The sequence below is a fragment of the Narcine bancroftii genome, chromosome 4 (assembly GCF_036971445.1).
Source record: "Narcine bancroftii isolate sNarBan1 chromosome 4, sNarBan1.hap1, whole genome shotgun sequence".
Taxonomy (NCBI): domain Eukaryota; kingdom Metazoa; phylum Chordata; class Chondrichthyes; order Torpediniformes; family Narcinidae; genus Narcine; species Narcine bancroftii.
This window is the reverse complement of record NC_091472.1, coordinates 7,380,756-7,445,339: the sequence shown is the minus strand read 5'-3', so window position 1 is coordinate 7,445,339 and position 64,584 is coordinate 7,380,756. Positions and strand designations below refer to the sequence as shown.

General features: G+C 48.2%; 1 protein-coding gene across 1 annotated transcript; it reads right to left on the bottom strand.

The window, feature by feature from the left end:
- Positions 1-26,875: 26,875 nt before the first annotated feature.
- hivep2a (HIVEP zinc finger 2a) lies at positions 26,876-59,776 on the bottom strand. Its single transcript, XM_069930708.1, has 6 exons — positions 55,097-59,776; positions 52,433-52,590; positions 37,758-37,933; positions 36,003-36,104; positions 31,854-32,776; positions 26,876-29,658 (listed from the first exon to the last, which is right to left on the bottom strand). Exons 1-6 carry the CDS (start codon positions 59,378-59,380, stop codon positions 28,921-28,923), a joined length of 6,381 nt encoding a protein of 2,126 aa, XP_069786809.1. The 5' UTR covers positions 59,381-59,776; the 3' UTR covers positions 26,876-28,920.
- Between the last annotated feature and the right edge of the window lie 4,808 nt (positions 59,777-64,584).

Here is a 64,584-nt window from a genome sequence, read left to right as displayed (position 1 = left end):
CTGGATGGTTTGGAGTTTGTCAAATGTGTTCAGGAAAGTTTTCTAAATCAAAGCATAGAGGTACCAACTAGAGAGAGGGCAATACTGGATCTCCTGTTAGGGAATGAGGCAGGACAGGTGACAGAAGTATGTGTAGGGGAACATTTTGGGTCCAGTGATCATGATGCCTTTATCTTCAAGTTAATTATGGAGAAGGTTGGGTCTGGGCCTCGGGTTGAGATTCTCAACTGGAGAAAGGGCAATTTTAAGGAAAGGATCTAGAATGCGAGGATTTGGGATGTTGTTGTCAGGCAAGGATGTGCGAAGTAAGTGGAGAACCTTCAAAGGTTAAAATGAGGAGAGTACAAAATTTGTATGTTCCTGTCAGGATTAAAGGCAAGGTTAACAACCATAGGGAACCTTGGTTTCCGAGGGTTATTGGGGATCTGGTTCAGAAGAAGAGAGGGGTGTATAGCAGGTATGGACAATGTGGAGCAAATAAGATATTTGAGAAGCCACAAAAAATGCAAGGAAAACCTCAAGAAAGAAATCAAGAGGCTAAAATAAGTCATGGAGTTGCTTTGGCAACAATGTGAAGGAAAATCCTAAGGGTTCCTATAGGAATATTAAGAGCAAAATGATAATAAGGGGCAAAATTGGTCCCCTTCAAGATCACTTCAAGAGGGCTTTGTATGGAGCCAAAAAGATGGGGGAGATCTTAAATGTTTTTTTTTCATCAGTATTCATTCAGGAAAAGAGCAGAGAGTCATGGGAAGTAAGGAAAACAAGCCGTGAGGTCATGGAACCTACATTGATTAATGAGGAGGAGGCGCTCCCTGCCTGAAAGCAAATAAGGATAGTTAATTCCCCAGGGCCTGACAAGATATTCCCTCAGAATTGCTGAGGGATGCTCATGTAGAAATTGCAGGGGCTGTGGCAGAAATATTTAAAACATCCTTAGCCAGGGCATTGCTCCATTGTTTAGAAAAAGGCTCCAAAAGTAACCCTAGAAATTATAGGCCAGTGAGCCTGAAGTCAGTAGTAGGTAAATTATTGGAAGGTGTTCTCAGAGTTTGGATATACAATTATTTGAATCGTCGGGGATTGATTAGGGATAGACAACATGGCTTTGAGCGTGATAGGTCATGTTTAATCAATCTTATAGAGCTTTTCAAGGAGGTTGCCAGGAAAGTTGATGAAGGAAAAGCTGTGGATGTTGTCCACATGGGCTTTAGTAAGGTCTTTGACAAGTTCCTGCATGGGAGATTAGCCAGGAAGGTTTAGATGCTCGGTGTTTATGGTAATGTAGTAAACTGGATTGGTCAATGACTGGACGGAAGGAGCCAGAGAGAAGTGGTGGATGATTGCTTCTCAGACTGGAGGCCTGTGAGTAGTGGTGTGACTCAGGGACCATTGTTATTTGTCATCTATATCAATGATCTGGATGATAATGTGGTAAATTGGATCAGCAAGCTTGCAGATGACACCATGACTGGAGGTGTTGAGGGAGGTTTTCGAAGCTTGCAGAGGGATCTGGACCAGCTGGAAAAATGGGCTGAAAAATGGCCGATGGAATTTAATGCAGACAAGTGTGAGGTGTTGCATTTTGGAAGGACAAACCAAGGAAGGACATACAATGGTAGGGCACTGAGGAGTGAGGTAGGACAGAGGGACCTGGGAATACAGAGACATAATTCCCTGAAAGTGGCATCACAAGTGGATAGGGTTGTAAAAAGACCTTTTGGCATATTGGCCTTCATAAATCAAAGTATTGAGTACAGGAGTTGAGATGTTCTGGTGAGTTGTGTAAGACATTGGTGAGGTCAAACTTGGAGCATTGAGTGCAGTTTTGGTCACCTAACGACAGATGATATCAATAAGATAGAAAAAGTGCAGAGAACATTTACTAGGATGTCGCCCGGACTTCAGGAACTGAGTTACCGGGGAAGGTTAAACAGGATAGGACTTTATTCCCTGGAGTCTAGAAGAATGAGGGGAGATTTGATCGAGGTATTTAAAATTATGAGGGGGACAGACGAGTAAATGTAGGTCGGCTTTTCCCACTGAGGGTAGGTGAGATACAAACCAGAGGACATGGCTTAAGGGCAGCACAGCTGGCGTAGTAGTTAGCACAGCACCGTTACAGTGCCAGCGATCAGGACCAGGGTTCAAATCCCATGTTGTCTATAAGGAGTTCGTACATTCTCCTCATGACTGCGTGTATTTCCTCTAGGGGACTCCAGTTTTCTCTTACCGTTCGAAGTGTACCGGAGTTCTAGGGTAATTTGGTGTAAATTGGGTGGCACAGACCCGTGGGCCAACATGGTTGTTACTGTGCTGTATGTCTAAAAATTAAGAGTGAAAAGGGAAAAGTTTAGGGGGAAAATGAGCAGGAACATCTTCACACAGAAAGTGGTGGGGGCATGGAATGAGCTGCCAGCTGAAGTGGTGAATGCGGGGTCAATTTTAACATTTAAGAGGAATTTGGCCAGGTACATGGATGGGAGTGATATAGAGGGATATGGACTGGGTGCAGGTCAGTGGAACTAGGCAAAAAATAATAATTCGACACAGACTAGAAGGGTTGAAGAGGCCTGTTTCTGCGCTGCAATGTTCTATGGTTCTATGGTTCTTGATTAGGGATTTATTTGCTGGAGACTTAGAGAATGAGGGGAGATTTGATGGAGGTATACAAAATTATGAGGGATGGAGAGAGAGTGAATGCTGGCAGGCTTTTTGCACTGAGGTTACGTTTCCCTGCCCCATTCCCTTGCCGACATATCTGCCCATGGTCTCATGCACTGCCAGCCTGATACTACCTGCAAATTGGTTGAAGAACACCTCATCTTCTGTCTTGGCAGCTGCCAATTGGATGTCATTAACAACGACTGCTTCAGTTTCCATTAATGCTCTTTCCTTATTTTAAAAAAAATTTAGACATACAGCACGGTAACAGGCCATTTCCACCGTGCCACCAAATTTACACCCATGTAACCTATGTTTTTCAAATGGTGGGAGGAAACTGGAGCCCCTGGTGAGAACCAATGTAGACATGGAGAGAATGTACAAACTTCTTACAGACAGCACGTGATTCAAACCCTGGTCCAGATTGCTGTTAATGTAAAGGCTTTGCACTACACCAATGGTTCTCAAACCTTTTCTTTCCGCTCACATACCCTGAATCCGGCATCTGCCTGCTTCTTTTACCCGGATTGCCTAATCCTTCCAGCCTTTCACTGCACTCTTACAGACACACGCTGGCCATGGTTCACATCTAAGGGCTTGCCTGATGTCACATTAAATTTCAACTCTCACTGGAGGAAGGTGTGGTGCCGCAAGATTGGTGTATCGCAGACGTAGTTCCTCTGTTTAAAAATGGCTCCAGGTCTAGGCCCAGCAATTATTGGCCAGTAAGTTTGACGTCAGTGGTGGGTAAACTAATGGAAAATATTCTTAGAGATAATATGTATAAGTATCTAGAGGGGCAGGGACTGATCAGGGACACCCAACATGGGTTTGTGAGGGAAAGGTCATGTTTGACAAATCTTGTTGAATTTTTTGAGGAAATGACTAGAAAGGTCAATGAGGGTAGAGCAGTAGATGTGATCTATTTGGATTTCAGTATGGCTTTTGATAAGATTCCACATGGAAGGTTGATGAGGAAGGTTCAGTCACCAGGGATTAATGTTGAGATAGTCAGATTGGTTCACCGGTGGGTGGAAGATAGGCGTCAGAGAGTCATGGTGGACAACTACTGTCTTCATAGATATATTTCTTCAGTATAAGGGTATTAAAGGTTACGGAGAGAAGGCGGGGATGGGGTACTGAACTTTAAGATCAGCCATGATCTCATTGAATGGCGGAGCAGGCTCGAAGGGTCGAATGACCTACTCCTGCTCCTATCTTCTATGTTTCTATGTGTCTAGGAAGGAGGGCAGTGACGAGCAGTGTGTTCCTCAGGGATCGGTGTTGGGTCCTTTGTTTTTTGTCATCTACATTAATGATTTGGATGTTGGAGTGGCAAATTTGGTGAGTAAATATGCAGATGATACAAAAATAGGGGGAGTTGTGGATAGTGAGGAGGGTTTTCATGGATTACAGAAAAATGTGGACTGTTTGGAAAGGTGGGCTGTAAGGTGGCAGATAGAGTTTAATGTAGATAAGTGTGAGGTGCTTCATTTTGGGAGGAATGACCAAAATAGGATGAATGCAGTGAAGAGGAGGGCAGTGAGGAATGCAGAGGAACAGAGGGATCTTGGAATAATGGTTCACCACTCTTTGAAGGTGGATTCCCATGTAGATAGGGTGGTGAAGAAGGCATTACGTATGCTGCCCTATATAAATCAAAGCATAGAAGCTGGGTGGTGATGTTGATACTGTTCAAGGCATTGGTGAGGCCAAGTTTGGAATATTGTGTGCAGTTCTGGTCTCCAAATTATAGGAAGGATATCAATAAGGTAGAGAGGGTGCAGAGAAGATTTACTAAAATGTTGCCTGGATTCTTCTTCTTCTTTCTTCTTTCTTTGGCTTGGCTTCGTGGACAAAGATTTATGGAGGGGTATGTCCATGTCTGTGCAGGCTCGTTTGTGACTGACAAGTCCGATGCGGGACAGGCAGGCACGGTTGCAGCGGTTGCAAGAGAAAATTGGTTGGTTGGGGTTGGGTGTTGGGTTTTTCCTCCTTTGCCTTTTGTCAGTGAGGTGGGCTCTGCGGTCTTCTTCAAAGGAGGTTGCTGCCCGCTGAACTGTGAGGCGCCAAGAAGCACAGTTGGAGGTGAGATCAGCCCACCGGCGGTGGTCAATGTGGCAGGCACCAAGAGATTTCTTTAAACAGTCCTTATACCTCTTCCTCGGTGCACCTCTGTGTCAGTGGCCAGTGGAGAGCTCGCCATATAACACGATCTTAGGAAGGCGATGGTCCTCCATTCTGGAGACGTGACCCACCCAGCGCAGTTGGGTCTTCAGCAGCGTGGATTCGATGCTTGTGGACTCTGCCAGCTCGAGTACTTCGATGTTGGTGATGAAGTCACTCCAATGAATGTTGAGGATGGAATGTAGACAACATTGATGGAAGCGTTCTAGGAGCCGTAGGTGATGCCGGTAGAGGATCCATGATTCAGACGAACAGGAGCGTGGGTATGACAATGGCTTTGTACACGCTGATCTTTGTGTGTTTCTTCAGGTGGTTGTTTTTCCAAACTCTTTTGTGTCGTCTTCCAAAGGCGCTATTTGCCTTGGCGAGTCTGTTGTCTGTCTCTTTGTCAATCCTTGCATCAGATGAAATGGTGCAGCGGAGGTAGGTAAACTGGTTGACCGTTTTGAGTTCTGTGTCCCCGATGGAGATGTGGTGGGGCTGGTAGTCATGGTGGGGAGCTGGCTGATGGAGGACCTCAGTTTTCTTCAGGCTGACTTCCAGGCCAAACATTTTGGCAGTTTCCGCAAAACAGGTAAAATCTTCGCTAGGATTCTCCTTAATAGACTAATACCTAGTGTCGCCGAAAATATCCTCCCAGAATCACAGTGTGGCTTTCGCGCAAACAGAGGAACTACTGACATGGTCTTTGCCCTCAGACAGCTCTAAGTAAAGTGCAGAGAACAAAACAAAAGACTCTACATCACCTTTGTTGACCTCACCAAAGCCTTCCACACCGTGAGCAGGAAAGGGCTTTGGCAAATACTAGAGCGCCTCGGATGCCCACCCAAGTTCCTCAACATGGTTATCCAACTGCACGAAAACCAACAAGGTCGGGTCAGATACAGCAATGAGCTCTCCGAACCCTTCTCCATTGACAACGGCGTGAAGCAAGGCTGTGTTCTCGCACCAACCCTCTTTTCAATCTTCTTCAGCATGATGCTGAAACAAGCCATGAAAGACCTCAACAATGAAGACGCTGTTTACATCTGGTACTGCACGGATGGCAGTCTCTTCAATCTGAGGCACCTGAAAGCTCACACCAAGACACAAGAGCAACTTGTCCGTGAACTACTCTTTGCAGACAATGCCGCTTTAGTTGCCCATTCAGAGCCAGGTCTTCAGCGCTTGACGTCCTGTTTTGCGGAAACTGCCAAAATGTTTGGCCTGGAAGTCAGCCTGAAGAAAACAGGTCCTCCATCAGCCAGCTCCTCACCATGACCACCAGCCCCCCCCCACCCCCCCACATCTCCTCGATTGCAGTATCTAGAATACAAAGAAAGATTGAGGTGACTGGGTCTTTATTCATTGGAGAGTAGAAGGATGAGAGGGGATTTGATAGAGGAATATAAAATTATGAGGGGAATCGATAGAGTGGATGTTAATAGGCTCTTCCCCTTGAGGATAGGTGAGGTTGGAACGAGGGGGTCATAAGTTAATGTTTAGGGGGCAAAACTTTAGAAGTTACGTAAGAGGGAGCTTCTTCACTCAGAAAGTGGTGGCTGGATGGAATGACCTTCCGGAAGAGGTGGATGCAGGGTCAATTTTGTTATTAAGCGAAGATTCAATGATTGCATGGATGTGAAGGGGTTGGAGTGTTATGGGCAGGGAGCAGGTAGGTGGGACTAGTGGAGTTCACTTAAATCAATGGCCTGTTTCATACAGTAATTGTTAAATAGTTATAATACATTTGAATTTGAACCATATGCAGGAACCCTTATATTTTCCCCTTGCCCATTTGTCTGCACCTGCCAATCACCTGCCTCTGTCTCAAAATTCCACCCTCACCCTCCCCATCTGTCCATCATCCTTCATTCCTCCCTGGTCACACCAATTGCCTTCTGGCCTTGATTCAAACCCTGCCCTCAGTTTGCAGAGGTTGGGTAAGATACCAGAAATCCTGGCAATTTTCTACAGAGGTGTGGTGGAACCATCACTGGCCGCATCATGGTCTGGGGACACAAAAACTCCTGAGTATAAAACCTTCTGAAAGATAGTGGATACGGCCCCAGGATATCACAGGCAAAATCCTCACCACTATTGAGAACATCTACAGGAAACGCTGCCGTCGGAGGGTAGCAGCAATCATCAAGGATCCACATCACCCAGCACACGCTCAGTTCTCACTGCTGCCATCAGGATAGAGGTATCGGTGCCACAAGACTCGCCCCACCAGGTTCAGGGACAGCAGCTATCCCTCCACCATCATACTCCTCAACGAGAAACTCAATTGGGGACCCTGACTTGTGCACTTTATTGATTTTCTTTTTGTTCTCTTTGTATTGCACGGTCAGTTTGTTTACATTTCTTTGTTTACATGTTTATGCTGTGTACGGTTTATTTTTTGCACTACCAATTAGTGGTAATCCTGCCGCGCCCACAGGAGAAAGGAATCTCAGGGTTTTATGTGATGTATGTGAGTAAATCTGAAATCTAAAATCTGAAACCCCACCCCATCTCTCCCGCTGTTATCAGACTCCTGAAAGAACCCTGGAATAGTAAAATCATGTTACCTTTTCTCTGTCCCAATGGATCTCTCCCTCTGTCACTCTGCACTTGGCACTCACTTGTAATATGCACACGATGACGAACTGGCTGCTTGCAAAAGCAGCCTCAATCACTGTGTATGTGACGATAAAGCTGGAACTGAGAGTGGTCATGAGCCAAGTGGGCTGGGGGCTAAGAGTTGGGTGCTATACACTGCACAGTCTGTTTTCAAATCTTGGGCTCTTCATTGATGTTGGACAGGGCTCAGAGGAGGAGGTTCACAAGGATGATTCTGGGAATGAAAGGGTGAAGCATTTGACAGCTCCTGGGCTGTACATGTTGGAATTTAGGAGAATGTGGGGTTGGGGGGGGGGCGAATCTCATTGAAACATTTTGAAAGTTGAAAGGCATGGACAGAGTAGATGTAGAAAGCTTGTTCCCCGTGATGGGAGAGTTTCAGACAAGAGGGCACAACTTGAAGATTGAAGGGCATCACTTCGAACATAGATGTGGAGCAATTTCTTCAGCCAGAGGGTGGTTAATCTGCAGAATATGTTACCACAGGTGGTTGTGGAGAACAAGTCATTGGGTGCATTTAAGGCAGAGATTGATGGGTTCGTGATTAGCCAGGGCATCATGGTGAGAAGTCCGGACAGTGGGGAAATGGATTGAATGGCGGAGCAGACTTGATGGGCTAAATAGCCTATGTCTCCTCCTGTGTCTTAGGTTCCCACCTGCTGAAAATCTGACTGAGAATCAAACAGGTTTCGCAAAGCACCCTGGCTGAGGATGTGAGACCTGCAATTGATTAGGCTGGATCTCGTGCCAAAGACATTTACAAGTCTGTTTCCACAATGAACAACACATGGCACCAACGTCATGGAAACAACAAATGTTTAAACTGCAAAAAGAAATAATCCCTGTTTGCAAAAGAGAGAACCTGAAGAAATAGAGGATAAGTTCCTTTTTCAGAGCCCAGACAATGTGAAGTCTCTGCTATGGCTTGCCATCGAGCAAGGCCTCTATCTGATGGCAACCTGCTCTTCATTAAGGCTGTGGTACTGAACAAACGCCTCTCACGATTATTATTGAGTTTGAAAACAAGAAGACTCTGCACTTAATGGACATTCTGGGCAAATTATTCCAAGCTTCGGGGCACAAATTACCTCAGAGTGTTTTTACAAGCACTGGGGAAGGAATTCAGTGGAAAATCATCAAGCACGTCAGATGGCTCGGCCTGCGAATGAATCAGCTTTTACAAATGCCGAGAGTTTCCACGTCTTTTGTGAGATCGGAGCGTTTCCAGCTGATTGCTGGGGCACGCAAGACATACTTGACCTTGTGGGGACACAGTGTCAATGAGGTGGCCCGTCTCATCCCTGCACCAACCCATCTGCTGTCCTTCGCTCACAGCTAGGTCCGAAAAAATCACAATAGGTACCTAATCGATGTGCAATCTGTGACAAGAAGAGAGGGAAGTTTAGGGGAGACATCAGGGGTAAGTTTTTTTTTTGGGCAGAGAGTTGTGGGTACCTGGAATGCCTTGCCAGGGGTGGTAGTGGAAGCTGAAACATTAGGGGTATTTAAGAGACTCTGAGGCAGGCACATGGATGGAAGAAAAATAGAGGGCAGGGAGAGTTTAGTATTTTTTATATTAAGAAGGGCCTGCACTGTGCTGTAATGTTCTATGTTCTATTTCTTCCAAAAACTATTATACACCAGTACAGCTGAGAGACGGGCCATTCAGCCCACTATTTCTATGTTGACCGTAACACCTGCAGTATTTACTGTCTAATCATCGATATTTTGGTCCAATTTTTGGGGGTCAAAATTAGGGGGGGGGGTCAACTTTCACATTCCTTCAACTTGGGAGCTCGGATGGGCGAGACCGGCTGGTGAGTCCGCAGTTGGGGCGTGGGGAGCTCGGACGGGTGGGACCGGCTGGGAGTCCGCAGTTGGAACATGGGGAGCTCCGATGGGTGGGACCAGCTGGTGACTCCACAGTTGGGGCATGGAGCGCTCAGATGGGTGGGACTAGATGGTGAGTCCACAGTTGGGGCGTCGGGAGCTCAGACGGGCAGGACCGGCTGGTGAGTCCGCAGTTGGGCCGTGGGGAGTTCAGATGGGCGGGACTGGCTGGTGAGTCCACAGTTGGGGTGTGGGGAGCTCAGATGGGTGGGCGGCCTAGGTGAATGTTTGAGATTGGGGCATTGGGACTTGGATGAACGGGTGGTCGGGGCCAAAGGTGGGGGTAGGGTCAACTTTTACACAATTCATATGAATAAACGTGATTTTTGGGCCAAATAATGGAGGAGGGGTGTCGACTATTATACTGTATCTGCGATTACATGCTATATATACTTGCCTGCACTGATTCCACATCCCTCCGTGCCCTGCTCATTCAAGCACTTGCCCAGATATCTCTGGAATGTTGCTACTGTTTCTGCATCCACGACTTCCTCTGTCAGGTCCCTCCAGATTTAAAATACTCTGTGTCAAAAATTCAAATTCATTGTCACCTGATTGTACAAGTACAACCTGATGAAACCGCGTTCTCCGGTCCTCAGTGCAAAACACAACCAGACATGACACACATACAGAGAAACAAGACAGATGCAAAATGTATATTTATTCAGTATGTTTCCAATTATCTGAATCACACAGGACTATGCGTATATCGGATAGACAATAGACAATAGATGCTGAAGTAGGCAATTTGGCCCATCAAGCCAGCACCACCATTCATTAGATAGATCATGGCTGATCTTCCACTATCATTACCCTGTTCCTGCCTTCTCCCCATAATCCTTAATTCCCCTGTCCACAAGAACCTTATCTAACTCCCTCTTGAACTTCTCCAGAGAACCTGACTCTACCACCGATTCCACATTTCAAGCATTCCACAGACCAACACCACTCGGGGTAAAGAAATTCTTTCTCCATCTCCCTAATTTGGTCCTTAAGGAGCTGCGTCCAGTGCAAAGGTGACCACTGGGGAGGCTGAAGGTCCTATCAATCACCTCCTCACTCTCCCAAACAAACTGCAGGCCATCAAGCTGCAATTCCGGTTCCCCAACTCGGTCTTTAAGGAACTGCATCTCGGTGAACCTGGCGCAGATGTGGCCATTGGAGAGAGTGGAAGTCACCCATGGTTCCCACATCTGAAACCCAGAACAGAGCACTAACCCATAGGCATGACTTTGAATTCTATATTAAACTTATTAAGGCAAATAATACAGATTACCTTTCTCCTCGTTTGCTTTCGCCGAAGCCTGTTGATCCAAAGCCTGGAAGTCCCACTCCTTCACTGCGCCACTCACTTGCTGGGCCGCTCCAGATGGCATTCACCGTGGACACAACAACCCGGAACAAATGCAGGACTTGACCTCATGGAAAAAACTGCATTTTTCGGATATCTGAGAAATGGCTTTAAGCAGCCCAATGGAACACTTGTATCGGCCATCGCCGATCCCCAACGTGCCCCTATTCCGTCGCCAAACCTGCCCGGCCGCCCGAGGTCCCCGCTCCGATTAACGACACCTCCCCACCGCTGTCGTCGAACCTGTCTGGGTGCCCGAGGTCCCTGCTCAGATCCCCTACACCTCCCCGCCACTATCACAGAATCTGCCCAGGAGCCCAAGGTCCCCACTCCACCATGGTGGAATCTTCCAGGGAGCCCGAGGTCGCTGCTCGGATCCCTGACATCTCCCCACCGCTGTCGCGGAACCTGCCCAGGAGCGTGAGGTCCCAGCTCCGATCCCAGCCCAGAAGCATAATACTTGTATCAGTGGTTAAAACAACAACAAAGGAGAAGGAAAGGTTTCTCAAGCACGAAATAAAGGTAAATTCTTACCAAAAAAAATGATCTCTGCTTACAAAGATGAGATAAAGGCAATACACAAGAACTCCGTTGGATTCAAAATGGCACTAACAATGCTTCAGATTCCCATCTGAACACAGGAGGTTAAAAAAAATTCAACTTTTTTTTCAACACGTGCCCTGACGATATTAAATTTGTGCCCTTAACTCTCGTGCATACGCCAACCGAAGGCTCGAATTCGCACACAGGAATCAAGATGGCTGCGCCAAACCTGTGGACCCCGGGACACCAACTAACAAGGTAAATATGCACATGTTGGCTCTTACGTCCCCTCTAGCCCTGTTATAGTTTGTAAAATACAACATAATCTGTGCAAATTTTATATGTTTCCTTTTTAAAATATTTGATTGTAGGTGCGGATGGATGCAAGTCGCGCAGGTTGCAAGTCAGGAAGTACCTGTATTGCTAAATAAATCGTAGAGAATTGGAGGGTTAGTGTGAGCAGTTCATCGGTCGTTCAGCATTCTCACCACCCGTGGGATGAAGCTGTTCCTCAGCCTGGTGGTTCTGGCTCTGATCTCCTGGATCTCTTCCCTGATGGGAGTATTCACTCTTCACATTGCCTTTAAAACTCCTACATCTCACCCCCCAGCCTGGGAAACAGGCTGGATTACACACCCTATTTTGTCATGTGTTCACTCTGATATTAAAGCTGAACTTTGAACTTATCTGCCACCTTTTCCAGTTTAATGGTATCTTTTCTACAGCTGGCTGACCGGAACTGCACACCTTGTACAGTTGTTATACGAGGTCCTTTCTCCTGGACTCAATGCCCTGACTGATGAAGGATAAAGAATGCTTTATGGATCTGTGCAACCATTTTCATGGAACTATCTATTATTTGTACTCCACAAGTCTCTTTGTTCCACGATAGTCTACAGGTCCCTTCCATTCACCAAGTGAGCCCTGTCCTAGTCAAAATTCAACACCTCGCACTTGTCTGAAATAAATTCCATCTGCCTTTCCCTAACCCCACTGAGCACGAATAAAAGATCTCACAACTAGAGGGAGAATAAATGCTTTTATTAACTTATAAATATGGGTAGGGTTTCACAGTGGCCTTTGGAAGGGTTCTGGGTTTAGGCGGGAAACCAGGGCGATATGTGAGGAGGTGGGGGCGGAGCTGGGGGGCGGGGGCAGACATCAACACCACACCCTACCAGTGAATCCCAGTTCACTGCACCCAGGTCCTCAGTTCATCTTTCTAAACAGAAGTTTAATGGTAATAAAATGAGTTTATTATTGTGTACACAGATACAACGTACAAAGCATCGACATTCTAAATGCTGCAACCATTGGACTAGATGGGCTGAAGGGCCTCTTTCTGTCCTGTGGTGTTCCATGATGCTATGAGTGTAGAAGGCTGCAGAAAGTGACAAGCCCAGCCAAGTCCGTCATGGTCTCCACTGCAGACATCCACATGAGGGTCAAGAAGACAGCCAACATCATACATCAGAATCAGGTTTATTGTCTTGAACAAGAATCATGAAATTTGTTGTTTTACAGCAGCAGAGTGAAGAGAGCCTGGATAATGGTGGGGGGGTCTGGATAATGGTGGGGGGGCCTGGATAATGGTGGGGGGGCCTGGATAATGGTGGGGGGGGGTCCTTGAGGATAGAGGCTGCTTCCTTGTAGATGTCCTCAATGGAGTGAAGATTATTGTGCACGATAGCTCTGGCCGAGTTCACATCCCTATGTTGCAAAGGACCCGCATTGCTCTGAAGACCAGCACCTCCAAGTTCAAGAGCAGTTTTTTATCCAAAAGCTATCAGGCTCTTGAACTTCTTGTGTCACCACCACCCAGAGGACCCCAAAACCCAGCAGCAATAGATATTCACCAAGACAAATGGTTACTTAAACAAAAGTTGCTTTTAATTATCTCTAAACATGAAAACAGGATCAAACTTTAACTTATGACTATTAACTTAACTTACCCTAACTTAAGCCCCTTCTATTTCTAAGCGCACATGTATGTAATGTGTGTATAAGTTCAGAAAAGTTCTTTGATTGACAGTCCAATCTCACTTCTCACTCCTCCAAGTTCACCGGTATCAGGCATTTCTTATACTGAGCACAGAATTTAACATTTGTGAATTTCACCAGGCTTTGGTGCTTGAAAAGTAAAAGGTTACCATTCAGGAAGGTTCTTGCCAGTTTTCAGAGAGAGATTTGTTGCTTGTTGGAGACAAACTGATTCCTTCCGGTCAGCCACTTCAGTGTCTTGCCGAAGAAACTTGCCTCATCAGGGTTTTCCAGATGATAACCTCTTTCTTTCAGGTCACCACAGAGTTCCTTTTTGTTTCCTTTATTTCAAGTAAAATATTATACAGCCAGCCATCTCCTCTTGTATGGACCACAAGGGCTTTGACCAGGCTGAACTAAGAACTTACAACCCGTCTTCAAAATAGGGTTTTTTCCACAAGCTTGCCAGCTTGTCCTGTTCTTTTTTTTAAACTTTATTTATTCGTTCAAAATACAAATAGTAGATAACATATACAACAATTAACCATAAACATGAACATTATTTTTTTATATATATAGAAAAAAAGAAAAGAAAAGACCCCCCCCCCCCCCACCACTTCAGCCAGCTCTCTTAAGGAGAGCCATAAAGAAAAAAAAATAAGGAAAAATTAAACATATATATCAAGATCTAATCAAAGTAAATTAAAATGTAAATATTCTAAATATAACAACCACTTATTAATAAAAAAACTGTAATTATCATGTGAAACATACATTAACTTTTTCCATTATTAAACAATATTTCATCTCATTATACCATCTATTAATATCATTCATATTTTTATCTTTCCACGTACTAGCAATACATTTTTTCGCTACAGATAAAGTTAAATATACAAAAGCAAATTGAAATTTATCTAATCCCAAACCTTTCAGAGGTTGCAAATTACCCAATAAAAATACTGTCAGATCTAAAGGTATTTTAATCTTATACAGGTATTCCAGAAACAATTGAATTTTCTTCCAAAAAGATTATTATATATACATGACCAGACAGCATGAAAAAAAGTTCCAACAGAATTACCACCTAAAACACAATCCTGATTCATGAAAATCATACTTTTTAAATTTAAGTATAATTGACGTAGAAAATTATAATTAATCATTGCATAACGTGCATTTATCAATCTAGTTACACTATCATGACAGATATCCCTTTTTATCCACACCATCCTGTAGTATTTGATACATAGATGATCTCTCTCTCTCTCTCTCTCTCTCTCTCTCTCTCTCTCTCTCTCTCTCTCTCTCTCCCCCCCTTGCAAAACCACATGAGCTTTCTAGAACAAACAGGATTCAGGCAGACTGTGGCACCAGATCCAAACTTCTGAGTCCGTTCATCTGTTGGTTTCCAAAACAATAATCCATTACTCCACAGCAGGTCCAATTAACACCTACTTGTGAAGTCCTTTTAGGCATCCTTCAAAGTTTTTGCAAAGGCCTGGACTGTCTGGCTTGAGCAGAGCTCTGGTATTTAAATGAGATCTGTTTTGAAGTGTTTGTATGTGACCTACACTGAAAAACCTGCCACAATTTATCTCCTTAAAACATATCTATACAATCTAACATATAACATAATCTGTCACACCACCATGACCATAAACTTGTCTCACGTCATCAAAAGTTCTGACTTTATGATTGAACCATCATGGTTTTTGTACTAACTACAACTGTGAATGATTATTTATCTATATTTTTGTATTGATCACCTCTTTTTTTCAGCATGTTGTGAAAATGTATTGTATTCGACTGTAGTATATGTATTTTACGCACCTGTGTGGTTGCAGGTAGCAAGTACATGACAAGTAAACTCTTTACTTGTTCTCTACAGTGTAATTCAGTTCAATAAAACAAAACACTTTGCCTCTCTGCTCCTGTTACCAAGTCGTCAAAAGCCAGGTCTTTGGTTCCAGTCTCTCCCACTTAAATAAAATGCAATTAGATTTATTTAAAGCACAGTAGAAGCTGACTCCAGCCATTTAAATCCTACAACCCCGTACATTTTGAGGGTGGGAGGAAACCAAAGTCTCCAGGGTAAACCCCGTACAAACTCCTAGCAGAGAGCGCCAGACTCGAACCCGGGTTGCTAACGCTGTAATAATGTTATGCTAACCGCTGCACTAGCCGCGCTGCCCCACATTTACTCTTTTTCTTTGTTATCAGAACATCTCTGCTCACCAAGGAGATGATTGTGGACTTCAGGAGGGAGTCAGGGAAACACGAGCCAGTCCTCATCGAGGGCTCGGTAAAGAAGAGGGTCAAGAACTTCAAATTCCTGGAGGTCGACATCTCCGAGGATCTGTCCTTGAGCCTCCACATTGATGTCACCACCAAGAAGGTTCGCCAGCGGCTATACTTTGTGAGATGTCTGAGGAGATTCGGTACATCACCAAAGATTCTCATAAACTTCTACAGGTGTACAGCATTCTGGATGGTTGCATCATTGTGTGGTATGGAGGCACCAACTCTCAGGGCAAGAATAAACTCCAGAGGGTTGTTAACTTGCCCTGCATTATCACAGGCATCGGACCTCACTCCATCGAGGACAACTACATGAAAGGAGAGAGAATGGAGCGTGGGAAAGCAGAAGCTGGAGAAGACAATGTGAATGCCATCTGATGGGAGAGTGCCCAGTCGGAAAATTAAGTGTTCCTCCTCCAATTTTCTGGTGGGATAGCATGAGGTCATGGATGGATATATCAGTGTGGGAGTGGAACATGGAAATGAAGTGGTTAGCCATTGGGAGATCCCTGTCACTAGTGCAGACAGAGCAAAGATGCTCAACTTCTGCCAAAGCTTCTATGGTCTCTAACATTGTGGGATCATGGGAGAGTCTTGGACAGCAGGCAGAACTTCAGGATTGAAGGGCAGGAACTTAAAATAGAGATGCGGAGAGATTTCTTTAGTCAGAAGGTCATTAGTCTGTGAAACCTGAGCCACAGGCAGCTGTGGAAGCGAGACCGTTGGGTAAATTTAAGGCAGAGATTGACAGGTATTTGATTAGTCAGGGCATCCATGGGCTAAAAGGGAGAAGGCCGAGGAGTGGGGCTGAGTGGGTGGATGGATCAGCTCATGATTAGAATGACAGAGCAGACTCGATGGACCAATTGCACTACTTCTGCTCCTATATTTTGTGATTGTGAAGTGGTGGGGGAGGGAAGAGGGCAGTGAGGTTAGAAGGATAGGAGAAGGAAGGAAAGGGGGTGGGGAGTTGAGCAAAGGAGGCAGATGGGTAGGGGAAGAGAAAGACCGGAGGGAGCGATCAAGAATTGGAGGTTAAAATTATAAACCCTTTAGAGCAGTGGTTCTCAACCTTTTTCTTTCCACTCACATCCCACTTTAAGTAATCCCTAGGCCATCGGTGCTCTGTGATTAGTAAGGGATTGCTTACAGTAGGATGTGAGTGGGAAGGGAAGGTTGAGAATCACTGCTCTGGACCCCATTGTTACTGAAATATTTTGCTTGAGAAATATTGTCATTGGCCCATTTCCTTTGGAGTTCTGAAACCCTGCACATAACGAGTTAATGAGGGACGATTAAAACAGTGGTTTTCAAACTTTTTCTTTCCACCCACATCCCACCTTAAGCAATCCCTTACTAATCACAGAGCACCGATGGCCTAGGGAATACTTATAGTGGGATAAGAGTGGAAAGAAAAAGGTTGAGAATCACTGCTTTAGAGGCTTGTAAATAATGATGGGAATAATTTTTCCACCAAGGTAGGGAAGCCTAAAACTATAACTGTAATATAAGAGGGGAAATATTTAAGTGACCCCTTGGGGGTGGGGGGTGGGTTTACACAGAGAGTATGGTGGGAATATGGAACAAACTGCTAGGGGGGAAGTAGGATGTAAAATCAGGAAAATAATTGGACATAAAGGGTGATACACCATCAGGAAATGTTCAGTGGAATAGGGACAAATGCAGGCAAATGCAACGAGTTTTCCTAGATACATTGGCCAGCAAGGACTGAAGGGATTGTTTCTGTGCCATAAAACTCTGAAGTGTACAGTTGGCAGACTTCCTCTCTTGAAGGGTGATGTAGCGGTTAGCTCGCCTTTCATCATGTGGTGATACAACCACTGGACTGTCTGTGACTGCCTGTGCCCAACCGCACACCTGCACTGCCTACTGCAGGGTGGAAACCCACTGTACCTGCAGGGAGAGGGAACCTGGTAGGCTGGCTCCACCTACTCCCTGCCAATCACCAGTCCCACATAAAGGCTCACGCCGGCCCCTGGGCAGGTGTAGAGCACGTGGAGCCAGCAGGGTCACTGAACCTCGTGTGAAGGTTTTAAGCTCATTAAAGCCTGTAGTATAGCCTTCATGGTTTGTTTGCACTGCAGCGCACCACAGTGCCAGCGATCGGGACCGGGGGATGAATCCCGCACTGTCTGTGTTAAGTTTGTATGTTCTCCCTGTGTCTGCGTGGGGTTTCCCCGGAGGGTCCAGTTTCTGCCCACCATTTGAAAAGTACGAGGCTTGTAGGTTAATGGGGTGTAAACTGGGCAGCATGGACTCATGGGCTGAAATTGCCTGTTAGCGAGCTGTAGGTCTAAATTTAAATTAAAAAAATGTAAGGGGGTTACTGAGCCAGATGGCTTTTTTATAACAATCTGCTGGTACTTCTTTTACTGATACCTTCATTTCATTGATTGAAGCCAACAGCAGGGCTGAGGAAAGAAGGAAGGAAGCAGGCTGTTTTGCGGTGCTCCACCACACCTCAGCACACCAGCCTTCCTGTTCCGAATCCCATATTCCTCCACTACCTGTTTGGGGAAGGATGGACAAGTCCAAGAAAGAGGGCGAGGATGAGGGCTTTTGTTTGTGGAGTTGGACTGGGATAAGTTCCTGGAAGCAAAGCAGGGTCAGTGGGAGGTTCAACATGATGCTTGGTTTAGATCGATGCTTTTCAAACGCTTTCTTTCCATTTGCTTTACCACCTTAAGCAATCCTTGTGGTAGAACCACTGTTAATACTGTTTGTACATGTACGGCTGGCCAGCCCTTTGCTGATTGTACCCGTGGCCCCATCCCCTTGATTCCCCTATTAAAGGTGGCAACGTCACAAGTCCCTCTCCCAGAACAGGCTCAGGTCTCGGGTCAGCAACACGAGACGTGCCTTCTATTTATGGTAATAAAAGCCAATCATTCAGGGAAATTCTAGTATTTGGAGTTATTGACACCTCATCAATTTTATGACCATAATTATTTTGGAATGGACAAGCTGCTGAGGGCAGAGAGGCTGGAAAGTGACCCACTACCACCAGAAGCATCCGACGTCCGGACTCCGGCTACGCTGCTTCAACGTGTTTCTGCAGGCCTCCACCGTGATCATCCAATCCGACACGGACACGCTGCACTTGCTGTTCTCACGGGTCGGGCACCATGTTTACCCGAAGATCAGAGACTGCGAGGCATTCACTGAAGCAATGGACATTCTGAAAGGCAATTACGTGGCCCAGGTGAATGAAGCCTATGCCAGGCACGTCCTAGTCACACATAAGCAGCAACTAGGGGAGCCGATCGATGATTATCTTCGGGTCCTGCGAGACCTCGGACGGGCCTACGGCAGTGAGGCCATTTCAGTAGAAGAGTCCACGGAGGCATCAGATCGGATTACATTCGCCAGCGACTGCTAGAGCAGTGTGAGTTGTAGCTGCAGAAAGCCATCAAACTAGCCTACTCCGTTCCTCCGCAGTGTGGAATCTTTCTCGTCCGATGTGTGGGGAATGCAGGATCACAGGCCACCTCACCTCTGGACCTGAGTATGGGCGCCCAAAGTGCTACTTCTGCGGCCAGCAAAAGCACCCCAGGAAGTGCCGCCCGGTGAAGGATGTGGTCTGTTCCAGCTGTGGGAAGGAGGGACCCAACATGAAGGTACGCAAATCAAAGCAACCTTCTAACTCAAGTAGAGCTGTGCGCAGGCAGTGGGGGCCTCCACCATCTAGATGATGCCACTTCCGACAAACAACAACACCACGTGCGCGCCGTTGGGAGCACCATCTTGGACGCTGCCACCTTACCAGACCATGAGCTAGTACAGCCATTGGACAGCGACACTACTCTGTCTTCAGTCACTCTCATCCACAGCAGGCCTCATCAGCTCACCAAGTGTGGACATAAGGTTAAATAGGAGCAAGACAAGGTGCCTCTTCGATAGCGGGAGGTCAAGAGCTTCATCCACCCCGACACAGTGCAGTGTTACTACCTCCCAGTGATACTAGTGAGTTTCCGTGGCCTCTAAGTCCCTCTCGGCAGAGATCCATGGCAGCTGTCTAATGACACTGACCATGCGTGGCACAGAGTACAAATATTCTAAATGCCTTGTGTTGCCACACCTTTGTGCATGCCTACTACTGGGGTTGGACTTTCAGTGCCATCTTAAGAAATTATTCCCATCATTATTTACAAGCCTCTAAAGCAGTGGTTCTCAACCTTTTTCTTTCCACTCTTATCCCACTTTAAGTATTCCCTATGCCATCGGTGCATGGAATATGATGGGCCCCATTCCCCCCACCCCCCACAGTCTACAACCATTTTTAAACCACCTGCCCTCCCCATGAACACGTCCAACCAGCAACCCATGATCCGCCCACCGCGTGCTTCCTGTAGGCCTCCACCCTCCGGATTTCATCCCCACCTTTGTTCGTTAGCCTCACCCCCATCTGTAAGCCTGTCACCACCAAGAACAGGTGATACAGTGCCAAGGACAAGACCTTTATCAAATCAGAAGTGAGATGGCTTCTGTCCGAGGAGATCATCAAACCAGTACCAGCCCCTAGAGGGCTCAGGTAGTGATGGTTAAGGGTGGGGGGAAAACACCAAATGGTTATCGAATGCAGTCTAACCATAACTGGTTTTTCGCAACTGGATGCGTACTCCCTCACCCGCATAGATGACATTGTAAGCAAAATACCGGGTATTTTCCACCATTGACTTAAAGTCGGCGCACCACCAGCTCCCATCCGCCCGGAGGACTGCTAGTACACCACATTCGAGGCGGACGGCTGCCTCTACCACTTTCTGAGAGTCTCCTTCAGGGTCACCAACCGAGTCTCCATCTTCCAGAGGGAGATGGAACGAATGGTGGCCGAGCCCAGTCGGGGAACTTCTAGTCTTTGGAGTTATCTATGCCATAGGTGCTCTGTGATTAGTAAGGGATGACTTAAGGTGGTCTGTGGGTGGGAAGAATAAGGTTCACAACCACTCGTTTAGATAGAAGAGAGAGGGGGAGGCGATTCCCGGTCATCTGTGGTTGGGAACTCAGTGACATTGATTTAGAAATTAGAGCCAACAACATGATTATTTTACATAGAGAGGGGTGGTCGATCTGGATCCGATAGACTGCATGGGTCACAACCTTTTATTTCCCCACTCACATACCATCTTAATTAATGCCTTACTAACCACAGAGCACATGTCATAGCTTGCCAACTCAGCGATTTAATGAGGATCCTGCTCCCGTGATGATGCGGTAAGTGACGCGCCACACACTCAGGGGAACTATCGGTAAGTCTCCCCCCGCCCCCACCAGTCAGTCTCCACCCCCGTCAGTCGCAATCCCCACTGTCAATCAACACCCACCCCGTCAATGACGCCTCCCCCTCAGCAATGTCCCGCTGCCGCGAACGTTGAGCTGTCACAACCAGAGTGGCGTTCACAGCAGCAACAGTTTGCGGCCCTCCCCCACTCCTCCCTGCCCATCGTGGCAGCGACCTCTCCCCCCACTCCCACCCCACGGCAGCGAACCCTCTCTCCCTCCGAACGTGGCAGGCACTTCACCCAGGAATAACCGGGTCGGCTGTTTTGCTGTTCAAGCCGCTGGAGGACACGACCTAAGTAAGTTTAATTGGGTTCCCTGACTATCTCTGAGGTAGGTCATGGACCTGGTTGGATTTGGACCACGCTGACTGGGTTGGATCCTTTCAAGCTGCCGCATGAATGGGGCACTAACTGGGCAAATTGCCTAGTTAACCCCATTTTACATGGCAGCTTGAAAGGGCCTATTGACCCATCTCCACCTACCTGTCTTTTCCCCATGCCCTTTTTATGTTAAAATCCATCTAACTGAACCTTAAGAATGTTTAATGAAGTAGCTTCAACCTTTTGTCTGTGTGGCCGGAGTCCAACCTTGACAGACAGGTGATGTGACTTCCGAATAAGTTTCAGATGGGGAGGACACTGCAATATACACATTCCAGACGGATAGGGGGGCCATGTTTCTTCCACACACAAACCTGAAGACAAAGTATGAGCTAGGATTCTTAGCTATGTGGAGAATCAGAGGGGATCTTGGGGTCCGGGACAATAGATCCCTCAAGGTAGCCGCACAAATTGATAGGGTGGTTAAGAAGATATATGAGGTGCTGGGCTTCAATAGATGAGGGATTGAATTGCAGCTTGACAAAACTTGGCTAGTTCTGGTTGTCTCATTATAGGAAGGTGGTGGAAGGTTTAAAGAGCGTGCAGTCGCGATGAAGCAGAACACGTTTTATGACAAAAGGTTGGCTGAGCTAGGGCTTTTCTCTTTGGCATGGTGGAGGATGGGAAGTGACTAAATAGAGGTGCATAATATTATAGAGGGTGGACAGCATTCACATTTTTTTCCCGGGGTGGCAATGGCCCTTACCAGAGGAAAGTTTAGGGGAGACATCAGGGGTAAGTTTTTTTTAAACACAGAGCGAGGTGGGTGCCTGGAATGCATTGTCAAGGGTGGTGGTGGAGGCTGGAACAATACGGGGCATTTAAGAGATGTAAGAAAAATGGAGGTTTCTGGGCTGTGAGGTTGAGAAGGGTTAGATTGATGGGAAGTAGGTTTATATCGGCCAGCCCATACTGTGCTGTACCATTCTGTGTTCTAAGGGTTATGGGGAACAGGTGGAGCTGAGTCTGTCGCCATATCTGCCATGATTTTGTTGAATGGCAGAGCAGGCTCAATGGCCAACACCTGTTTCTTCTGATCTTTTCTAACCCTGCAGGAAGATTTGTCACCAGATCACCAATCCTGTCCTGCCATTCTAAATGTTGGCTGGGGACCTCCAGGGGGAGGGGGGCCACAGATCGAAATCATAATATATTTTAATTTTTTTATGGTTAGGAGAGAAGAACAGAATAATCTAACTGTACTCGACTGCTTCACAGGGAGGAGGACCCATAAAATTTGATCAGAGCGGGTCCTGAGCTGAAAAATGGTTGAGAATGGCTGCCCTAGAGCCATTACTTACCGTATAGACGTCTTTAGTCTCGTGAAAGATGTAATGATAAGCAGTGTGCGGTAAAACACTAAAGTCTGCAGACACCGTGGTTGAAGTAAACACACGATGCTGGAGAAATACAGCAGGTCAAACAGTGTCCTTTATATAGAAAAGATAGAGAAACAGAACCGATGTTTCGGGCTTGAGCCCATGCAATTGGATCCTTGATTTTCTCATTGGAAGACCAAAGTCAATATGAATGGGAAACGACATCTCCTCCTCATTGATTACCAACACAGGCGCACCCCAAGGATGTGTGCTTAGCCCACTGCTCTACTCATTATACACCTATGACTGTGCGGCCAGGCACAATTCCAATGCCATCCACAAGTTTGCCAATGACACCACAGTTTGTCGGCAGAATCCCAAACAGCAATGAGGAAGCGTACAGGAGGGAGAGAGATCAGCTCATTGAATGGTGTAACATCTCAGAAAAACCAAGGAAATGATTGTGGACTTCAGAAGGAAGTCAGGGGAACTCGATCCAGTCTTCATTGAGGAGTCAGTAGTGGAGAGGGTCAAGAACTTCAAATTCCTGGGTGTCAACATGTCCAAGGATCTGTCCTGGAACCTCCACGTTGATGCAATCACAAAGAAGGCTCACCAGAGTTGTCTGAGATTCAGTATTTCTCTGAAAACTTTTACAGGTGCACTGTGGAGAGCATTCTGGTTGGTTGCAAACTGCCTGGTATGGGGAATAAACTCCAGAGTGTTGTTAACTTGGCCTACAACAACAGACACCAGACTTCACTCCATCGAGGACAACTACATGTGGCGTTGTTTTAAAAACAAGCAGTCTCTATCATCAAAGACCCCCAGCAGCCAGACTACGCCTTCTTCACTCTGTTACCATTGGGAAAAAAGGTATAGGAGCCTAAAGACGAGCACTCAGCGGCACAAGGACAGCTCCTTCCCCACTGACATCAGATTCCTGAATAGTCAATGAACCCAAGACACTCCCTAGCTTTTCGTGCTCAATTATTCTAATTTTGTCAGGGGTGGGAGAGGTCACAGAACATATAAGGGGATGATACAGACTTAAATCATAAAATATTTTTAACGTATGTGCCATTGTAAAGGACGACCTGGAATTTCCACTTGGAACTTTGATTTTGAGCAACACCCTTTGTATTAGATGCACCATCCCTCCACCCTGTCCCCACAAACTGAAATTTACCACTGGCCACAATATTTTCATAACAAATGATCATTTAAAGGTTTGAATTTTATTTGGATATTTTTAAAATAAGCCACTGTCACCTCCCGTAACAGGCTGCGCACGGGCGGGTGGACCCTGCGGAGGAGCGCTGAGACTTCTTAGGTAACTAACGGGGCATGCGCGAGACTCTGTCGGAGACGGCGGGAAGATGGCAGCAGTGTTGAGACTTTGTTGTCAAGGTAAGAATTTCAGACCCGACGTGAAGCTGAAAACTTTGTTTCAAGGATCGTGCTATTCAACGGAAAATACGGTAATATTTTGTTTATGTAAAACACACACCAAAATGCTGGAGGATCTCAGCCAGTCTCACGGTGTTTGTAAAAGACAAAGATAAATTGCTGACATTTCGGGTTTGAGTCCTTCTTTGACGAAAAAGAACAATGAGCAAAAAGCAGGAAATCTCAGAATTCTGTCAATTCTGGCTGGGAAAGGAGCCCAGACCAACAAATGGCGTTAATTGGAGAGGTGAGAATTTATCATGTCTGTGCCAAAGGAGACAGGGAAGGGAGAGATGGGGTTAGGGGAAAATGAAAAGGGAAGAAGTGAGGGATGGGTGGTGTCTAATGAAAGCCAGAGAAGTCAATTTTAATGCCATCCGGTTGGAGGGTGCCCAGTTGGAAGATGAGGTGCTGTTGCTCCAATTTGCAGGTGATCTCAGTCTGTCAGTGCATGAGGCTGTGGACAGACATGTCACTGGTAGGAGAGAAGTTGGAAAGGCCAACTAAACCTGACTGCTTCACAGTGAAAGGAGGCCGACAAACTTTGAGCAGATTCCCAAGGGGGCCATAACTGAAAGAAAAAGTTGAGAAAAGTGGTTGTAGAGAACACCTTGGGGCAGGGTGACAAAGAGGGGCCTGCCCCGGCCCCCATCACTTTACGGAGTGAAACACTAAAGTCTGCAGATGCTGTGATTGTAGTAAAAACAGACCAAAGTGCTGGAGGGACTCAGCCAGTCTTTCAGTGTCCGTAGGAGACGAAGATGTACAGGTACAACCCGTTTTACCAATACTCAATCCACGAAAATTCGCCTTTATGAAGAAACCTGTGATTGTGGCGACCCACTTACCAGCAAGCGAACCGGCTCCCAAAATGGCGGACATGCTGTGGAAAACACGGAAAATTGACCTGCATCCAACACTGGATTTTATCTGGGCTGATGACATCACTTCCTGTCCATGTGACAGAAGTAGCGATGTATTTAAGCCCAGCATGCAGGCCTGGAGGTGTCAGACTTGCACTGGACTCCACAGCGTGTACATCGACTTCCCTACGTATACATCAACTTGATAATATGTGCAGTGATTCCAAAGCATGTACACCGATGTCTATGGTAGCTCAGTATAGAATGCTTCACTACATTGGTGACCCAACGGTCCAAACGATATTTGGACCCCAACATGGAAAATTTTTCTTTGATACATGCCGTGGCTCTGAAACTGCCAATGTTTTGGACTTCACAACCATGTGTACGGTTTGACCAACCAGAAGCCCAATTCCAGTTGGGCCAGATAACATCTGATTCAACATGGTACTACTATATAGTGAGTGCCCTGGATCAAGAAACAGAATGACAAGCTTCTGATTTTCTGCAGTAGCCTCCGGAGGAGGGTAAGTATATGGCTCTCAAGAGTCTGCTCGTCCATACCTTTGGCTCTCATGACGTGAGCGAGCGGCCCGTTTACTTCACTTGGATGGCTTGGGAGACAGGACCCCTTCCACGCTGTCCCTAGGGGAAGGGCGTAGGCCCTGCCTCATGTTCGAGCAGGCTTTCTCGGAGCAGTTGCCAGAAGATATCCACATGCTGCTGGCCGAGGAGGATTTCAGTGACCCGTGGAGAGTCGCGGCCCGTGCTGACATTCTATGGCGGGCTAAGCAAGAAAGTGTGACATCCGTAGGACAGGTCACCGTATCCCGCTCACAGCAGCAGGACCATGTAACTCCAACATCAGATTGGCAGCAGGGTCGATCAAATCTGTTGTCTGTCTGCCAGTCGGCCAGGAGACAACGGGACGAAGGTAGCACTCACTGGTGTTTCTACCATCAATAATGGGGCGCAGAAGTTCGCTGCTGCCAACCTCCCTGTGCATTTCAGTGAAAACTCCAGGGCCAGCCGTCGCGTTTGGGACAGACATTCTGGCTGGTATTTCTTGGTGGACACAGGGGCTGAGATCAACATGCTTCCCCTTTCGGGGCGTGACACACGTAATAGAATTTGTGAGTGGTCTCAGTCTGGCAGTGCATGAGACCACAGATAGACATGGGAATGGGATGAGGAATTAAAGTGGGTGGCCACTGGGAGATCCACGCTTATTCTCTGGTTATTCCTTGAAGAGGGGCTCAGGCCCGAAACATCGGCAATATATTTTTATCTCCTATGGATGCTGGGTTGCTATGGTGCCCCCTGAACCTGTGACTCCTCCCTCCCGGAAATCCCTATAAAGACTGTCACACTCAAACCCCTGCCTTGGAACCAGGCCAGCAACATGTGAGATGTGTTGATGTCTTAAGGCGATTAAAGCCTATTAATCCCAAATCGTCTAATGTGGTTGATCGATAGCGCGGCAGCTCCTCCATCATTTCAGTGTGTTTTTACCCATCACTTTACCTCCTGCCAAAGCCAAATCTAACAGGACACAGAAAATGTTACCACTGCTTATTTTATTTCCACTGGACGCCAAATACACACATTTTCCAAAGGGATTCTCTTCCCCACCCCCCCCCCCCCCCACCGCGCCCCTCCCCGGCCCCAGAACACCCCTCCCTTCAACCCCTTATATATTTATTTTCATGAAAGTTCTGTGCTTTTAATCAAGCTTGTTGTTAAAGTCTCTGTTGTACAGTAAAGTTCAATAACAGGGGAACGTGGCAACGGTATCGGTTTATAAGTAATTGCACATACATTGCACAGATAGCTCACTTGAAATATACAATATGTACAATTTCTTTTGGAATGTATTATTTTCTCTCTGCGAATATATCAAGCACCATACACAAAAAAACATTCACTTATAAGTTTAAAATATCTTTTAAAGTGTTTTTTTTTTCTTAAACCATTGTATTTAAAGCTTTAAAATGATGCACACAGCCCAGGTACAATTTAATTAATGCCAACACCACTATATTTAAAAATCACTAATAATCTCTTCATTTATGAATACAGCAAGAATCTCGATTAAAAATTGAATTCAAATGATTACATCATTATGCAGTCATAGAGTTTCCAATCTTTTTTTTTAAGTGCATAATCAATGTTGGGTCAACCTTTGCAAAAGTTGTGGGCATTATCATCTCGGTTCCAACTTAATGTCCTCAAAACGGCAATTAGTGTAAAGGTGTGAAACACAAAAGTCCGCAGGCGCTGTGAGGAAACGCTGGAGGAACTCAGTACCTTGATGAAGGGCTCAGGCCTGAAACAACGGTCTTTACCTCCTATGGACTCCACGAGACCGGCCGGGTTCCTCCAGCATTTCTGCGTTTAATGCGGCCATTATAAAAGGAACACATTTCATGATTTGGATACGTTCCATTGTCAAAACTGGAATTTCTTCAGGGTAAACCAGGAGCAGAAAATATGAGAAAGTGGTCGTTTTATTTCGTATTTTAATTCTTTTTCTTTCAAGGATCTGATCACCGCTGGTCAGGTCAACATTTAATTGCCGGCTCCTGAACTGGGAGAAGGTAGAGATGAGCTGCCTTCTTCGAATCACTGGACTCCTCCTGTTGACGGCGTGCCCATAGTGCTGGTCAGGGCCAAGATGTAGAGAGAAGTCGCTATGAAAGTCAGGATGGCGCGTGACTGGAAGGGAGGCACTCCGTGCTCCAGGAATTAGACCCCGGTGCCAAAGAAAGAATAATTTCAAAGGTCTGGAGGGAACTGCGTAGGGGAATTTTGTTTGTAATAGCTCAGGAATTAGGCAGGGTAATTCACTGCCTCCCCAGCAGTTATTTGAAGACAGGTTGGGGATAAAGGGGAGAAGGTTTCCATCCTTTTTATCTTAGTCAGATGGGAGTGGTGGAAGCAAGATTTCTGTTGAGAAGAACAACCTTTGTGGTCTTACAGAGACCGTCTAGCTGGCACCTGAAGACACGATTGCCAACACCCTCCCATCTAGCATTGTGAGAGGTGGCTGGGGAGGAGAGAAAGAGAGAGAGAGGAAGAGATAGAAGGAGAGAGGGGGAAGGAAGGGGGGTGACAGAAGGGTGACAGAGGGGAAGGGGGAAAGAGAGAGGTGAGAAAGAGAAGGGGAAAGAAAGAAAGAGAAGAGAGAGAGAGAGGGACAGGGAGGGATGAGAACATATGAAGTAAAAAGAAACATACATTCGAAGCATTACTGGATCTATCTCCTTCAAATGGATCAACTTTAATTTGGAGAGAGTTTCTCTCCTGCCCGTAATCTTGCCTGGCCTTAACTGGAAGAGTGTTTCGGACAACCCTTTGCAACGATTTAGATTGTCAGGTGGCGCTGGGTCACGTGGAAGAGCTCACATTTTCAGATCTCAGTAGCAAACTATTTACAGCGATGTTTCACGCAAGGTGCGCCTCCGGCTGGGCGGGAGGGAGGGGAGGGAGGGGGAACGCGCTTGCCATTTATAAAATGAAAAGTAATAAATATTAGTATCACAGAATTATTCTCTGTACACAAGAGTAGTTCAATTGTATAAAAATACATTTTTAGTGCAACCTCACGCGTGTGACAATATTCCAGCCCATTTACCTCTGAACCAAACAAAAAAAAAGTTTCAACCGTTTCAAATGAATCCGTAAACATCGTTTAAGACAGTACCCCGATCTCCCCGAACCCCACCAAGTGCTCTAAAAAGAAAACAGTACACTTCCTAAGCAAGTACACAATTTTTAAAATATGTACAGGTTCTCCCTTCTTGTCATTTATAAGAGGAAAAGTGCAAGCAAAAATAAAAGGCACAATATATTTGCAACACTGAAGAAAGGAAGGCAACAGGACAAAAAAGGTAAGCCTGCAAGTTAATTTTGGTCAGGGTTCGTTTTTTTCTTTGTAAAACAAATAGAAAATATCTCCATCTACAGAATAGTTTTGTTGGGTAAAAGATTAGAGTAGCTGGTGTGACCACTACCCATTCCTCACCTGACGAGTCTCCATGCTTACTGAGGGCAAGGAGTGCCTGGAGTAAGTCTGATGGTTTGGGTCATCGTGTCCCATTTGGGTTTCCGGGCCTGCTGTCCAGAGATCCTTCGCCTCCGAGGTGGGCCTCGGCGTGCTGGCGAAGGAAGGAGGGGGGAGCCTCATCGTGATAGGGGCCCGGCCCCCCAGAAGGCTCTGAGCTCTGCAACCGGCAGGCCGCCTTCTCTCTGCCCCGGTCGTTTTCCTGTGGATGGGGCCGCTCGAAGGCCTCCGGGGCGCTGTCCGCTCGGGGCTGGGCCGCATAGGCTCGGGACTGGTCCAGCAGGAGACGCTGAGGGGGTTGGTCTTCCCCCAGGCCTCGCTCCCACTTTCCAAGCTGGGTCGTGCCTGGCGACCCCTCGGCCGCGTTGGGCCTGGGCGGCGAGATGGCCATGGGGGAAGGCGCCGGGGTCTCCTCTGCCTTGGAGAAGATGTCCATCTCCTTGATGCTTTCAATGACGCAGTGGGTGGCCTCGTCGATGATGCTCTCCTCCCTCCGCCTCCTCCGCAGGGGCAACTGGGAAGCAGGCAGGATCCCGGGGAAGGCCGAAGCCCCAGTCTGGACCATTTGGATGCCCCCGATCGGAATCATGTGGTAGGGTGCCCTCACCTGCTGCTGGGAGTGCAGGGGCAGGTGGGTGAAGAGACAGCCTGTCTGTGCCTCGGAGAGCAGGGAGTGGCTTTGGTCTCCTTGGGCATTTTCACTGTACCAGGACCATGCTGTCGCCCGACTGGTATCGTACAGGTTCTGCTGGGATTGTCTCTGCAAGTGAAGGAGAGATTCAGAGTCAAAAAGCAAACTGCAACCTCTCACCTCCACGAACTGATCACTCACTTGGAAGTCCTAATGGCTTGCTACCAGATGCTGAGGTCAGTGCAACACACAAATGTCCTGGAGAAACTCAGCAGGTTGTGCAGTGTCCATTTTGGATCTGTGCCCTTTGTCAGTTATTAACAGGGGATTAGCAGTGAATAGTCCAGAAAATCAGGTCCCACCATATCTCAAACATACTGGATTAGAACCATAGATCGCTACAGCACAGAAACAGACCCTTCTGTCCTTCAATTCTGTATTGAATTATTTTTATACCTCATCCCACTGACCTGCACCTGGACCATATCCCTCCCGTCCATGTACCTGTCCAAGATGTCAAGAGTGAGCCAGCATTTAAAAATTCACTCCCACCACACTCTGCGTGAAGAGCTCCCCCCCCCCCCACCCCGTCCCCTTTAAACTTTTCACCCTTAAACCATATCCGCTTGTTTGTATCTCACCTACTCTCAATGGAAAAAAATACCCCTTATAGCGGCATCCGGGGGGAGGCGTCCCACATGCGAATCTTCCCCATATGGCGGCTGACCACACGTCCCGGGGGTTCCGCGCCGGACCCCCCTCTACCTCGGGATGAAGCCCGCAAACCAAGAGCGTCATGATGTCACTCCTGGTTTTGGGACAAATGACATAAAAGTTGGCTGGAAAGGGAATAAAACAGGTTTTCCGCTTGTCTCAACCTGAGTCAGGCGTTTCCTTTCTGGAAACGCTGGCAGCGGTACACCCCTCATACTTTCTCTCCCAAATCTCCCCTCATTCTTCCACGCTCCAGTCCTAACCTGTTGAACCTTACCCTGTGATTCAGTTCCTCAAGTCCCGAGCAACATCCTAGTAAATTTCCTCGGGACTCTTTCAGTCTTATTGCTATCTTTCCTGTAGTTCAGTGACATTATTCCAAATTTGGCCTCTAGTGGAATTTGACTGTATTTATTTGGTGGGACATGCTCAACCTTCATCTTCTACCCCCTGCCTGATTTGTGAGAGTGGGATTTCTGTTTATAATTATATATATAACATATATATATATAATAATAATATATATAATAATATATAGAATAATTCACATTATTCAATAAATTGTAGAGTTGTCACTGCAGAATCTTTTACCTGGACCAGCCACTCCCAACAGGAGTTTCATGGCCTCCCTGGGGGCCACAGCACATTCTCGCAAAAACCTTGTTTGCTTTTCACCTCGTAACATTTTTATTTCAGAAGAAACCAGCTAAACTTGACTGAACCTACTGAACAACTAAACCTTCTTCAACGAAGGTCTCAAACTCCAAACGTCGCTTCTACATCTTTGCCTTTGTTACATCAAGGACCGTGTTTGACCTGCTGAGATTCTCCAACATTTTGTGTTTTTACATTAGCTAGACTTGACTGCTTCACAGGGAAGAGGGCCCATAAACTGAGCAGAGTCCCGGGAGGGTGGGGGAGGGGGGGGGGGCTTAGCCAAAAAATGGCAGGTCTGGACAGTATCTTTGTCCTAGGGTAAAAGTGTCAAACACAAGAGGACAAGGGTTGAAGATGAAGTGGGGAGGTGGGGTGGGGGGGGGGGGTGGAACATTTAAATTAGGTGTGCTGGGCAGGTTTATGCACAGAGAGTGCTTGGAACAGGCTGCCAGGGGCATTTGCGAGGTTTCCAGAAAGACACAGGGAATGGAGTGTTGAAATTAGCGCAGCGCTATTACAGCGCCAGCGACCCAGGTTTGAATCCCGCACTGCCTGTAAAGAGTTTGTACGTTCTCCCTGTGGGTTTCCCCGGGTGCTCTGATTTCCTCCCACCCTTCAAAATCCACGAGAGTCAGGATTCAGATTTCTTGTCAGAGCACATACATGACATCACATACAACCCTGAGATCCTTTTACCTGTGGGCGTGGCAGAATGACCACTAATTGGTAGTGCAAAAAATAAATTGCACACAGAGTATATGTGTAAACAGAAAACGAATGTAAATAAACTGACTGTGCAATACAGAGAGAATAAAAAAGAAAATCAATAGTGCACAGGTAAGAGTCCTTAAGTGATTCTCTGATTTAGTTTGTCTTAGATTAATTGGGTTTTAGGGGTTGTGGGCCAGAAGGGATTGTTACCGCGCTGTATGTTCAAGTTCAAAAATACTTACCAGGTTAATATCTGAATGCTGCACAAAGTGGCCCAGTGCGTGTTCACTTTGGAACGACCCTCGCCGTGGCGATGTTGTTCTGAGTGATGGCATGTGCCTCCTTTCCCTGCAATCCCTCCTGGGAGACGCATCCCTTCTTGGAGAGAGGTCTTTCACCGGAGAGGCCAGCCTCGGCGACGAGATCTCTCTTCTCGGGAGGAAGTGCCTGCGGGGGGAAACTTCCTGCTTCGGGGACCACTCACTCAGGTAGCCTTCCCTCTTCGGAGACCGGTGCCTCAAGGGCGACATCTCCCGCCTGGGAGACAGGTGGGGCCTGGGCGAGAGATCCCTCTTGGGGGACAGGTACCTGCGAGAGGTCGGTGACGTGTCCCTCCCTGGAGACCCCTCATAGACCGGTGATGGGTGAGCGCTCGAGCCCGTGTCTCCGGAGGGGGACATTTCTCTGGAGCTGTCCTCCCTCGAAGACCCGTCTTCATTCTGCGACCGCCAGAAGCTAGTTGCGGCTGGTACAAGTTGATCCACTGATTCCATCAACCTGTTGTGCAACTGTCTCTGGTAATCTGTCAGCGCAGTCCCTGCATAAGAGTAATTGTGCGGCGTGAGCTGAGTCACTTGGATCCGTGGCACTGCCACGAGATAACTGACAAGGGAAGACTGACTGCTTGAATGTGGAGCATCGAATGGCAAGGCCGAGGCAATGCTGAAGGTGGAAGAGGGGGGCTTCGCACCTCGGGCTAAGGGGCTGGCACTTCGAGACCTGGTGGTCGGTGTGCTGTCCCCTTGCCGATCATCTTCATCCTCATCTTCGTCCTCCTCATCTTCGTCACCCTCCTCCTCTGCGCCATCTGTGTCCTCAGGATCCGAGAACTGGTGACGGACTGGGACTTCGCTCAAGGTTTCTTGCTCTGGTTCATCCGGTATTCCTGAAGGAAGGAGAAAAGGAAGCATTTTGCAAGGACAAATCGAAAAGCTGAGTGCAGGACTAACGGTCGGTTAATTAAGAGCGTGGATGAGCAGAGGAATCTTGGGGTTCATGTCCATACATCCCTCAATGTAGTTGCTCAGGTTAATCGGATAATTAAAAAACCCCATGGGATTCTTGGCATCATTAATGGGGGGGGGGGGGGGTGAAATTGTGTATATGAGTAGAGAAGTCATGTGGCAGCTTAAAAATCTCTGGTGAGACCACATTCGGAGAATTGTATCCAGTTCTGGTCACCTCATTATAGGAAGGATGTGGAGGCGATGGAGAGGGTGCAGAGGAGATTCACCAGGATGTTGCCTGGATTGGAGGGCATGTCTTATGAGGCAAAGCTGGGACTTGTCTCTTTGGAGCGTAGAAGGATGAGAGGGGACTTGATAGAGGTCTACAAGATTCTGAGAGTCATAGATAGGTTGGACAACCAATACCTGTTCCCTAGGGTGGGAACAACAACCACTAGAGGACATGTGTATAAGATTAAGGGAGGGAATTATCAGGGGGAAGTTTTTTACACAGAGAGTTGTTGAGGCCTGGAATGCCTTGCCAGGAGTGGTGATGGAGGCTGAAACATTAGGGGCCTGTAAAAGACGATTAGATAGGCACATGGACGAAAGGAAAGCAGAGGGCTATAGGGTAGGGAGGGTTTAGCACTTTTATATGGTTTGGCACAACATGGAGGGCCGAAGGGCCTGTACATTGCTTTAATGTTTAATGTTTAAACCCAAATACAAAGCAGTCACGGATCGTTTTGGATTAAGCTGCAAAGATATTTGAGGACCCGCCTTGCCCTGGCCATAGTTTCTTCTCCCCTCATCCCACAGAGCAGAAGATGCACAAACTCAAATTTCCATACTCGAGGACAGTTTCTTTCCTGCTGTTATCAGACTCTTGAATGATCCTCTCACTGATATAAGGTGGTAGACCAGTGAGCCTTATGTCTGTGGTGGGCAAACTGTTGGAAAGGACTCTTAGTGATAGGATCTATGGACATTTAGAAAATCATGGCCTGATATTGGACAGTCAGCATTGCTTTGTGAAGGGCAGATCATGTCGGATAGAGTTCTCTGAAGAACTGACCAGACATATTGATGAAGGTAGCGTGGTGGATGTGGTCTACATGGATTTTAGTAAGGTATTTGACAAGTTTCCACAAGGTAGGCTTATTCAGAAAACCAGAAGGCATAGGATCCAGGGAAGCTTGGCCATGTGGATTCAGAATTGGCTTGCCTGTAGAATGCAGAGGTCTGTGCTGGAGGGAGAACATTTGGATTGGAGGGCTGTGTCTAGCAGGGTCCCTGAAGAATCAATTCTGGGACCTCTCTTTTCGAGATTAAGTTTGCAGACGACATAAAGGTTGGTGGTGTTGTGGATAGTGTAATGGATTGTCAAAGATTGCAGAGGGACATTGATAGGATGCAGAGCTGAGCTGAGAAGTGGCAGATGGGAGTCCAATCCAGAGAAGTGTAAGGTGGTACACTTTGGAAGGTCAAACTCTAAGGCAGAGTTCTTGGTCATGTGGAAGAGCAGAGGGATCTGGTGGGGGGGGTCCATGTCCACAGATCCCTGAAAGTTGCCTCACAGGTAGACAGGGTGGTTCAGAAAGCTTTTGGGGTGCTAGCTTTAATCAGTTGAGAGATTGAGATTAAGAGCTATGAGGTAATGATGCAGCTCTACAAAACTCTGGTTAGACCACACTTGGAGTAATGTGTCCAGTTCTGGTCACCTCATTATAGGAAGTGTTGGAAAGGGGGCAGAGGAGATTTTCTAGGATGCCAACTGGTTTAGAGAGCATGCATTATGAGCAGAGATTGAGGGAAGTAGGACTTTTTGGAGGGGGGGGATGAGAGTAGACATGATAGAGGTGTACAGGATATGAAGAAGAATTGACAGAGTGGACGGCCAGCGCCTCCTTCACAAGTCACCACTGCTCAATACAAGAGGGCATGGATTTAAGGTAATGGTGAGAAGTTCAAGGGAGATGTTAGAGGAAGGTATTTTACCCAGAGAGTGGTTGGTGCATGGAATGAACGACCTGGGTCAATGGAGGAAGTAGGTAAGTTGGTGAATTTCAAGAGACGAACGGACAAGCACATGGAGGAATTTAAAGTGGAGGGTAATGTGGGAGGCAGGGTCCAAAGGTCAGCACAACATTGTGGGCCAAAGGGCCTGTATTGTGCGGTACTGTTCTATGTTCTTTGCTCTTGTACTGCTCTTAACTATCTTTTTCTCTGTAGACCATCGTGATAACTTGCTGCTTTCTGCAATTTTGCTCTATTGATTGATTTATTTACCTGCCGTATGGGTTGACTTTTCTGGATAGCAGGGCAAAATGAAGGTCTTCACTGAATCTCATTACATGTGACCATCTAACCAATTCAATTTATTTCGTGCTGTCATCCAGCACAGAAGCAAGATATCTGAGCCGAGAACATGATGCCAAATCAATCTCAAACTGTTGGCTGCACATGATCCATATCAAGAACGAGTCCTAGAATGAAGGGATTAGCATGCGAGGAATGTTTGACAGCTCTTGCACTGTACTCTTTCGAGTTCAGAAGAATGGGGGGGGGGGGGGGGGGGGTGGTAGGTGGACCTCCACAGCGCCTGAATAAAATGGTGGAGAGAGGGAGACAGGGAGTGGAGCACAGGCCCACAGGCAAGAGGTGGATATGGGTGGGAGGGTAAAAGAGCCTGAGGTGATAGGGGAGGGGGTAGTTCTGTGAATGGAGAGGCAAGGGGGTGGGGAGCTGGGCGGAAGAGAAGGAATGGTCAAACAGAAACTAGAGAATTCGAGGTTAATGACAGAAAATGTAAAAACACAATGCTAGAGACCCTCAGTGAACGAATGAAATATGTCTGTAGAAAGCTTGTCTCCTGAGATGGAGGCCGAGAGATCCAGAAAGGGAGAGTGTTGGAGGTGGATCAGATGAGTTTAAGATCAGGGGTGGAAGTTGGCTGTGAGGCAAATGAAGTCGACAAGCTCGGCCCGGTTGCATGAAGCAGCCCCGATGGAGTCCTCGATACAGCAGAGGAAGAGTTGAGGGGCCTTGCCTGATGTTAATGATGTGGTGGGCATGGAGGAGTGGGGGGACAACGGGCTGAGTAGACCACAGAGGGACCGAAGCCGAATGGGTGGGAGGGTGGGTGGGTTGCGAGCTGAAACTTGCCTGTTTCTTCAGTGTCGGTGCTGTACATGCAGGTTATTGCTATTCCCAGCTCTAAGCACTTCTTTGTGTGAGCCTTCGACTTCATATGCTTGGTTAGGTTTCCTAGACAGAGAGATTAAAGCCACAAGGATTACTCTCACTGATCATCAACATGTATACGCAGCGAAGCTTGACCAGCCTGCATGCTCCCAGCCTCATTCGAAGCTGGAACTGGCAGATTCATCCAACGCTGTTATAAATCAGCAAAACTAACAAAATCTTTTAAGAAACTATTAGATGGTTACATGGAACTTAGAAAAATGTAGTAGGTAAATTCTTGGCTATTGTTAGAGCAGGTTATTAAAATATAAATTTAGACAAATAGCACAATAAACAGTGTTCTATGGTTCCGTGGACAGGAAGGGTTTAAATTTAGATTGCTTAAGGTGGGACGTGAGTGAGAAGGGATGGTTGAGAATCACTGCTCCAGACCCAATTGTTACTGAAATATTTTGCTTGAGAAAAATTGTCGTTGACCCATTTCCTTTGGAGTTCTGAAACCGTGCACAGAATGAGTAAAGGAAGTACAAATAAAATAGTAGTTTTCAAACATTTTCTTTCCACCCACACTAATCACAGAGCACCAAAGGCATAGGGAATATTTAAAGAGGTATATGAGTGGGAAGGAAAAGGTTGACAACCACTGGTTTAGCTTGTTCATTTTTAATTCAATTAAGTTTCCTGTGGAAGTATTTGTTACAACCAGCTGTTTGGTCGAAGTAAGAAGAATTTTGGTGTATGACAATAATTATACAAACATGTTGGACAAGCTCAGCAGATCACGTAGTGTCCGTAGAAAGTGTAGGGGAACTCACGTTTCTGGCCTGGGCTCGTCGTCAGGTAGAAGCATAAACAGGCAGGTTTATGTCTGAGTAAGAAGGTGGAGGGAGAAGAGAGGAGGTGAAATAAAAGGGGCAGGGAGAAGGAGCACAGACTAACTGGTCAAAGATGGATAGAGGTGCTCCCCCACTTAACAAATTTTTGAAGTTAACGACGGTACAACAACGAGACTGTTGGTATTTACTTCCATGTAATATGTTAAAGCATCATTGATTTTTCAAATGACTCCTCTAAGGTGAATTCTTTGTAGCTGCCCTGATCAATTGCTTCTTTAACTTCAGTCGGAAAGCTTGCAGGGACTGATAAAGCACTGTTGGGACAGTGCAGGGACTGAATCAGTGCTGACAGGAGAGAGGAGAGCAGTGGGACCAATGTGGGGATTAATACAGTGCTGTCGGGGGAGAGTGGGGGGGAGTGGGATCAGCATTGGGAATGACAAAGGGCTGTCAGTGTTACACAAGGTGTACCTGTATTCTATTTTGACATGATTTTTTTTCCGACTTGTGATGGGTTTGTCAGAACGCAACCCCATGGTACGTTGAGGAGCATCTGTATGGGTGGGAGGGCAAAAGAGGGTGGGAAAAAAAGCTGAGGTGATGGGGGGAGATAGGAGTGGGGAGGGAAGCTGGAGGAAGGGAAACGGTAGAGGAAAAAGGAGAGACTCGGAGGGAGTTAATAGAAATTGGAGAGGTCGATGCCAATACCCATTGGTTGGGAGATGGAACATAAGGTGGTACCCTAACATCTGCAAACCTTCTTGGTTAACATCATTCTCATGAACTTTTCCATCTTTCTTTTTTTGCTTCTTTCATGCACGCCACCATTGAGCGATGTCTTCCATGCAAGCCACACATGCTCAGCGGGCAAAAAAATCACCTTTTGTTTTGAAGGCAAAATTGCAGAACTTGCACATGAAAGGACGGAGATCTGTGTGGGTGCGAATGTGCTTCTTCAGCATGCTTGGCTTCTTACATCGAATTCCACACTCCTCGCAGATGTACTTCCCTCTTCCCCGCCCCCTCACGTAAACGTAATCTTCGTTCGATTTGTAACTGCAAAGAGAACGGAAATTTCTCGGTGAAGGCTTTGTGTGTGAAAGAAGCAGACAATGGGAGGGGCCCCGCAGGTCTTTGGAGCACCGTCCTCTCCTCAGTTCAGACCTAGGGAGTAACATTAGACCCAACAGGCTTCAAAACAAACACCAGTGGTTCTCAACCCTTTTCTCTTCACTCACCTACCACTTTAAGTAAACCCTACGCTACATCCAACACCTGGACCTGAAACACCTGGACCTGAAGGAATGAGCCAGTTTAGGGGACTGTGCAGAAAATGGCCGAAGGAGTGCAGTGGAGGTGGGGGGGGGGGGGGTGCGGTTGTATGATCATGCACTCCAGTAGAAGAAATAAAGCGTAGATCAGTGGTTCTCAACCTTTTTCTTTCCACTCACATCACATGGTTGCAGGATTTCCTTTGGAGCTCTGAAACCGTGCACATAACGAGTCAATGAGGTACAATTAAAGCAGTGGATTTCAAACTTTTTCTTTCCACTTACATCCCACCTTAAGCAATCCCTTACTAATCACAGGACACCGATGCCATAGGGGTTACTTAAAGTGGGATGTGAGTGGAAAGTAAAAGGTTGTGAACCACTGCTTTTATTTATTCTCAAGCTTGAATGGCTCAATTAATATACACAGTCTTGCTTCTAAACCAAGTGAGACCCAAACAAGGTCCGAAGTTGATCCTTGCACTTCAGTTGTCAGGTACACTGGTATATTTCAGCCAGACACCTTTGATTATGGGGTTCACAGCTACCTCATGTGCAGGCATGTCCTTTATCGGTCTTGAGCACCTCACCTTTGATCAGCCCAGCGGGCACTTATCAGGACAGTGCTGTTAATTTCTCTTCAGCCAATGTACTCATAATTCAGTACCGTGACACACATTAAGCAGTTTAACAGGTATGTTAAGTCAGTTCCTCTGCAGCCATTGTACACATACTGCATGACTTCACGACATAATAATGTTCTTCAAGCTGATAATGGCTGTGAACAAGTTTAAACACAAAATGAAACATAGAAAACCTTCAGCACAAACAGGCCCTTCGGCCCAAAAAGTTGTGCTGGAACATCTCTACCGTAGAAATTATGAGGCTTACCCATAGCCCTCTATTTTTCTAAGCTTCATGTACCTATCAAAAAGGCTCTTAAAGGACGCTATTGTATCGGCCTCCACTATGGTTGCCGGCAGCCCGTTCCACATACCCAGCACCCGACATCTCCTCTGTACCTACTCGCCAGTACCTTAAAGTCCTCTTGTGGCAACCATTTCAGTCCTGGGGGAAAAGCCTCTATCTACACGATCAATGCCTCTCATCATCTTACACACCTCCATCAGGCCACTTCTCACTCTCCCAAGAGAAGAAACTGAGTTCTCTCTTCCTGGCAACATCCTTGTAAATCTCCTCTGCCCCCTTTCTATGGCTTCCACATCCTTCTGATAGTGAGGTGACCAGAACTGAGCAAAGTTCTCCAAGTGCGGTCTGACCAGGGTCTTATGTAGGTGCAACATTACCTCTCGGCTCCTAAATTCAAATCCACGATTAATGAAGGTCAATACACTGTACACCTTCTTAACCACTGAGCCATCCTGTACAGCTGCTTTGACTCAGACCCCAAGAGTCTTACCATTAATACTATAATGCAATCCTTCCTGCTCGTTTACACAATTCCTCAGGTCAGGCAGCATCCGTGGAGAGAAATGGTTGGTCAACATTTTAGCTGGAGTTGTTGCTGGTGGTGTGGACCCGGGACAGTGGAGAGCAGAGACACACAGATGCTCCCCAGGGTTCAACCGCCTGGTCGTAATGCTGGTGGCTCTGTATAGACATTAAATCACCTGTTTAAGGATCCAAAGGTGTTTCTAAATTAAAATCCTGCAACCATGGGTCTGTGCCCAAGATGGCATCCCCCAAGATGGCGGCCCCTGCGCTTGGCAGCGGGCCATAAGGGCTTGCAGACTCTGGGGAGCAGCGAGCCGGCGCAGAGGACCAGAAACTGGGGGAACACCTCTCGTTGAGAAGGTGAAACATCAGGGAGGTCACCCCACGGGACAGTGGCCATGGTTGTGGACTGGTGTGGCAGTCGCTAAGAGACCCACACAGGCTGGAGCCTGCTGGCGACCGGCAGGTGAAGGAGCTGCACTGGAAGCGATCTGCTGGAGACTGGCTCACAGCAAACAGGTTTCGGAAGCGGGATTCAAAGGGGTGCTGAGGGTAAGCCTTCCACGATTGCGTCGGAGGTTCGGATCTGGAGCTCGGGTTGCCGATGGATCTGTGCGGCTGCAGAGGCCGCGAGGGTGCTGAAGGCAAATCCACGGACACTCAGTGACTCTGAAGGGACTCTCTTTTGCTTCTCTTTCTCCTGTTATTAGGGCTGCTGGGCAATGCTCATGGCAGACAAAAGTTGAAGTATATTACATTATTATATGACAATAAAAGGAATCTTTGAACTTGCAGGTTCCTCTCTTTAAGTCACGCAACCTCTCGCCTTTCACCTTCTGTATTGACTTGGAAGAGAGTCATTACTGGTTCCAGAACTTATCCTTTGTAACACTATCACCTGAAGGACTACAGCAGTTCAAGAAACAACTGTGCACCCCCTTTCCAAAGGCAATAAACGAGGTCAACTGGGAAAGTGAACATTGAATTTATATTAGATGAGCTGAAGTTCCGAAGAATGAGTGGGGATATCTTTGAAACTTAAAATTGTGAAAGGGATACTTAACATACTGAGTGGTAAGTTGTCTCCTCTGGTGGGTGATACGAGAACCAGGGGACTTGTTTAAAGACTGGTACTTTTCTCATTATTTATTCCTGAATATTTATATTTCTGTATTTACACTCACGGTTTATTTACATTTCTTTCTGTTGTTAATAGTTCTTTCTCCCTGACTACAATTTACACTTGCAGGTAATTAGAAATTCTGCCTGGCCCGCAGGATAAAGAATCTCGGGGTTGTACGTGATGTCATGTATGCACTCTGACCATCAATCTGAACTTTGACATAGCCTCAAGATTCGAGGCTGTAGGCTTGGGACAGAGATGAGAGGAACTACTTCTCCTGGAGAGTGGAATTCTCAGCCGAAGGAAGAGGAAGGGGCTGCCTCGTTAACAACTGATTAAGCACAATTAGATTTTTGCTTAGTAGGGGAATTATGAGTTCTAGGGAAAGGCAAGTAGGCGAAAGAGGTTGGCGCAGGCAGGCAATGGTTAGAACCGCACTATTACAGCACCAGTGACCTGGGTTCAAATCTGGCGCTGTCTGTAGGAAGCTTTTACGTTGTCCCTGTGCCTGTGTGGGTTTCTTCTCACCCTCCAAAATTGTACGGGGATTGTAGGTTAATTGGGCAGCATGGGTTCGTGGGCCAGAAGGGCCTGTTGCCATGCTGTATGTTCATATTTAAAATGCAAAAATCTAAAGGTGGGCCCAGCCCACGGCTAGATCTGCCATGATCTAGTCAATGGCTGTCTCCTGCTCCCAATCCTTACTTTATCATCTCACTTTACCAGTAACTAGGACATGAGTGGTGAATGGCAGGGCCCTGGAGAGCGCTGATGAATAACAACACCTTGGGGTACTGTTACATGCTTCCCTGAAAGTGCCAACACTGCCAGACAGAATGATGTAAAAGGCATATGGTCTAATTGCCTTCATCAGCCAAGGCATTCGTTGTGGGAGCTGGAGCGGAATGCTGCAGTTGAATAAATTGTTTGTCAGATCCCATTTGGAATACTATGTGAAGTTCTGGTCATTATGCAATAGAAAAGGACCATAGAACATTACACCAAAGAAACAGGCCCCTTCGGGCCTTCTAGTCTGTGCCGACCCATCTGTTTTTGCCTCGTCCCACTGACTTTCACCAAGTCCATAGCCATCCAGACCTCTCCCATCCATGTACCTGTTCAAATTCTTCTAAATGTTAAAATAGAGCCCATATTCACCACTTCAGCTGGCAGCTCGTTCCACACTCCCACCACTTTCCATGTGAAGAAGTTCCCTCTCAAGTTCCCCCTAAACTTTTCCTCTTTTATTCTTAACCCATGTCCTCTGGTTTGTATTTCACCTACCCTCAGTGGAAAAAAGCCAACCTATATTTACTCTCTATCCCCTTCATAATTTTAAATAGCTCTATCAAATCTCCCCTAATCAAGTCCTAACCTGCTTAATCTTTCCCTGTAACTCAGTTCCTGAAGTCCAGGCAACATCGGAGTAAATCTCTGCACTCTGTGGATAAGATGGAGCAGGTTTAGAAATAGATTCACAGCAATGCTTCTGAGATATAGATCTCTCAAGGTTGCTGCGCAGGTTGAAGGCAGTTAGGTGTTCCGGCCTTCATTAGACGGGGGCCTGAAGAGTCGTGAGGTAATCCAAGACTCTCATATTTACAAAATTTATTTATTTGTACAGATGAATACCTGTCCAGTATGTGTATTGTGTGTCTGTGTGTTTTGCACCGAGGACCGGAGAACATTGTTTCGTCGGGTTGTACTTATATAATCAGATGATAATAAATTTGACTTGACTAATGTTGCAGCACTATAAAACACTGGTGAGACGACACTCGGAATACGTTCACCTCATTACAGGAAGGGTGTAGAAGCTGTGGAGAGGGTGCGGAGGAGATTGACCAAGATGTGGCCTGGATCGGAGAAAATATCTAATGAGGCAAGGTTAGCAGAGCGAAGGCTTTTCTCTTTGGAGTGAAGAAGGATGAGAGGTAAATTAATAGAAGTCTACAAAACGGTCAACCAGTTTACCTATCTCGGCTGCACCATTTCATCAGATGCAAGGATCGACAATGAGATAGACAACAGACTCGCCAAGGCAAATAGCGCCTTTGGAAGACTACACAAAAGAGTCTGGAAAAACAACCAACTGAAAAACCTCACAAAGATAAGCGTATACAGAGCCGTTGTCATACCCACACTCCTGTTCGGCTCCGAATCATGGGTCCTCTACCGGCACCACCTACGGCTCCTAGAACGCTTCCACCAGCGTTGTCTCCGCTCCATCCTCAACATCCATTGGAGCGCTCACACCCCTAATGTCGAGGTACTCGAGATGGCAGAGGTCGACAGCATCGAGTCCACGCTGCTGAAGATCCAGCTGCGCTGGATGGGTCACGTCTCCAGAATGGAGGACCATCGCCTTCCCAAGATCGTATTATATGGCGAGCTCTCCACTGGCCACCGTGACAGAGGTGCACCAAAGAAAAGGTACAAGGACTGCCTAAAGAAATCTCTTGGTGCCTGCCACATTGACCACCGCCAGTGGGCTGATAACGCCTCAAACCGTGCATCTTGGCGCCTCACAGTTTGGCGGGCAGCAGCCTCCTTTGAAGAAGACCGCAAAGCCCACCTCACTGACAAAAGGCAAAGGAGGAAAAACCCAACACCCAACCCCAACCAACCAATTTTCCCTTGCAACCGCTGCAATCGTGTCTGCCTGTCCCGCATCGGACTGGTCAGCCACAAACGAGCCTGCAGCTGACGTGGACTTTTTACCCCCTCCATAAATCTTCGTCCGCGAAGCCAAGCCAAAGAAGAAGACAAGATTATGTGAGGCATAAACAGGGTGCACAGCCTATACATTCTTCCCACAGCGATAGCAGCAAACACCAGAGGACATCTGTGCAAGGTGAGGGGAGGAATGTTTAGTGGAGATGTCAAGGGTACGGTGGGGGCCTGGAATTCATTGCCAGGGATGGTGGTGGAGGCTAGTACAACAGGAAAACACAAAAGACTTTAAGACAGACACATGAATGCAAGAAAAATAGAGGGTTATAGGGGTAAGGTAGGCAAGGTTTAAATTGCTGAATAGGTTTTTATAGGTCAGCACAACATTGTGGGCCAAAGGGCCTGTACCACGTAGGAATGTTCCAAGGAGCTACAAGGAGAGGTTGGATAGGCTTGGACTGTTCTCTCTGGAGTGAGGGAGGCTGAGGGGGACCTCAGAGAGGTTTATAAAATCATGAGGGGGCAGTGATAAAATAGTTTGCCCCAGATTAGGAAATGAGTCAATGAGGGACGATTAAAACAGTGGTTTTCAAACTATTTTTTTCCATTCACAGACCACCTTAAGTAATCCCTGTGCCATCAGTGCTCTGTGATTAGTAAGGGGTTGCTTAAGGTGGTCTGTGAGTGGAAAGAAAAAGTCTGAAAACCACTGTTTTAATCGTCCCTCATGGACTCGTTATGTGCATGGTTTCTGATCTCAAAAGGAAATGGGCCACTGACCATTTTTCTCAAGCAAAATATTTCAGGAACAATTGGGTCTAGAGCAATGATTCTCAACCTTTCCTTCCCACTCACATCCCACCTTAAACAATCCCTTATTAATCACAGAGCACCGCTGGCCTAGGGATTACTTAACGTGGGATGTGAGTGGAAAGAAAAAGGTTGAGAACCACTGGTCTAAAACTTCAGGACATTTTTTTTTAGAGGGCTATGAGCCAAATAAGGGGCATCTCAGTTAGCATGGATTAGTTGGGCTGAATGGCCTCTCTTTGTGGTATTTAAGACTAGGAATCAAAGAAAGGTGATCGACAAGAAGTCTGTAGATGCCTGGCAAAATTGAGCCACACACAGTGATGGAGGGGGATTCAGGGATCCGTCAGCATCCATGGAAGGCAATAAACCTGATAAGAGCTGGCAGGGACATTGACACCCAAGATCTAAAGCAGTGAATCTAATGTGCTATATTATAATCCATTTGTTACCTTGGGGGTCAGAGAGCTGAAGCAGAACATTTTCCTCCTGCCCTTGTAGATTGGCACATGGTAGGGACATTTTATACATTGTCCTTGAGGGGTCTCTCTCACAGGGAGGTGATGCAACCCACAGATGGTCTGCACGAACATGCTGGAAAAACACAGCAGGACACGCAGAGTCCACAGGTAGTCAAGGGTAACCTACGCCTGCTTGCTGTGTGACCTGCTGAGTTTCTCCAGCATGTTTGTGTATTGGCACTCGACCCCCCCCCCCCCCCCCCCCCACCTCCGGGTCTGCAGACCTTATTGTTTAACTCAGTGTACAGACAGAGACATTGGTTTGTGAATTCTGCAGAAGTTGGATTTTTTAAAATCAAAGATAGAATTTATTCATAATAATATTATTTACCATTCTAAATCCTTTCGCACCTTTAGGGTCGTGTCCATACCTTCCCATCACTGTACATTGTTACAATATCTATTTAAACTATTGCCTCCACTGAGGCACCATGTCCTTACTCCCCCTCTGTTGTTTGAGGGGCTTCCCCTCCATCTCAGCTCCTCAGTGCCCGGTAACCGGAGGACTCTAGGTTATTGTCCTTCCTCACAGCGTCCTCGTATTGGCTGCACCAAGAGCTGTCAAACGTTCTTCCTATGCTAATCCCTTCATTCCAGGAATCAGTCTTGTGAACCTTTTCTGAACCCTCTCCAACACCAGTACAACCTCTCTTAAATAAGGAGCCCAAATCTTACTCCAAAGGTGAGGCCTCACCAGCGCCTTATAAAGACTCAATATCGCGTCCCTGCTCTGATATCTCCTTCCTCTGGATATGAGTGCCAGCATTTCATTCACATTCTTCACCACCAATTCAACCTGGAGGTTAAGCTTTAGGGGACCCTGCACAAGGTCTCCCAAGTCCCTATGTACCTCCAAATATTGAATTTTCTCTCCATCCAAATAAATAGCCTGCCCTTTTATTCCTTCTGGCAAAGTGGATGACTGTACACTTTCCAACACTGGATTTCATCTGACTGTTGTGCTCTGGTTAACACCCAAGGTCATTAAGTCTTCTCTCCAATCAAGAAACCTTGGAGATCGGGCACAGGGAATATTCTTCTGTTTTCTCCCACCTGGAAGCTGCAGTCACAATGGTTGGCTCCTGAAGGGACTGAATAGATTGTCTGGTTCCAACCCAGGCAGGAAGTTAGCTACGGGCACACACATAGACAATTATATTGGATTCTTGCAGGAACGGTAATATTGAATGTCTGGTTCCAACCCAGGCAGGAAGTTAGCCACTCAATATTACCGTTCCTGCAAGAATCCAATATAATTGTCTATATGTGTGCCCGTAGCAACATTTTGGACCATTAGCAACCAAAACTATTGGTTACCTAGAGCAACCATGGCACAGAGGATGCAGACCCCTACCAAACATTTGACATCACTGCCCATGGATATGAGTGTGGTTGTTCTGCTGTGCAGCAATAAAATTAAAAAAAAACCACACAGAAGCTGTGAGTGAGTTGTATCGACCAAGTGACATTACTGAAACTCTCCGAGAGCTTATCAGCACCACTCCCATGATCCTTTTCAGTTCCTTCCACCCAGTATGAGCCTGCACCTCCGTGACCTGGTTCGCTTGTGGATCAGTGCAGCCCGCTACATGAAACCCCCACCCCCACCCCCACCCCAGAATCGGTGTTTGGAGGTGCCGAATCCACAGTTTGTAAACAGTTCATACGTTTGGGAGGCCGACCTCTCCACCGTGGAGCTGTAACAGTTACTGGTTAGTTGAGGTCAAGGTGTGTCAGTTTGAAGCAGTCAGCTGTGAACTTTTCCTGCTTACCCCCAATTTTAAAAAGGCACATCGTCCTGTTGTGTTGTAAAAACTTGTATGGACCCTGAAGGGGCATTTGCAGTTTTTGAGATCCTTCGGGATGTAGGATAGTACTGGACTGCAGTGTGAGGTTGGTACGGGGGGGGGAGGGGGGCAAGATTTCCATCTTCTCGCAAAGTCGCGTTAGCAGGACCGTAGGTGCTTCCTCCTGCCCCGTTGGCACAAACTGACCCGGGACTGTTGGCAGGGCCCCATAGGCATGCTCAGCGTGGCCAAATCCTCCTTCGGCTCTGTGTGGATGCCAAGGATCACCCAAAGCAGCTTGTCCACCCAATCTGGACCTTGGAGCCGTGCCATGAGCGCCGTCTTCAAATGCCGATGGAACCTTTCCACCAGGCCATCAGACTGTAGGGGGTAGGCTGTGGTGCCTAGGACCTGTGCCAGCACTGCCCATAGGCTGGACATGAACTGTGCCTCCCTGTCCAATGTGATATTGGAAGAAAGGCAGAAATAGACTATCCACTTGGCGATGAAGGCCCTGGCTCAGGATGTCTTGGAAGTGTCCAAGGCTAGGCCATAGTCGCTCAGTTCACTGGCAGAGCAGATGCAGGTGTGTGAGGTGCTTCTGTCACGAATGACTGGTGATGAGGATGTCGTCTAGGTAGATAAAAACAAAATCCAGGCCACACCACACCAAGTCCATGGGTCTCTGGAAAGCCTGTGTTGCGTTTTTAAGGCCAAAAGGCATGTGGAGGAACTCTAAAAGGCCGAACCGAGTGATGAGGGCTGCCTTAGGGACATTGTTGGGTGGCACAGGGGTCTGGTGATTACCCCGGACCAGGTCGACTTTTTAAGAAGACCCTCACTCCATTTAGATTGGCCGTGAGGTCCTGGATGTGGGGAATGAGGTGCTGGTCGGCTGTGTGGTGATATTGAGCCAGCGGTAGTCCCCACAAGGTCTCCATCCCCCAGAAGACCATGTGTAGAGGAGAGATCCATGGGTATTCCAAGCACTGAATGATTCCATCTTCCTGAATTCTTCCTTGGTGAGCAGCAGCTTGTCGGGAGGAAGCCTGCATGCCCGGGCATGTAGCAGTGGTCCCTGCATGGGGATGTGGTGCTGGACGCCATGTTTTGGGATTGTGTTATAATGTCCAGGAATCCAGCCAGGATTCTGGCAAACCTGTTGCCCTATAAGGTTACAGAGTAAAGGTGGGGGGCTGAAAACTTGGCTTCTTGAAGGGTGAAGGTCTGGAAGGTTCTGGAATTGACCAGACATTGCCCTTTCAGATCCACCAGGAGGTAGTGGGCTTGAAGGAAGTCTGTACCCAGTAAGGGCTGAGACATGTCAGCCAAAGTGAAGGTCCAGGTAAAGTGGCAGGTGGCGAACTCCAGCAGGATGATCCTCACCCCGAACATACATATGCTGCTATTGTTGGCGGCAGTGAGGGACGGTCCTGACTTCCCAATGCAGGTGTCTTGGTTCAAGGGGGGCAATATGCTAACCTCTGCCCTTGTGTCCATGAAGAAATGCCACCCTGAGTGCCGGTCCCATAAATGGCCAGCCCTGGCATTTCTCAGACGGGAGCAAGATGGACGGCAAAGGTGGGCTCCAGAACCACATTTCTAATGGTGAAACATCACCACTTCGAGTTTGAGTCTGCACCTGCTGTGGCTGTCGCTGTCCTCCTTGATGGAGTGGGAGATTCGGCGTGATGCAGCAACTAGATCAACGGATGCCCTCCCATATTGCTTTGGGTACCATCACAGGAGATCTGCATGGGCTGCTAACCTGCATGGGTTTCTGAAGCCATCATCCGCGAGGAGCAGGCCAATGTCTTCCGGCATCTGTTCGAGAAATATCTATTAGAACAGTAAGCAGGGGCTGTAGCCGTCTATTAATGCCAGCAAATCATTAATAAGAGGGGAAGGTGTGTGGTTAATTCAGCCATCCACGTAGAGCAGGAGTCTCCTGGTCGAGCGATCTCATCACGTAGTAATATCTTGTGGAGTCTGCCTGACCTGAAATTGGCCTGAAACCTCAGCCTGTTCGAACCTGACTAGCGCTGTGAGATCAAAAAGGTCGACAGCTTCAGCGAGACTGCACTCTGTGCACTCATGTCATTTATTGTGGTGTCCAAAATGCAGTTTTGGACCGTCAGGGGTCACCACTGTGGTCGTTATGCTGTGCAGCGCACGAAAGAAAAAAAAACCACACAGAAGCTGTGAGTGAGTTGAACCAACTAATTTTACTGAAATTCTCCGAGGATTTATCAGCGCAACTCCCATGGTCTTTTTCGGCCCCTCTCACCGGGACCATTGTGACTTAGCCTGCACCTCCGTGACCCGGTTCACTTGTGGATCAGTGCAACTCGCTACATCACCACCCTTCATGCCCATGGAACCAGTGTTGTTCAGTATCCATAGTAACCACTACCATTCTGTACCCATAGCAACCAGTGCCACCCAGTACCAATGGAATTGCTGTCACTTACTGCCCATAGCAACCATTGCCATTCAGTATCCTTAGCAACCAGTCCTCTTCGCCACCCATAGCAACCATTTTCATTCTGTACCCATAGCAACCAGTGCCATCCAGTACCAATGGAATTGTTGCCATTTACCTCCCATAGTAACCAATTCCATTCTGTATCCATAGAAACCAGTGCCATTTTATACCCATAGCAACCAGCCCTATTTACTATCCATAGCAAGGTCCCCTAAGCAGCTAATCTCCGCCACAGGCCATGGCAACCAGTGCCATCCTGACCAATATATTACCCATGGCGACTGGTACCATTCATTCCACGCAGCTACTATCCGCCAGTGGCTGCACGTGGTAAAGAAACTCATTCCGTGCAGTAATGGAACACTCCGAGAATGATTCTCAATGTTTTCAGATCACCTCTGAGGACCTCTTGAGACCCCTGGGCTGATCTAGTGCTGGACCTCTGCAACTCCCTGAACTCAGACTGAACTCCATCAGACCATCCAGGGGACGGCACAGTTGGCGTAGCGGTTAGCGCGATGCCCTTCCAGCACAGTGATCCGGACTGGGGTTCGAATCCCATGCTGCTTAGGGCCAGACAGGGTAGAAACAGGAAGTTGTGGCTGAAGAGTTGGTGCAGGGGCCAGGGGTTCAGATTTGGGGATCATTGCGATCTCTTCTGGGGAAGGTCTGCCAGTGGTTCTCAACCTTTTTCCTTCCACTCACATCCCACTGTAGTCATCCCTAGGCCATCGGTGCTCTGTGATTAGTACGGAATTGCTTAAGATGGGATGTGAGTGGGAAGGGAAGGTTTAGAATCACTGCTCTAGACCCAATTGTTACTGAAATATTTTGCTGGAGAAAAATTGTCACTGGCCCATTTCCTTTGGAGTTCTGAAACCGTGCACATAACGAGTCAATGAGGGATGATTAAAACAGTGGTTTTCAAACTTTTTCTTTCCACTCATATACCACTGTGACAGATTATGTTATATTTTATATTGTATATAGATATGTTTTAAAGGAGATAAATTGTGGCAGATTTTTTTAATGTAGGTCACTTGAAAACAGATCTCATTTAAAATGCCAGAGCTCTGCTCAAGCCAGTCAGTGCAGGCTCGGGTTCCTTTGCAAAAACTTTGAAGAATGCTTTGGACATGCTGTGGAGTAATGGATTATTGTTTTGGAAAGCAACAGATGAACGAACTCAGGAGATTACGTCCAGAGCCAGTCTATCTGAGTGTAGTTGGCTGTTCTAAGAGAGTCATGTGGCTTTCTCAGAGAGAGAGAGAATTTAGTTCTACAGTTCAGCAGCAGGCAGCTGGGACTGGAACAGGACAAGCTGGCAAGTTTGTGGAAAAGCCCCATTTTGAAGATGGATTGTGAATGCTTAGTCCACGGCTAAAGCTATTTTTCTCCTTTTGACTGACATGGTACTTCCTCGCCCGAAGACAAAGCTCTTGTGGTCCATTCAAGAGGAGTTGGTTGGCTGTATAATGTTGCACTTGAAATAAGGGAAACAAAAAGGAACTCTGGGGTGACCTGAAAGAAAGAGGTTATCATCTGGAAAACCCTGATGGGGCAAGTTTCTTTGGCAAGACACTGAAGTGGCTGATTAGAAGGAATAATTTGTGGGTGTACAACTGACAAAGTTTGATCCTGTTTTCATGCTTAAAGATAATTAAAAGCAACATTTGTTTAAGTAATCATTTGTTTTGGTGAATTTGTTACTGGGTTTTGGGGTCCTCTGGGCCCATAACACCACCTTAAGCAATCCCTTACTAACCACAGAGCACCGATGGCATAGGGAATGCTTAAAGTGGGATGTGAGTGGAAAGAAAAAGGTTGAAAACCATTGAATTAGAGGGTTTGAATATGTGTCTATTTCAAAGCTAAGAGTATTTGGAATAAAGGGGATGTGCTGAGAGCATGGGTCAGTGTGTGGGACTATGATGTTGTGGCCATTCCGGAGAATTGATCAGAGGATGGGCAAGATTGCCTAATGCAGATACTGGGGTTTAGATGTTTTAAGAGGAACAGAATGGGAAGTAAGGTGGAGGGGCTGGGGTGGGGTTGAGGAGCAGCATTACTTGTCAGGACTAGAATCACGGTTATAGAAATTTATGTCGACTAAGAGCCCAAAGACTTCACAGTTGTGTTTATTGTCGAGCTGCCTGCTCTTGTCCCATAACAAATAAACACAGTTTCAGCCCTGTCACAACCCCAGATGTGAAACACAACAGGGACATCCGTGGAATGATCCACCACAGTAGTGCGGATTCCTCATGCGGTGAAGGGAAGCTTCCCTTTAACTCCAGCGATTAGGAGTCAACCCCCCCCACCTCACTGTGTCCCCGACCCTAAAAATAATCTGCTCACCCATGGTTAGAACTGTTCAAGATCACAAGATATAGGAGCAGAGGTAGGGCCATTGGGCCCATCGAGTCTGCTCCACCATTTTAAACAAGAGCTGATCCATCCTCCCATGTCCCGGTCTTCTCCCTATAATGCTTGTCAAACTCTGCCTTAAGTACACCTAACAGCCGCCTGTGGCAACGCTCCGCAGACTCACAGCCCTCTGACTAAGAAATGTTTCTGCTTCTTTGTTTTACATACAGTACAGCATGGCACCAGGCCCTTTTGGCCCACAAACCCATGTCACCCAATTACACCCAATTGATCCACAACCCCCCCGATACATTTTGAACGGTGGGAAGAAACCGGAGCCCCTGGAGGACACAGGGAGAACATACAAATTCCTCACAGACAGCACGGGATTCAATCCCAGGTCCCGCTTCCTAGCGCTGTTACAGTATAGAACTAACTACAACACTAACCGTGCCACACTCTCATCCTGAAGCTATCCGAGAACCCCCCACCTCTTTGCCCATTCTCCTAATCTAAGTCTCTCCGCAGTGTTTCGATACCAACAGTTTGCGTAGCAGTAAAAGTGGCAGCAACTGGGGTTCGAATCCCGCGTTGTCTTGTAAGGGATTTGTGCGTTCTCCCCGTGGGTTTCCTCCCACCCTTCAAAAAGTACTGGGGGTGGGGGGTTGTAGGTTAATTGGGTGTATTTGGGCGGCACGGGACCGAAAGGCTGTCTAAATTTTAAAAATTAAGAATGGCTGTAGCTTGTCGGACCTGCCTGTGACCAGATCTCCTTGTTCCGAGTTCTGGACACTGGGGTGGTGGGGAAGGGAAACAAGGAATGGTTTCCTGAATTCAAGGTCCCTGTGATTGTCACATATATATCTATCAATTAAAGATATATCTTTGTACAATGTAAAATTGTAATAGCAGAAGTAACACAGTTAAATGTGACAAGGTGTGGCGTCGATTCACACCCAAGCAGCAGACGTGAAAATGTATTGAGGCCGAGAAGCTGGTTCACAAAATTATACCTTGTCAGTACTTTTTACCTCCGAGACATCGGTATCTTTGGAATGCTCACCCCCCATCGAAGATTTTAATTCTTGTGGGCTCCATGATCTTGGACCCATGGTCTTTAGAGACACAAGTCTCCATCTTCTCTTGCTCCTTGTCCAAAATTCCTGCTGCGTTCCTTCCAGTTCTGTCACTCTCTTGCTGGGAGGATTCGTACCATTTCATCTGCAGGAGACAGATGGTTCTCTGTTATTTTCCTCTCTCTCTCCTGGATGAGTTCAGCATTTAACCATTCCCGAGTTAGTGAGGATCCCCTTTCCTCCGCACGCAGACAGGCTCAGAGAGCGAGGGGTCGATCCATCCTCAGAGACCCTGAGAATCTCTCAGTGCAGCACGAGGCCACTCTGCCCCCTCTGCCTGTGCTTTCCCTTTTCCCCCTGGTCTCATCGTCCTGTGACCCACCTAATCACCCTGGTTGCAACCTCCCCTTTTCACTGCTACCCTTGGGCAGAAGAAAGAGCAGCCTGAAGTCTGGGCTTGGAGATCATAAAATTATGTCCCAGCCACTTTCACACTTCCCCATGTAATTTATTCTGTTGCAGACTTCAAGAAACCTGCATTTACAATTTCTGCTCTGCTCTTTACTTCATGATTTCACATGTGTGTGTGAGTGTGTTTATGTATGAGAGTAGTGTGTGTGTGTATGTATGAGTGTGTGTGCGTGAAAGAGTAGTGTGTGTGTGGGAGTCTGTGAGTAGTCTGTGTATGAGAGTGTGTATGTGGGAGTGTAGTGTATGTGTGTGTAGTGTGTGTGAGTGGTGAGAGAGTAGTGTGTGAGAGTAGTGTGTGCGTGAGTAGTGTGTGTGTGTGAGAGAGGGAAGTGTATGAGAGTAGTGTGCGTGAGTAGTGGGTGAGAGTAGTGTGTAACCATATAACCATATAACCACTTACAGCACAGAACAGGCCAGTTCGGCCCTACTAGTCCATGCCGGAATAAATCCCCACCCTCCTAGTCCCACTGACCAGCACTCGGTCCAATCTTAAACCATGGCCTCTGGTTTGAATATCCCCCACTCTTAATTGAAAAAGCCTATCCACATTTACTCTGTCTGTCCCTTTTAAAATCTTAAACACCTCTATCAAGTCCCCTCTCAATCTTCTACGCTCCAGAGAAAAAAGCCCCAGTCTGCACAACCTTTCCCTGTAACTCAAACCTTGAAATCGTGTCAACATTCTCGTGAACCTTCTCTGCACTCTCTCTATTTTGTTTATATCTTTCCTATAATTTGGTGACCAAAACTGTACAGAGTATTCCAAATTTGGCCTCATCAATGCCTTGTACAATTTCATCATAACCTCCCTACTCTTGAATTCAATACTCCGATTTATGAAGGCCAACATTCCAAATGCCTTCTTCACCACACCATCTACCTGAGTATCAGCCTTGAGGGTACTATTTACCACAACTCCTAAATCCCTTTGTTGCTCTGCACTCCTCAATAGCCTACCATTTAATGTATATGACCTATTTAGATTTGCCTTTCCAAAATGTAACACCTCACACTTATCTGTATTAAATTCCATCAGCCATTTCTCAGCCCACACCTCCAGCCTTCCGAAATCACCTTTTAATCTACGGTAATCTACCTCACTGTCCACAACACCACCAATCTTTGTGTCATCCGCAAACTTGCTTATCCAATTCTCCACCCCGACATCCAGATCGTTAATATATATAACAAACAATAGTGGACCCAGGACCGATCCCTGAGGAATTCCACTAGTCACCGGCCTCCAATTGGACAAATAATTTTCTACCACTACTCTCTGACACCTCCCATCCAACCATTGCTGAATCCATTGCACTACCTCCTTATTTATACGTATTGCCTCCACCTTTTTTCCTAACCTCCTGTGTTGGACTTTGTCAAAAGCTTTACTGAAGTCTAAATAGACAACATCCACAGCTTTCCCTTCATCAACCTTTTTTGTAACCCCCTCGAAAAACTCAATCAGGTTTGTCAAGCATGATCTACCCCTGACAAAACCATGCTGATTACTCCCTAGCAATCCCTGTACCTCCAAATATTTGTAAATACCATCCCTCAGAACACTTTCCATCAACTTGCCCACCACAGACGTCAGACTCACGGGCCTATAATTCCCAGGTTTACATTTAGACCCTTTCTTAAACAGCGGAACCACATGCGCCACCCTCCAATCCTTTGGCACTACCCCCGTGCCCAGTGACATCCTAAATATCTCTGTTAATGGCCCCACTATCTGTCCACTAGCCTCCCTGAGTGTCCTTGGGAATATTCTGTCCGGTCCCGGAGATTTATCCACCTTTATCTTATTCAACACCGCCATCATTACCTCCTCGGTTATCCTTATATGCTTCATGACCTCCCCACTATTTTTCTTTTACATCAACTGGTTCAATATTTTTTTCTCTAGTGAATACCGTGTGTTGGTAGTGTGTGTGTGTGTGTGTGTGTGTGTGTGTGTGTGTGTGTGTGTGTGTGTGTGTGTGTGTGTGTGTGTGTGTGTGTGTGTGTGCGAGAAAGAGATGGATTCCCTAGCCCCATCGCCCCTCTCCTCCTTTCCCTCCCACACACCTCACCATCTTGCTGTTGACCCCTCCACTCCCTCCCTCCTCTCTGTTCCTCATGCCCCCCCCCCCAACCTTCCGCCTACCTCCCCCTCCTCTCTTCCCCCTGGTCACACATACCTGAGCCAGCCGTTGCTTCCAGCCACTGGATGCCACCAGCTTGCCGCCGGTAGGCCAGGCGTGGGCTGCCATGATGTAGACGTGAGGGCCAGTAGCTTGCCGGGATCGCAGCAGGGCCAGGGCCACCTTGGTGGGGGTTCCAGGCGGATTCGGGTTATACGAACTGATGCACCAGGAGGAGTAGATGGAGGACCTGGGGCCCGTCTGCCAGGTGTGGTTGGGTTTGGCAAGGCTCAGGAAGCACCAGCTGACTCCCACTGTACCGCGCAGGCTGGGGAAGGGCTGGGGCTCAGAGAACAGGTGCTGGGCTGGGAGGTCGGGGCTAGGTGGGTTGTCGGCCTCGGCAGTGATGGCGGGGCGGGGACGGGGCTCACGGGGTGAGGGCGGGGTCCCTGTTTCCCTCAACTCGGTGGTGCGGCGTTGCCTCACCAGCTGGGGTTTGGCGGCCCGGCCAGGGCTGTGCTCCCGGAGGCTAAGCTTCTCCATCAACTGGCCGCAGATCCTCTCCTCCTTGATCCGCTTCTGCCGCTGCCTCTCCAGCACCAGTTCCAGACTGCTGGCAGGAGACAGAACCCTCTTGCTGCCGCCCACTGGCGGGGAAGCCTCGCCAAGGCTCAGGCCCGAGGGAGGGGCCTGCTCGGGCCTCTCGATTGGCCGCGGGACCGACCAAGCCCCGAGAGCCCTGGCTGGCTCCCCGGGGCTGCCTTGGGCTGCCTGCTCCTCCACCTTGCCCGGGGCTGCTCGCCGGGATGCCGCGGTGTGGTGTGAAACGCTGGTGTAGGTGACGCTGCTGTAGCTGGGGACGTGGGCCTGGATCCTGACCGGGACCAGAAGCTGGGGTTGGGGCTGGGGTGGCTTGCTGGGACAGTGCTGGGGGGATGTGCGGGGCGAAGAAGGTGAGGAGGAGGAGCGCTGTCTCGCTTCCCTGTCCCATGCCCCAGGGCGGGCCTGGAGCCTCACTTCAGTGGGCCAAGCCTCAACGTCCACTGGCAAGGGCCACCAAGGCCCGTAGGGGCTAAGGGCCTCAGTGCTCGAGGGCCCCAGGAAGGTGGGGAAGGTTTGAAGCTGAAAAGGTGGCTCATTGCCTGGCGACCAGGTGCAAGGTGATGGAGAGCGGTGCCTCGGGGCCTGGGGAAGGTAGGCCTGACTAAGCTGCATGGGTTCAGTAACATCTGGGCCTAGCTCAGCCTGCAGACCCTCGGAGTACTGGCTGAGCGTCGCCTGGCGGACCAGGAAACACTTCCTCCTCTCTGCGGCCATGGGTGGTGAGGAGGCCGGTGGGCACTGCCCAGCCGACAGGCTCCCGTAGTCGAAGGACTTGCTGCGGCTCTCCGCTGTCTCCATGCAGGGTTGGCAGGGGGTCTGCTCGGACGCTGAGCGCCTCATCTCCTTCTGCTGCAGCCCGCTGGCTCCTGAGGGCACCGTCAGGTACTCGGCAGGCGCCCGGCCTAGCTCGAGGGCCTTGAGGCCTTCCTCCCTGTCCAGTGATAGCGAGAAGCTGGAGCTGTGAGACCAGTTGCTCTCCTGGCTGGGGCTGCGGCTCAGAGGCCCAGACTCGAAGCTCGACTCCCCGGATGAGTACTCCATCTCGGCCAGACGCAGCCTCTTCTTTTTGGGAGGCAACTTCTCAGCCGGGAGCTGGGAGAGAGTCTCGCTCCTCTGGGGCCATTGAAACTCTTCCATCACCTTCTCTGGCTCTTTGGCCACAGGTTCTGGATCTTTCTCTGGTTTGTCCGGCTCTTCGGTGACTCGGATCTCTGGAACTTGGATGTTACGCTGCCGCACCAGCTTGGGCTGGGAGAGGCCTGTGAGGCAGGCTTCGGTCTGCTCGTGTCTCAGGCCTTCCTGGTGGCCAGAGAGTGAGGCATTCCCAGGCTGTGAGGGCATCACCTCCATGGATTCCGTGCGCTCAAAGGAGCTTGGCCTGCTCAGGGAGTTGGTGTGCTGGATGACGGAGATCTCATTGCCTCCGGGCCTGCGGCAGGCTTGAGGTGAGGCAGGCCAGGTTTCACAGGATGCTGGGCCTTCCTCGTTGCTGGGACCTTCCCTCTCCTCCACCTTGCTGGCGCCATCTGCTGGGACACACCCAAGGTGGGTCGGGTACCTGTACCCATTGGCCCCTCTGGGAGGTCCGGTCACCGGGACGGCTACGCCCCTGGCAACGGGCTCTTGCTCAAGGGACTCAGCACGGGAATCACAGAGTGAGGCCAGGGATGTGCTGGAGTCACTGTAAAGGCTGCCGTAGTCCCCACCCAACTCATCTTCGTCCCCCACGCTCTTTTCTTTCCTCCTCTTGCGGAAGGGAAGATTCTCTGAGCATTGGCCAGCCTTGGGGTGTGGTGGGGTCTGTGGATGGCCTGGACAAGCCTCCCCAGTGCTCCGGTGGGCCAAAGCCTTTGGCCTGGTCCCCTGCACTGGGGCACAGTAGAACTTCCTATGGGCCTCAAAGTTGTCCCAGATCTGGAACTTGACGCCACAGGCCTCGCATTCAAAAGCACAGGCGAGCACTTCCTTGGCCTCGGCCTCAATGGGGAACCCTTCCTCATCTTTTGGGACTCCTGCACCGGGCCTTGTCAGGCTGTGGCCAGCCTCAGGGTCGTCAGACAGGGATTGAGCCTCAAGCCCTGGGAAGAGCTCGATGGCTGCCTGCCTCTTCAGCAGGCGCTGGTGAGGTGACAGACAGGAGGTGGAGGAGCAGACCCCATCGGTCGTGGACATCCTCTCGTCGAATGAGTGGCTGCCCCGCAGGACCTGAGGCACGGCCAGGCCGCTGCCGGTGGTGATGGGCATGGAGTTGCTCCTGACGAGGGGTGAGTTCTCAGTGGGGACCCCCAGGCTGCAGACCTCTGGGCGGAGTGGCAGTTCCTCCTCGGGCAGGAAAAAGCGCCAGCTTTTGAGCGTGGATGGCTCCACCATTGCCTCACCGAGGCCTATCGCCCGGATAAGTTTCTCGGCTTCAGGCTTCGGGAAGGAGAGGGGGGCCAAGCCGGGCTTCTCCTGGAGGCCCGATGCTGGATGGGGATCCTGGGCTGCCATGTTGGCTACCATGGTCCTTGGGGCCAAGCGGGCAAACTTGCCGAAGATGATCTCGGCATAGGACTTGACATTGGTGTTTGGTGGGCTGGCCTGCTGTTCGGAGCTCTCTGAGCGGGAGAAGTACCCGGAATCTGTACTACCCTTACTGTGGGGGCTGAGGAGATTGAGGGACTGTTCACTGTCCTGGCCTTGCTTCTCACTCAGCCGCAAGGCCAGCTTCTGCTTCAGGGCCCACTGACCGCCCCGCTCCTCACCTAACCCTGGGCTCTGCCCCGGTCCGGACTTTGCAGAAGCCGAGGCCTCGTTCTGTATGGCTGCCACTGTGCCTGCTCCCCCTAGGGCTCCGGGCACAATGAGGATGGGAACTTTGATCGGTAGGTGAGGGGGCGTGGGTTCCTCGGGCTCTGGGACCCCTCCGGCGGGTCGGACGTAGGCCTCGCCCACGCTGTGGGGCATGGGCGGGGAGGAAGGTCGACCGCCCAGCCGCACCTCCTCATCCGTGTCGGTGCTCTCATCGCCCTCGGAGGGCAGCTCCGGTGCTAATCCATCAGCCCCGGGCTCCGGCGCTGGGACCAGGCCTGCCTTAATGGCGTGGGCGTGGGACTTGCGGTGCTTGTACAGGTTACTCTTGGTCTTGAAGGAGAAGCCACAGGGGATGCAAGGGAATGGCCTCTCTCCGGTGTGTGAGCGGATGTGCTTCTTCAGGACACTGGGCTTGGCGCAGGCCCGACCGCAGTAATGGCAGATGTGGCGGCCAGGTTTGCGAGCCTTGCGCTCCTTCAGCAGGGCCTCATCCCGAGGGCTCAGGGTCCCCTGTGTATACTGCCTGAAAGAGGGACCACCCGCCTTTTTGCTTTGGTGGGGACGGGCCTGGGGGGCTGCTAGGAAGGGATCTGGGGTCCTCAGACCCTCTGTCTGGACACCAAACCGCCAAGGCCTTCCTTCTGGGCTGGGATCGTGGTTGGGGGCGGACGTGTGGGAAGGGGGCTGGGGGAAAGTGGGGTACGGAGTGCGCGAATAGCGGTAGGGCCCCGCAGACAGGAGGTGCTGGTGCCTAGGCCGGGGGGCTTCAGCGGTTGGGGCCTGGTAATAAGGCTGTATGGCCTCCATCGTCCGCCTGGGTGCCAACTGATCAGTGAAGGTACCTGGGCAACCCAGGGGCAGGGGCGTCCACTCTGTGCCCACCTGCCCCGCCCCGCAGGTGCCCTGTGGAATGCCTGAGCTCGGCGAGCCACGTTTGGCTTCCATCTCGTTGCGGAAGGGATCGAGTGCCAGGTTGCCGGCGGCCAATTGTTCAACGGCCCTCCTCACGCCATCTGCCACCCAGGGCACAAGTTCCAGTCGGCTCTGCCCCACGGCCTCCGCTTGCAATGTCCTCTCTGTGGCTGGCCCACCAACGCAGCCAAAGTCAAGTTACTTCTGTGACTGCAGCGGCTGCAAGTTTGGGGAAGAATTGTGGCTCTGCACCATTCGGCGTCTCCCATTATAAAGCAGCATCTTCTTCAGTTGGCGCAGACGGACTCCAACCCCACCTCCTCTTTCCTTCGATCCCGTAACATCACCATGCTCAGGAATATTGGGAACCCTGGCGAGGTGTCTCCTTCCTGACTGGGGCGGTGGGGGGGGGATGTCTCTTCTGTGCTCGCTCTCCAGAGAGCTAGTTTGGGGAGAATCCTTGTCTTTCTAGATTCCTCCTTCCGAGTGCCCCATCATTTCCTGCTCTCCGTTCGGAGCGGTCTCCTGCAAGGGTGAAGGAATACAAGGCGTCAGGGGAATGCAATGGCCGCATGCAGGTGGATAATCTGGAGCGACAGTTGAAAGAGGGGGGAGGATCTCAAGTTCAAGGCATGAAACACAAAAGTCTGCAGACACTGTGATTGTCGCAAAAAACACAAAAATGCTGGAGGAACTCAGCAAGTCTCGCAGCGCCCATCGGAGGCAAAGATCTATAAATTTAAATTTTTTATTAAATTTAGACATAGAGCATGGCAACAAGCCATTTCAGCCCTTGAGTTCACACTGACCAATTAACCCCTGGCATATTTTGAACAGTGGGAGGACATCGGAGTCTCCGGGGAAAACCCATGCAGAGAATGTACAAACTCCTTACACTCAGGGCGGGATTCGAACCCCGGTCATGGTCGCTGGTGCTGTAAAGGCATTGCACTAACCTTTACACCAAATGACGTTTCGGGCGGGCCTGTGCCCTTACTCAAGGTACCTCGGTTATATATCTTTTCCCATGGACGCTGCGGGACCTGCTGAGTGCCTCTGCCGTTTCTGTGTTTTTACTGAAGTCGAATTCAAATTATTAATGCCTGTATGTACATATACAACCAGACGAAACAGTATTTCTCTAGACCACGGTGCACACACAGACACACCTAAAACACAGAACAGCGCAATCACACATATATAGACAGTACATAATGTACATAACAGTACATAAATAAATGTCTATAAATATTTTAGAATGATTTACTCAGTTACAGGATATGTTCATCAATCTCACAGCCTGTGGGAAGAAGCCTGGCAATAACAGGAGTATGGGGTAAGGGGAAGAAAATTCAGGGAGACGTCAAGGGTACATTTTTTTTACACAGAGTGGTGGGTGCCCAGAATGCATTAGTGGAGGCTGGAACATTAGAGATAGTTAAAATACTTTTAGACAGGCACATGGATGCACGAAAAATAGAGAGGTTATGGGTGTGAGGGAGAGAAGGGTTATATTGTTGAGTTGGTTTATATTGGTCAGCACAGCATTGTGAGCTGCAGGATCTGTACTGTGTTGTAATGCTCCGGTGGGGGGGGGGAATCTCATGGAAACCTATTGAACACTGAGAGGACATGGAGAGGATGTTTCCCATGGTGGGGGAGTCTGGGACCAGAGGGGACGGCCTCAGAATGCAAGGATTTCCCTTTAGCACAGAGATGAGGAGGAATTTCTTTAACCAGAGTGTGGTGAATCTGTGGAGTTTGTTGCCATGGACGGCTAAAGAGGCAGAGTCATCGTGGACCTTGAGGACATAGGCGCCTTGCACCTAATAGCCTGAATACACCTTGGATTGTCTGATCTCGGAAGCTAAGCAGACACAGGCCTGGTCAGGACTTGGAGGACTTAGGAACACCAGGTGCTGTAGGGGCGCTGGATAAAGTGGCGACTCTCTGTCTGCCTTACAGTAGACAAAGGTGAAAGAATTTCCTGTATGTTACGTTCTTAATTACGTGAAAATAATGGAACCTTTACCTTTGACATTTAAAACAGGTTAACATAGAACATTACAGCACAGTACAATCATGTTGTACTAACCTATGTAAACTGACTCCACCGCAATCTCAACCTTCCCCACCTCACACCCAAAATCCCACTTTTCCATCCATCCATGTGCCTGTCTAAGAATCTTTTAAATGTCCCTATTGTACCAGCCTCCACCACCACCACCCCAGGCACCCACCACTCTGCGTAAAAATAACTTACCTCTGATGTCTCCTCAACTTTTCTCCACTCACCTTAAACCGATGCCCTCTGGTATTTGATACTGCGAAAAAGGAGCTGTCTTTCCACTCTGCCTAAGCCCCTCAAAGGAGATAGGTGAATTATAGTGGACTTCAGGAGGATTAGGGATAACCGCCATCCACTACACATTTACAGCTCAGTAGTGGAGAGAGTGGAAAGCATCAAGTTCTTCAGAGTCCATACAGGAAGTGACCTTTCGTGGCACTCAGCATATCCTCACTTGTCAGGAAGCTGCACCCCCTGAGAAGGTTGAGGCGGACAAGGCTACCAGCCACCATCCTGTCAACTTTCTACAGGTGCTCCATCGAGAGCATCCTGGCCAGCTGCAACACAGTGTGGTATGGTAAAGAAATGGATCGAAGGTCAATCTACAGGACAGAAGAATGGCAGAGAGGATCACTGGATGCTCCCACCCCCCCCAATAGACATGATCTACTGGGATCATTGCCTGAGGAGGGCACGCATTGTAGTTGAGGACCCCTTCCACCTCGCACACAGCATCTTCCAACGTTATTACAGCAACTCGGGGGCGAATTCAGCGCTGTCTGTAAGGAATTTATACGTTCTCCCTGTGTCTGCGCTGTTTTCCTCTGGGTGCTCCGGTTTCCTCCCACTTTCCAAAGATGTACGGGGTTAGTAGGTCAATTGGTCACGTGGGTGTATTTGGGGGTGTGTGGATCGGGAGTGACGTATCTCTGAATCTTCATTACAATCCAGTGATTATTGGGGGATCAGAGGTGGAGAGAGTGAGAAAATTTTAGTTCTTGGGAGTTACTATCTTGGAGGATCTTTCCTGAACCCGACACACCAATGGCATCGTGAAGAAAGCACATCAGCGCCTCTACTCCCTTAGGAGTTTGCGGAGGTTTGGTGCAACACCAGAAACCCTGGCAAATTTCTACAGAGGTGTAGTGGAAAGTGTGCTGACCGGCTGCATCACTGTCTGGGATGGGGGATACCAATACCCCTGAGCATAAAGCCCTGCAAAAGGTAGTGGACACAGCCCAGGACATCACAAGCAAAACCCTCCCCACCATCGAGAGCATCTGCTGTTGGAGAGCAGCAGCGATCATCAAAGACCCACACCACCCAGCACACGCTCTGTTTTCACTGCTGCCATCAGGAAAGAAGTGGAGGTGTCACAAGACTCGCACCCCCAGGTTCAGGAACAGCTGCTCCCCCTCCACCATCACGCAAACTCAATCAGGGACTCATTTAATGGCTCTTACTTGTGCACTTTATTGATTTTCTTTTGTTCTCTCTGTATTGCACAGCCAGTTTGTTTAAATTAATTATCTGTTCACAGTTCTTTTATTTGTTTACATTTTTACGCTGTGTACAGTTTATTTTTACACTACCAATCAGTGGTAATTCTGCCGTACCCACAGGAAAAAGAATCTCAGGGTCATATGTGATGCCATGTATGTACTCAGACAATAAATCTGGAATATGAATCCTACACTTTGTAATTTGTGCTCTTGACACGACTTTATGAATGCTAGTGATAACCTGTTGTTCAGCTTGCAGAAGAACCTTTCTCACTATATTCACAAGCCTTCCAACTCTCCATAAGGAGTGTGAAAAGACATTGTCCACATGCCTGGATGAGTTCAGCTCCAAAGGCCCCTGGCAAGCCTGTGTCCAGTGGTCGTCCCATCCACGTAACTCGCTGCAGTTCCTTCGCTGGACTCCCGCTCCAGCACCTCTCAAACCTACACCCTCTACCATGAAGGACGAGGAGAGCAGCAGACACGGGGAACCAACATCCTTCACCAAGGTACCACCAGCCAGCCTGGGAGGAAGGGCACCTTCAATGTGTCTTCCCCGTGCACGACTGGGCACTCTCCACCAGATGGCATTAACATTGTTCTCCCGGTTCTGTTAAACTCCTCCCGTCTTTCTCTTTCCCTTTTCCTCTGTATCCTTTCCTCCAGCTCTCTACCCCATCCCCCTCGATCCACAGAGCTACCCCCTTCCCCTATCAATTCCCAGCTTATTTAGAAGAGGATAAAGAGGGTGGGGGAGGAGAGGAGGGGAGGGAAAAAGGGGCAAGGAGAAGCACTGGCTAACACAAAAGAGGTCATAGGTAGATAGAGGAGGAAGGGTAGGCGACTGTTTAAGTGTCTTATTTTAGGTGTCATCATTCTTTTAATGTTTCAAAGTCTCTCTCTCTCTCTCTCTCTCAAGGACAGTAAATTCCATAGAACCATGAGAGCACAAACACAGGCCCTTTCAGCCCATATAGTCTGTGCTGAACCATTTTCTTTGCCTAGTCCCACTAACCTGCACCCAGTCCACAGCCCTCCATGTCTCTCCCATTCATGTACCCGTCCAAATTCTTCTTGTGTTAAAATCGAGCCCACATTCACCACTTCAGCTGGCAGCTCATTCCACACTCCCACCACTCTCTGTCTAATCTTGTGAGATTCTCTGCTATCTCTTCTGCTCATTTCAATTTCAAGCATTCCCTTGTTCAGACGTTTCAGTGTCTCTCTCCAACTCGCCTTCTTAAAAATGCAAGAGGCAGCTTGTGACAGAAACGCCTGTCAGAGCGAGCCCCTCACTTCCTTGTTCCTGAGGCCGGAACTCAACCCTTTCTGCTCAACGCATCCATCCACCTGACCTGTTGTCCTCTTCATCTGCCTACTCTTTCACCGCACACACGGTACGTGCACAAGCAACTCCCGAGGGTCATTTTTTATTGTGTGCTGTAGTGGAATCTCAACATCCAGCCAGAAGTGACATTCCTTCTCCACCTCATTTCCTTATTGTTTCCTCCAAGTTTCAAGATTCTTTTATTGTCACGCAATAAAAGAGATGTAATATTTCACGAAAATGCCTTTAGTCTGCTGTAAGGCTGACAAATACTTGGCATTGGCAGAAATTGCCCGTCGCCCCTTACAGTTAGAGGAAGAGAAGCAAAAGAAAGTCCCTT

What these genes read in the sequence shown, in the direction of transcription:
- hivep2a (XM_069930708.1), bottom strand. Translation starts at nt 59,380, where the DNA reads ATGGAAGCCAAACGTGGCTCGCCGAGCTCAGGCATTCCACAGGGCACC. An exon ending in GGAAGCAACGGCTGGCTCAG is followed by an intron (nt 52,591 to 55,096) that starts GTATGTGTGACC and finishes TGTCTCCTGCAG; the next exon opens with ATGAAATGGTACGAATCCTC. An exon ending in CACCGACACTGAAGAAACAG is followed by an intron (nt 32,777 to 36,002) that starts GCAAGTTTCAGC and finishes TCCTTCCTTCAG; the next exon opens with GAATACCGGATGAACCAGAG.